We start from the raw sequence: 72,089 nt of genomic DNA, 5'->3' as shown, positions 1-72,089 counted from the left end.
GATATTCCTACAGCAGACCTATACTTTTGGCTTTTCTGCAGGAAGAGTTACTGCTGGAAATTGAGGAAGCTATTAACAAGGCAGGTACAGACAGGCTTCTAGGAACCATCATCTTGTGCTGGATCAGATTTCAAAGATGAAAGTTCTGCCTGTGATGAGGTGGATTGGGGTGGAAAAAAAATACTGTGTAGAGGTACCCACTGCAAACTTCTTTAAAATCTCCTATCCAGGATTACCTTCTGGAAGGAAAAGGGTTGGTTTCATTAGCAAAGAAAATAAAAAGCTGTTGGCATTAGGTTTAGTTCTTGGGATTTATGGCTTTTATGCCAAATCTATTCATCCTGCAACAAAAGTCCCATTCCCAAACTTTTTATTCATCCTAGACTGGGCAGACATAATGAAATGCTTTCAGCAATGAGTCACCAGAACCTATTACTCCTTCCTTAACAATACCTGTGCATGCTAAAAGGGAACATTTCTAGGAAATGCTATAACCTGCTATGGTTTGGGAAAACTGCTGTGTGCTGTCTTTGTGATGTCTGCAAGTTAGAGAATGATAGCACAGAGAATGGGGAGCAGCTGGTCATGAATCAGGAGCTGATGATAGATCTCAGTTCATCACATACTGCTGAGGTTCTGTAATCACATTGAAACAGCTGAGCAGTACCAGAAACTGGTTAGATTAGAAAATACTGTTTCTTGGTTTCCTTGCAAATATGCTAGGTTAAATTCAAAGCATTTAAACATAAAAAAGAAGAAGATGAAAAAGAGGCAAAAAATATTAGCAGAGACGTAGAGAACCTTTGCAGTGTTTTTAAGTAGTTAACTAGAAGGGTATCAAAGTACTGTCTTAGGTGCACAAGAAATACAGCCAGCAGGAGAACACAATATGTTCAGTTTCCATGGAAATTTACCCAAAGAAAAAGGGAAAGTGGGCACTTATTCCATGTATAAGAGTATTTTTTAAATCAAAATCATCTAATATTCAAGGGAGGATAAAAAGGCAATAAAATGCAATAATAACAAATTTTAAATCCTATAACTATAAAGACAAATAATGCAACTTTCTAGAGGCAAAGCAAGCAAAGGAAGAGTTCCAAACTATACCTTTTACTAATTTTCGTTAGTAACAGGCACAGGCTGCTGAGTAAGCTAAAGCTGCCTTTGCCAGAGTAAATCCTATTTGTAGAATGATCACTGCATGTTGCAAGCTCATCTATGACCTCACTGGTTAAACCAAAACAGTATCTGGCCTGATAAAAGCCAAAACCAGATGAGAGTTTTTTGTGATAACATCTGCAGATGTGGGTGATGCTTTTATGACTTTTATCTTCATCTCCACTTTATACTAGCAATACTTGACTTTGTTTAAAAGATGCAGGAGATCCCAATCCAAGAGTGGGGGCTTTGTTATTTTCTTGTAATCAATGATGTGATTGAATACTTTATATCAATTTGTATAAAGTATACTTGCTTGTATCTAATTCTGGATCCACCATGGCAAGAAGGTTGTGGACATGTCCAGAGAAGGGCCACTGGGATGATCAGAGGGCTGCAGCACCTCTCCTATGAGGAGAGACTGAAAGAGTTTGGGCTGTGCAATCTGCAGAAGAGGAGACTCCCAGGTGACCTTCTTGTGGCATTTCAGTATCTGAAGGGGGCCTACAAAAATGCTGAGGAAAGACTTTTCAGGATATCAGGGAGGGACAGGACTAGGGGGAATGGAGTGAAGCTGGAGATGGGTAGGTTCAGGATGGACGAGGAGGAAGTTGTTGAGCATGAGAGTGGTGAGAGCCTGGAATGGGTTGCCCAGGGAGGTGGTTGAGGCCCCGTCCTTGAAGATGCTTAAGGCCAGGTTGGATGGAGCTGTGGCCAGCCTGCTCTAGGTAGGGTGTCGCTGACCATGGCAGGGGGGTTGGAACTGGATGATCCTTGTGGTCCTTTCCAACCCTGGCTGATTTGATGATTCTATGATTGATTTGTATTGACTGAGTGTATAATCCTGCTTGTATGTTATTTATGATGCTATTTTTGTCTCCTGCTTGGAGTTAGCACAAAGTCTTTTTGCAAATAACATCTGCAACAGCTTGGTTATTGATCAGCAGCATTTCAGAGTTAGCAAACTGAACAGCATTAATCCACATGCAAATGCTAAATTTTGTTAAGTGTAAGCTGCAGGAGATGATTAACAAAACTTGTTTTCATTTCACTGAATTGCAGTTCTTCTGAAGTCAGCTTTGTTTCCTGATGGCTATATATTAGGTTGCACATTTAATAGAACTCTGACAGTGAGTTTTGGTGGCATTGTCATGTTTTAAAGGTAAATGCATTCTATGCAACTTGTTGAGTGAAGCCTTTGTCATGAATTTTGTGAGAAACAGCCCTTCTCTCCTGTAATAGAGCATGGTGATCTAAAATCCACAGCCTAAACATCAGCATAAGCCTTCCCTCATCCCTCTTCACAGAATCACAGAGTCATTGAGACTGGAACAGACCTTCGAGATCATCAAGTCCAGCCTATGACCTAATACCACCACATCACTAAGTGCTGCCTGCAATCTTTCCTTAAACACCTCCAGGAATGACAACTCCACCTCCTCCCTGGGCTGCCCATTGCTCTACCTAATCACCTTTCCATGAGGAAGTGCTTCCTACCATCCGACCTAAACCTCCCCTGGTGCAGCTTCAGGCCATGTGCTCTCATTTTGTCACAAGTTGCCAGGGAGAATAGCCTGAGTCCCACCTTACTATGACTTCCCTTTGCACTACTTAAATAAAACTATCATATTTTCAATGTTAACACTTACTACTTTGCCAGCTAGAGGTTTATTTGCCTCTCACTTTCCATGATATAAATTTTAAGTCATTTATATGAAGCCATAGTAAACCATAGTTAAATAATTAGGTCCATAATCTTCTTGCAGAGATTTTGCCATTTAAGTCAGCTACACTGGAAGTATATGAGGTGCTAAGATTTATGTAGTAATTATCTTTGGCTGCTAGGGTCTGATCCAGCTTCCACTGAAGTTAATGTGCATTTTATGGTGCCAATAGCAGTTGGTTGAGGCCTTTAGGGGTGAACTTATTAAAAATAATAATAATAATTAAAAATTAAGCATCATCTTGCTTTTGCATTAAAGCAGTATCATACTAAGGAGCTAATTAGACTTGCTGAAACATGGATTTGGTACCAAAATGTGAGAACCATTTTAGAGTAAGTGCTCTCCTTAAAGGAAGCACAAGATCATTGCTAGTCAGAGAAAGTGTTAGGACAAAAGGCCAAGTTGAGAGTTTTGTTAACTTGAATTTTTATTACCTTTTGGAAGGCATTGGGATTTGTCCTGAATCAGAGCTGTGTCTACCTTATAAAGCACTTCTGTGCAAACTTTTATAGTCAGACTTTGTGACTGGGCCTTTTCTTGGAGTCATGCAGCACTGCCACCATATTAAGAAGATATAAACAATGAATACAGCATTCATATGTATATTGCTTCCTAGATTTGGTGAAAGCATGATGCATCCCTTCTGCAGTGATGACAGAAAGAACATTCTATTTCTTATCATGCTCCAGTGCTGAATTAAACTGCTGCACATGGCATTTGGCAAGCACAAAGTAAAATCCCCACAATGTTGAGGATGTTTTGGTTATGATGTTCCTATTTTCAGGCTACCCAGAATGTGTGTGGTATATTTATTCCTGAAATGTTCCCTCAGATGAACTAAATCCCTGCGTTAGTCACCTGCTGCAATGACCCCTTAACCCAAACCAAGACCAAATTAACTTCTCAGATGCAAATAATGAGAACAAAATCAATATCACCTTTGTAAAATAGTGCTAGCTTCAGGAGACAGCTGCAAGAGTAAATAGCTCCATTTGTTTTGAAATCCTTCATGAACATCATGACTCATCTTCTGAATCTATTTTGGGCACTGTCGTATGTGTGCATGGCTGAGGTCACACAAGCAAGTAATCCAAGCAACTGGAGCAAAGTGAGTTGTCAAAAGGAATAGTTTATTACGTGGATTTGCTGGATAGCAACATCTTTTCATGCTCTGCCTGGTCATAAAAAGAGATGAGCAGTAATCTACTTTGGCTGATGTGACTTAAATCTCCATAGTCAGAATCTGGGAGAACTTTAGTCTCCTCCTCTAGATAATATTAAATCTAACCCTTTACTTTCAGGGAAATCAGGTGAAAGTAGTTAAAAAATGGCTTTCATTTTTTATCTGGCAAGCAGGGTTAGGAATAGTCAGAGAAGCACTATGTGTATAGTTAAACCAGAAATCTATTTCCAGGCTTAGGAGCTTTTCCTCTAGAGCCCTCAGAAGACTGGAAAAGTCACTAACTGATTTCTGCTCATTCATCCTCCAATTAGGAGAATTCAGTACGTATGCACTTATGCTAAGCCTGATGATGAGTGCTTTTATAGCCTTGATGTTAACCCTGAGTGCTGCAAACAATGGTCACTCCCCGGGACAGCTGCATGGAGGTGTCAAGCTAGGGCTCGTTCAGGGCACATGGTGAGTCATCTCTGGCTGGCAGAGAGTGCTGCTCAGCTGGGTGAGCAAACCTCTCCGGTGGGAGCATTCTCCACTTGGAGGGAAGCAGATGTGTCAGGAAAGGAGAGATGAGGCACCCACGAGATATTCACAAAGAAAAATGGTGTGTTTGCTGCGGGTTTGAGGCTTTTCATTTAGTCCTTTTGAGAGCTGACAGTAGCGGTGTGCTTTAATACAAGCATCTGGATGAAATGATGATAGCTCTTAAGAGCCAGACAGTGAGAAGAATAAAAATCCACTCATTTCAATAGAGTACTGTCAGTGTGCCCTGATCACCTCAGAGCAATTCATGCTTTTAGCTGCGATGCTTTTGCAAGTCTGGGAACAGTATTGTGTTACAGATTAAGGCAAAGGAAATAAAACCTGTTCAATTGGATACTCATCAATACCAATTTTGAGGCAGTTTGTCTGAATCAGACCTTAACTTTCAAGGAAAACTTGGCTGGCAGTTGGGTTTGAGGGGTTTATTGCTGTTGCTGATGACTGCACAGTTCAGTTTTTACAGGTTTCCCCCCCACCCTAACCAAATTATGATGAGGATGGGTGCTGGGTCAAGGGATTGGGCTAGATGATGGTTGAGATGTCTTCCAGCCAGATATATTCTGTGATTCTGTGAGTCTCAAAACCCTGAGATTTCAAGTTCCATGTAGAAGACTTTGGACTCCAACCAAAAACTCATCTCTAGGCTTAATTCTTTTCACCACTGTCCTGGGAGTAATGTACAACTGGCAGCAAGTCCCCTTATTGCCAGGATCAGCAGGCCAAGTACTGGCTGCATCTGCTGTCTGACATATTAGTCTCTCTCTCACTATTGCTTGCAGGTCTGGACTTAATGTACATCCTGATCCTATCATAGCAAACTTTTTCTTCCAGTTCATGAAGGAAAACTGACATTTGCAAAAGATTTATGCTGTACATAAGTTCCAGTCTCTGCTACCTGCAAGTGAATATATTCATGCTGAGCCTTCCAGAGTCTAAATACTTGTCTTTCATACTACTGTTACAAGAGACTCTGGTATCTAGAGTAGTCCTTGAAAAAACTTATCAAGAACTCTGAGCAAACACCAAACCCTAGTAAATACTAATTAGAACAACATACATTGTTATCAAACTAATGGTACTAAACCACACCTGTGTTCATTCATCCAGAGCAAAGCAAACTCAGCAGCATTAAAACAAGTGAAATGTGGAAATCACCCAAATGGTGATCAATTTATCTTAGTTTTGTGGGAGCAGTACGAGGACCATATCTGGGTTACTCTTTACACCTGTAGAAACTCACTGGCTGGTTTCTGGCAGATAACAAGGTAGCATGCCTAGACTCCAGGAGGAAAGGGTAACTTGTCTTGCAGTTGCTGTGGCTCTCTCTCACTGGCTGGTTTCTGGCAGATAACAAGGTAGCATGCCTAGACTCCAGGAGGAAGGGGTAACTTGTCTTGCAGTTGCTGTGGCTCTCTCTCACTGGCTGGCAGATAACAAGGTAGCATGCCTAGACTCCAGGAGGAAGGGGTAACTTGTCTTGCAGTTGCTGTGGCTCTCTCTCACTGGCTGGTTTCTGGCAGATAACAAGGTAGCATGCCTAGACTCCAGGAGGAAGGGGTGACTTGTCTTGCAGTTGCTGTGACTCTCTCCAAGATGTATTTTTCACAGCGAGTGACTGACTGTTATTGTTGTATCCTGCTTTAAAACAAATAAATAAACAAAGCCCTCAGAGATAATGTACCTTTTCCAAGGTACAACATACATAAAAATTGCTGTGCCTAAATTTCATGTTTGCTAGGTCTGAGATGTACAGGCCAACCCTGAGAGTCATGTTCATAGTCTCTGGCACAGACATAGAAACCTCTAACAAAGTAATCCAGCAGATAGTGAACTTTTTGTAATCCAGATCACAATGCTTTCCTGCCCCATGACAAAGCTCTGGCATTTTAATTAATGCCAATCACAGGCAAGTTGCAACACAAGACACAGTGCTATGGTACCATAAACTGTTGTTGTTTGTTGTTGTGCTCTACTACAGAAATTTGGGAGCTGCTGTACAGTGACCTGCTGAATGTTGTAAGAACACTGAAAATTCAAGGCTTTTTTGCAGCAGTATTGGCTGTCAGTTAATAAGCTCATTTTTCTCTCAAGGGGAAATAGATTTTCTTTCTGTAAAGATTGTTTTTATTTCCCCTTAGGTTGGAATTTATAAGTGAGTGTAGCCTTCTCTTGTGTTTTATGCATTTGTAAAAGAAGAATGGCTTCTGCAACTGAAGTCATGTAGCAGTCACTGTCTACACAGTTTGATTTAGGGAAATCTAATGTCTGATGAGAGCTTACTCTTCAGCACTGTCTAAAACTTCTGAGTGCTTGTGAGACACCATTTCCCTTCCACCACCACCCTACACGAAGAGCTGCAATGATAACCTCTAATGGCACAGCTGTAGCTTTGTTCCATGCTGCTATCCAAGACTGATGGCAAGTGAAGTTTCTAAGTTTATCACGGGCCTCCAAGGGTTGCCCCTACACCACTCATCCTGTCTGTGAGTGACTTTTATTCCAATACACTTAAAGCTATTTCTTGAAATGGATTTGTGCTAAAAATAAGTACCACAGAGTTCAAATGTGCCTCTACTCTATAGGTTTGATTTGCAGGGAATATGCTTTTCTGCACTGCCAGCTTTGTGATTTTAAGCTGAAGTCTCCTGACATTTGCTGTTTAAGGTAATGACCTGTCTCTTGAAGACTGGTGATTTTGAGACTGTCTGCTTTCATTTAGGTGAAATCTTTAGGTCTGTAACCGCATGGCAAAGTTTGAAAACTCGCTGAGTTCACTTTGTTCTCAAAGACAGAAGCTTTTCAATTAACAAAAAAAACCCAACAATTTAGGCTTTCTTTTTTAATAGGGTTGCTTTTTTGTCTTGTGGCCTTTAGAGGGCCCTTTTGAAGTTATGGATTTCATCTTGGATTTCGTCACCTTTTCTATACTCAGATCTTCTGAACCTGGCAAAACATCACATTAACTCTGTGGCTTTTGTCACAGTTGTCAGAAGTCATTAACTCTTGAAAAATGCTTTGAATATCTTTCAGATTTCTGCTTCTGAAGTTAAGCTATGAATGGTCAGAGTTAAAATAACATTGATGAGCCAGCTGACTCAGGAAGCCCTATGTGAAATCAATGACATTGGGTTTTTAGCAAGTGGAATGAAATGCAAATGCATTGGGTTTGTCAAACCAACTTTTTGCTTCCAACCAAAGCTTTCCTGCCTCTAATAAGTAGTCTTAAGCATAAAGAAACTATAGTACTCATCAAAGCAATGATAGGCTGGATGTTAGGAGGAAGTTCTTCACAGAGAGAGTGATTGGCATTGGAATGGGCTGCCCAGGGAGGTGGTGGAGGCACTGTCCCTGGAGGTCTTCAAGAAAAGCCTGGATGAGGCACTTAGTGCCATGGTCTAGTTGACTGGTTAGGGCTGGGTGCTAGGTTGGACTGGATGATCTTGGAGGTCTCTTCCAACCTGGTTGATTCTATGAGGTGACTGCCAGGAAATAAAAAACAACACAGAAGGTTGTGAGAAGGAAAGGAAAATTGAGAAAATCTGAGTAGTTTTCTTCAAGCAGTATCAATTTCAGACAGCTGATTAGCACTGAGAAGCCAGAACTTTTGGTGCTGGCACCCTACACCAATGCAAAGAGGGGCTGCTATGTTGTAACAAAATATTTTGTGCTCCAAGGAAAGCTAATTTTTTAGCTGGAGATGTTTTACTGCTTCACAGGAATCAAGTGATGGGCTGTGCTGGATGCAGCAGTGTATACATACCCTCTGGCTATAGTCACTTTTGACAGATTCCCTGTAACTACTTTCTACACTATTGCTCTTCCTACTTACTGAACTCTGAATGCCACCAGTAGCTGCCTATTGGGTTGTGAAAGGAGCAGAATAGGCTCCAGCCTGCTTTAAAGAGGTCAGAGAGGGGAATGTCCGAGTTTGGAGGGCAACTCCTCCGTCACAGCTGCAAACCAGCATGAGTGTTGTAGAATGTGTATTTGACTCTGCAGGCTAAACCTTAGGACATCTAACTGGTAGAGACAAGACCTTGTTCAAAATGCATACTCCATGGGGAAATGTGAATGCATGACACTTTCACTGAATGTTAAAAAAAAAATGATTTTAAAAACCACTAAAAGAGGCACAATCAGGTTTCCCACTCTCACATAAGTGCCTTACTCTCTAGGTTATAAGGATGGGATAATTCTCTGATATCCTTCTAGCCTTCTAACAACTGCATTTCTAGAATACAGCTCAGGTTTTCCTGGAGCAGAACCTTACATTTGCATTGACAATATTCTTTCTGTTTAAAGCCAAAGCTGAGGCTTTAGTTCCTCCACTGCCTGTCCCAGTTGTCAGGCCATGGCAAAGTTTACCATGTATTGGCAACAAGTCCACGCTGCTAAGAGGCAGCAATGGGACTATTCTGTTTCAGCCACTGTCTTTCTAAGCTTCACCTGAATTTCTCTTCATTCCTTCAGGCAGCAGCAATAGCAGGGTGTCTCAGCCTCTCCAGTAGCTGGCTACCCCTTCACCATACCATGAGAGCATTCAAGCAGCATATTCAGCAAGCACAAACAGCCTCATATGAGTATCCAATTACTGCTAGGCAATAGCTAACATTAAGCCACGGCAATGCAGGAAAGAGAGTGAGACTTAGTGCTTCACGGTTCACTTTTTCATCTTGACAGACTATGATTTTATTTACATTAAAAAAAAAATCATTGAGGGAGTATATGATGCTGCACAGTGTAATCTAAACATTTCCTCCCCAAAAATGTCAGTCTTCACCAACTGCCTGATCACCACTCTTAAGGACTCAACAGCCTGTTTGTCAAAGCAGCAGAATTACACGAATGAAAAAGTAAATTGAGAGATTATAGGGATGGAAATGTGAAGGAAGGGGCAAAGAGAGATTTTGTAGCACAACAGAGTTTGTCATGTACTAGCAAATCACTTAGAAACAGGTTTTCCACATCTTCCTGCCTTGGAGCGCAAAAGGTCTGATATTGTTGATAGGATGTGTCAGTAGGCTTCACAGGTCAGACTTATGTTCTTACTCCATCAAAAAATCAAAACATCAAATCAAAATCAAAACATCTCTTGCCTTTCGACTTCATGCTTATTTTCATCTTTTTATTTTGCAACTTTTTCCCCTCCTATTTCCTGCATGTTTTTCCCCTTCTATTCATGTTTCATTTTCTCTCCCTCCTTTTTACATGGACTTAAAGCTCTGATTACCTAGTAACACATGTTCTCAAAGTGGACTTAAACCAGGATTGAAGTAAAATGTTTGCTCACTGCTCAGACAGAGAAAATGACCAGGCAACATGCACATTACCTGTGGCAGAAAAATAACTTAGATGTTAATGGATCTAACTCTGGAGGTAAGATACTCCACAGTGTCCTTGCAGGGGGTGCTAAAAGACCATGTCTAAGAGAGCCTCTCACTGCACAGCTAAGAAGATATTGAAACATTAACTTTCAACCATGGGAAAGGAACCATTTTGTGAATGAAAAAGTGAATTGAAAGATTGTAGAGATGGAAATGTGAGGGCAGGGCTGAAAAGAGAGAATGACATTGTGCTTCATGAGAAAACCTCAGATGTCCCTCAGGAGAGATGGTCACATACGTCACTCTCCACCTCTACTAGAACAGTCAGTCCTCACAGGCACAGTTGCTGGCTGCACTTGGAGCATACTACCAGCCCCCCCACTTTTATCCTCTTTCCTCTGTTTTCCTTTTCATGCCCAGTTTGGGTGACAGTCACAGGATCACAGGATGTCAGAGCATGCAAGGGACCCAAAGGGATCATTGAGTCCAACCCCCCTGCTAGAGCAGGACCATCCAATCAAGCTCAGGTCACAGAGGAACACATCCAGATGGACCTTTAAAGTCTCCAGAGAAGGAGACTCCACAACCTCTCTGAGGAGCCTGTTCCAGTGCTCTGTGACCCTTACAGCAAAGAAGTCTCCCCTTGTGTTGAGGTGGAACCTCCTGTGCTGCAGCTTACACCCATTGCTCCTTGGCCTATCCCAGGGAGCAAGTGAGCAGAGCCTGGCCCATGTCGTTATCCCCACCGCAGACCTCCAGCCTTCAGATATTTATGAACATTTAGCAACCCCCCTCTCAGTCTTCTCTTCTCCAGATCAAAAATCCCCAGGTCCCTCAGCCTCTCCTCATCAGGCAGTGCTGTATTCTGGAAAAAGAAGTAGATGGTGCTCATCATCCCAAAACAACAGGTTAATCAGGAATTCAATGGAAAACTATGGGAGAGAAAAGGAAAGAAGGAGGTGGTGTCCCAAAAGCACCTGAGATACAAGGTGGGGGGGGCAAGGAGAATAGGAATATCAATATTCCTTGCTGTTGAACAATAAGCTGATTTAAGCCAACTGTTTTCTCTCAGGTTTCTAAAAGCCACTTCTAGAACTAGAAATTTAGTGATATATATGACCCTAGAGTTACCCTTAAAATATGCTCCTAATCCTGCAGCACGCATACAATGACATTTTGTTTCACCCTTTGAGTAAAAAAACAGGATGGCTTTGGTAAAGAGAGCAAGTGTCCCAGTTTCTGTGTCTCAGCTGATCCTCGTGCTCGGCTCTGTCTCAACTGATCCCTGGGCTATGGCCAGAAAGGAGTATTTTTAGTGCATTATAAATATGTATGGCTTATTTACTCCTTTATTTTCAAAAGAAATCTTAGTGCACTTTGCATGTAGGGATGTGAGGGTTGTAGGGAAATGAAATGTTTGCCCAACAGAAGCCATAAATACTAAATTCTGCAGCAAGCAGCCACTAGTCTTAATATTTGAGGAGAAAAAAAAACCCCTTGCAACCAAAAAGTGCTATTTTCTTTCCCAAAGGTGAATGAATTTTATTTAAGGACCTGGTGCTGAATCTGTGCAAAATTTCAGTATGATATTTCATTTTATTTAAGCTCCTGGAGAAACAGAAGAGCAAAGGTGGCTAAAATACAAAGTGTTCAGAAAGACTGGAAAAGAGAACAGCCCACAGAAGACCCTGCAGCAATGACAGCATTGCCTTTGTAACCTGGGAGAGACACTGCCACTGGGGAGATCATTATGCAGGGGCTGGTACCTGAAAGCTTTATATCACTTTACAAAGAAGCAGCAAAACAAAGCTATGGCATGGAAAAATCTCCAGGACCTGAGCATGGCCTGCGTCACCTCAGAAATATGTAATCCCTGCTTTCTCAATCCCCTAAGAGATCAATTATGGAATTACTTTGAATCATAAAGCATAAGTGAAATTTCAGTCTTAGCTGCTGCCTTGCCTTGCATTTAAATTGGATTCTCAGCAAGCCTACTTTAGGCAGAGGTGGGGGCACAGGAAGCATAGGGGAAGTTTATAGCCTATACAATGCTCTAGCTGGGCATGAGCCCAGCCCTAATCCAGTGCATTCCCTAGTGCAGAGACCTCCCCTCCCCTTCTCTTCAGCAGCAGGGAAGGACCCAGCACTTCCCATCTCTCCCATTCCTCTCCACTGGCCCCCAGGTGCTTCATAGAATCATAGAATCACAGAATCAACCAGGTTGGAAGAGACCTCCAAGATCATCCAGGCCAACCTAGCACCCAGCCCTAGCCAGTCAACTGGACCATGGCGCTAAGTGCCTCATCAAGTCTCTTCTTGAAGACCTCCAGGGACAGTGCCTCCACCACCTCCCTGGGCAGCCCATTCCAATGCCAATCACTCTCTCTGGCAAAAACTTCCTCCTAACATCCAGCCTAGACCTCCCCCGGCACAACGTGAGACTGTGCCCCCTTGTTCTGTTGCTGGTTGCCTGGGAGCAGAGACCAACCCCCACCTGGCTACAGCCTCCCTTCAAGTAGGTGTAGATGGCAATGAGGTCCCCCCCTGAGCCTCCTCTTCTGTAGGCTGCACACCCCCAGCTCTCTCAGCCTCTCCTCATAGGGTTTATGTTCCAGGCCCCCCACCAGCTTTGTCACCCTTCTCTGGACACGTTCCAGCACCTCAACATCTCTCTTGAATTGAGGGACCCAGAACTGGACACAGTACTCAAGCAAAGAATTGGTTTTCAGAATCACAATCAGAGTCAGAATCACAGAATGTTAGGGTTTGGAAGGGATCTCCGGAGATCATCAGGCCCAACCCAGGGTCACCTAGGGCAGACCACACAGGAATGCATCCAGGTGTGTTTTGAGAGTCTCCAGAGAAGGAGACTCCACAACCTCTCTGAGAAGCCTGTTTTAGTGCTCTATAACCCTCACAGTAAAAGGGTACTTCCTTGTGTTGAGATGGAACTGCCTAGGTATTAACTTGTGCCAGTTATTCCTTGTCCTATCATTAGGCACCACCAAAAAAAAAAGACTGGCACCTTCTTGACACCCACTCCTCGGATATTTATAGGCATTATTTGCCCTCTCAGCCTTCTCAAGACAAAACAGCTTCAGGTTTCTCAGTCTCTCTTCATAGGAGAGATGTTACAGTCCTGCAATCAGCCTTGTAGCTCTTCACTGGACTCTCTCCAGCAGATCCCTGTCTCTTGGAGACCTCAATACTGGACACATTATTCCAGATGTGGTCTCACCAGGGCAAAGTAGAGGGGAAGAAGAACCTCTCTAGACCTTCTGGATACACTTTTCTTAGTGCACCCCAGGATGCCCCGTGGCCACAAGGGCACATTGCTGACCTATGGATAACTTGCTGTCACTTCAAGGTCTTTCTCCACGGAGCTGCTTCCCATCAGGGTGACCTCTAGCCTCTACTGGTGCCTGGTGTTATTCATCCCCAGATGCAGGGCTCTGCATTTGTCCTTATTGAACTTCATTACTTAAACCTCCTTGTCTGGTAATGCTTAACCAAAACACTATTTGGGAAGTGAGATAACTAAAGCAAGCCAGATCATACAGAATAGAGTGGTGGTGTGTGAAAGGTTAACATCAGGTAGTGAGGCTGTTTCAGAACCATCTTAGCCAGAGCTGGCAGTTTTATAGTCTCCTGGAAAATATACTTCTACTTTGCTCAGCAGCACTTCAGAGCCTTCATATATCAATTGGTCCAGAAGGAAAAGGTGAACATTATTGTTTCATCTAAACAACAACAAGCCTGCTCCAATAAATTCTGCGGCCAGAATTAATGGAACTAAACTGACATGTCAAAATCAATGTGTGTTTGAGATCAGTGTGATGCTCAGTTGTTGTTTTTTCTTTTGGGTTTATACACTGGCAAATATTTATAGGATGGTTCTGTAGAGTGTGGATAAACTCAGTAATGTCATTCATGATCAGTAATTGAAACAATACTCCAGTATCACAGTATCACAGTATCATCAGGGTTGGAAGAGACCTCACAGATCATCAAGTCCAACCCTTTAATTGGTAAAAGTGAAACACTTCTATGCCCCTCCTCCACCTTAGGAAGTGTTCATTTATATTGCTGAAATCCCACTGTGGTGTATGTGGGTCTGTATGTGTCATTACATACATCTTTCAGCCTGGTCTAGGGTAGGTAGTCCATGCCTATGGCAGGGGGGTTGGAACTAGATGATCTTTGTGGTCCCTTCCAACCCTGACTGATTCTATGATTCTATGAAATGAAGCTCTAAGAGCAATGACAGACACTTCATAATGTTGGGTCTTCATTTTGGTATTTGGAGTCACCATGTGACACTGAGGAAGAGAAAGTTTAGTTTCTCTTCTTTGCATGCCATTAACAAGTAGATGGTGAGGAAAACAAGTCAGAAAGAGTGCTCTGGGGAGACTTTATTACATAATTAGCAAAACAAAACAATGACATAGTAATAAAAGAGAGGCAAATCAAAGAGCTGTAGAAGTAAATGGAGAATCAGTGTTGTTTACATTCCATACTAATAAAAGCCAACTTGTTTTTGTGTTCATGATGCACTAGTGAGCAGAGTGAATAAATGTGGACTAATTCAGACAATGGTATGTACAAAAGGGCTGTCCCTTTACAACAGTTTCTAATGGAAATGTCAAAATTATAAGCTGTGGGGATTTTCATCTACAATGGTGACTTTCAGATGCAATGCAAGATAAAGTGTTCAATATTAGAATCAATAAAACAAAATTAATAGTAGTTAATAGTTAACACACTGTTTGCTAGCTGTAAGAAAAGTCATGTTAACATCAACTCAAGATTTCTGCCTTGGTTTTAAAGGCTATTGCTAACAGCTCTGTCATAGAATCATTGAGGTTAGAAAAGACCCTTGAGATCACCAGGTCCATCCATTAACCCTAGTCTGCCATGTTCATCACTGTATCATATCACTAAGCATCACATTTAAACACATCCAGGGATGGTGACTCCATCACCTCCCTGGGAAGCCTGCTCCAATGCTTAACTACTCTTTCAGTGAAAACAAAATTTCCTAATGTCTAACCTAAACCTACTCTAGTGCAGCTTGAGGCTATTCCCTCTTGTTCTATCACTAATCACCGGTGAGAAGAGACCAGCACCAACCTCGACACAACATCCTTTCAGGTAGCTGTAAACAGTGATGAGATCTCCCCTCAGCCTCCTCTTTTTCAAACTAAACAGACCTAGGTCCCTCAGTCACTCCTCATAAGATTTGTTCTCCAGGCCCTTCACCAGCTCATTGCCATCCTCCTCCTCCTCGTCGTCATTACAGCACTAACCAGATGACAGGATTATTCATACAGGATCATAGATTGGCTGAAAAATCCAAAGAAGCAAAATGAGGAAAAAAAATGTACTTGTTTCTTGCACTTTTACAGCCACTTGAGATCAGTCTGCTGTGTTTTATCATGGCCATACATGTATATATATAACTTGATACTCCACCACAGGAATCCGCTAGGATTTTTTCACCTGTGTGACAGAAATAGCTAAGAACTGTCAGTCCCTATTGCTGTCATTGTCCTCAGGAGGATTCTATGCTATTGTTCAAGATGAAGTTCCATATCATTGATTTTTAAGCACAGATAGGCTTCTGATTTCCCATGAATTCAATGATAATAGGATGCCTGGGATGAAGATTATTCTGATTTGGTTTTCAGGACCTAGGTGTTCAAATTTTGCTTAGTTAGCACCATATAGATTTTAGCTGCTAAGTGACCTATGATTATGAGCTTATGTTCTGACATTTGAATGTAGATGGACAAGGGGGGATTGCTTTCTCTGTATCAATTTTCTTTATTTCTCTAATGGCAAGGCAGCCACAAACATCTGCTATAAGCTGCATCAGTGTTATTTCAGGGGCAAAATGTTGGCTTCAAAGCATTCAGCTTATTTCTGAGCATGAATCATAGAATCAACCAGGTTGGAAGAGACCTCCAAGAGCATCCAGTCCAACCTAGCACCCAGCCCTAGCCAGTCAACTAGACCATGGCACTAAGTGCCTCAGCCAGTCTTCACTTGAACACTTCCAGGGACGGTGACTCCACACCCCCCCCCCCGGGCAGCCCATTCCAATGCCCATCACTCTCTCTGCCAACAACTTCCTCCTAACATCCAGACTAGACCCTGCCTGGCACAGCTTGAGACTGTGTCCCCTTCTTCTGTTGCTGCTTGCCTGGCAGAAGAGACCAACTATCTGGCTACAGCCTCCCTGGCTACATGCCTTCAAACTGTTCAAGTCTGTCATCTAGAGTCTGCACTCATCACTGTGCTCTCAAAACTAAGCTGCATGCTAGAAACAGTGAAGGCTTTGATTTCAGTACTGCAGAAGCACTGCACTGAAAGCCTTTTACTCCAGGCAAAATGGTAAATAGTACAGTGAACACCTGAATGGAGGAAAATTATTTGAGGCATGCTTCTGTGGTTTAATGTGGCTATAAAATGACAGATTTAACAAAGTAGAACATGGTCATAGAACAACATCTATATGCAGTTAAGAACTGTCATGAATCCATTGGTATAATATATTACTTTATGCTGTCTTTGGTACTTTAACTTGAAAGAAATTCTGTCACAGACAGCAAACCTGAAGAACACAGATGAATTTGGTGCAAAAAGCGCAGAACTTCATTATCTGGTGTGCCAGAGGCTGTGAGTAGGTCTACAGCACACTGCAAATGCTGCAGTTAAGAGTTTCACTAAAAATTCTTGTCCAGGCTCTTCAGCAACACACAACATTGGGCAGGTACATCAGTCAGATTTAAATACTGTACTACCAAGTTGTTCATATTCTCACCCTGGTTTTCACTCCTGACACTGGTAAAATGCTTTTTTTGCCTTATGGTACTACATGCCAGTTGCAAAAAAAGGACTAATCAGCAATAGGTAGGACTGGATGGTCTTGGAGGTCTCTTCCAACCTTGTTGATTCTACAATTCTATGATTCAAAGCCTTCCTAAAGTGTCTCTCCCCTTCAGAAATACTGGATTATGTGACAGGAATGGTAGGAAGATACATATATAAGAGAATAAAATGTCAGTAAAGAATACAATAGAGCTTTTCAAATTCTACTTACCTGTCCATCCATGCCGGTTCTAGTCACAACCCACTCAGAACCATGATATATCAGCACCCTTAAACGAGTTTCATTGCATCAGGATTATCTGATCTCTAATAAAAATTATCAAAGAAGATACTAAATATGAAAATTAAGGAGAGATTAGGATCCTTGCTTAAAGCATGCAAACTTCACTTAGCCATCTGCTGCATCAGAGAGGAACCGGTCTTCCTTCTATCTTATCACTCCTCTTTGTGTTACTGTAGCATCCAGGAAATCCAGTTACACCACCATGGTAATCAAATATTGTCACAGATGTTACAGATCTACCACAGATATACCACAGTTACAGATATTCCACAGGAAGATGTTCTTGTCCCAGAGGAGCTAGCAGTGTAGTAAGTAGTAAGGAGAGGCTGAGGGAGCTGGAGTTGTTTAGTCTGGAGAAGAGGAGGCTCAAGGGTGACCTCATTGCTGTCTACAACTACCTGAAGGGAGGCTGTAGCCAGGTGGGGGTTGGTCTCTTCTGCCAGGCAGCCAGCAGCAACAGAACAAGGGGACACAGTCTCAAGTTGTGCCAGGGGACGTCTAGGCTGGATGTTAGGAGGAAGTTGTTGGCAGAGAGAGTGGTTGGCATTGGAATGGGCTGCCCAGGGAGGTGGTGGAGGCACTGTCCCTGGAGGTCTTCAAGCATAGCCTGGCTGAGGCACTTAGTGCCATGGTCTAGTTGACTGGCTAGGGCTGGGTGATAGGTTGGACTGGATGCTCTTGGAGGTCTCTTCCAACCTGGCTGATTCTATGATTCTATGATTCTAGATCTAAAGGCAGTCGATGTATGGATAGAGAGAGAGAGTGGTCAAAGGAAACAGTTAGATGTAACCTCTCACTGCTCAAAAACACCAAGCCATGTGCTAGCAAAAAGAGAGTGTTTTAACAGCTGATTCATTTGTCTTGATATCTAATCTGGAAAACCAGAACGAGGTATTTTGACATGATGTTAACAATCATTCCCCTCTCCTGTCTAAACTACTGCTTCTCTTCTGAATTATCTGGGAAAGTGCTTTGGATTTTATCCTTTTCCAAATCACTCTAATTGTGTGCTTATGTAATGAATACATATGGGATAGTTTTGGAGAACAAAAATTTGCTTCTTGGATTAGAGACAAGTGGCTGTTCATTTCAGAGTCTTTGCTTGTCCTAAAATCCAAAATGCTAGTCAGTAGATTTTACAGATCCATATATATATATGTGTATATAAAACCCAAAACACATAGAATTATGGCAGAAAAAGGGTTGGAAGAGATCTGACAAGTCTTCTGCTCCAAGGTGTGTTCAGCCAGGTTTGTGGCATTTCACAAGTGGAGCTTGCCAGCCTCTTCAGCAGTGGGTTCAAGCTTAGTGGTAGGTTGCCCCTGATCATGAACCCACACATTTTCTCCTGCAAGTCAAATTCATCCAGATGTTCTGACTGCTCCTGCCATGGTAATACTTGCTAACACACTGTATTACAATAAAAATAAGACATTAACAGTGGGAGATGTATCAACTTCTTAATTATATTTCCCTTTAACACAGCTGAACATTTTGCTGGGAGGAACACAAATGCAAAACTTAAAAAGTGAGGAGACTGGCAGCATTCTTTACATTGTACTTCTTTAATTGAGGTGCAACTAAAAATTAGGTCAGGGGAAAAGAACATGCAGTATTGTATTGTTTCTGCAGCCAATGTGATGCTTGGGGTGATGGCAACACTTTAATTGTATTGTTTTTTTTAGGTAATCAGGCAGAAGTACAGATGTTTCCCCAAAAAATTGTTAGCAGTGGTAGAAAGATCTTCCTAAAAAAAACAGACGCTTCAGCAGCTACTTATTCAATTAGAATCATATGAAATCAAACAAGACAGAATATGTCTTTTTCCTTCTTTTTTTGACCACCACTCTGCAAAATTTTGTCTGAACTGAAGGCTGAAAGGCTTCATGGAACATAATTGTTTGACACCAAGTTATTTTTGTCAGGCAAAGTGGTCTTTATGTAATACCCAAGTAGTTAATTTGTGATTCTTTATGTGAACCCAGTAAAAATGTATCTGAGCCAATGGCATCCTGGCCTGGATCAGGAATAGTGTGACTAGTAGGATGAGGGAGGTTATTCTTCTCCTGTACTCAGCACTGATCAGACCACACGTTGAGTACTGTGTCCATTTCGGGGCTCAGCTCATGAGATGTTGCGATACTGCAACGTGTCCACAGGAGGGCGCCAAAGCTGCTGAGAGACCTGCAGCACAGCCCTGTGAAGAGAGGCTGAGGGAGCTGGAGGTGTGCAGCCTGCAGAAGAGGATGCTCAGGGGGGACCTCATTGCTGTCTATGACTACCTGGGGTTCAGTCTCTTCTGCCAGGCAACCAGCAACAGAACAAGGGGACACAGTCTCAAGTTGTGCCAGGGGAGGTCTAGGCTGGATGTTAGGAGGAAGTTCTTCACAGAGAGAGTGATTGGCACTGGAATGGGCTGCCCAGGAAGGTGGTGGAGGCACCATCCCTGGAAGTGTTCAAGCGAATACTGGATGAGGCACTTAGTGCCATGGTCTAGTTGACTGGTTAGGGCTGGGTGCTAGGTTGGACTGGATGATCTTGGAGGTCTCTTCCAACCTGGTTGATTTTGTGATTCTATGATTCTGTGTCCAGTGTGACATTAGAAGTTAATTCCAAATTGAACAAAATATGTAGCAATGTGACAATTCAATGTTGCTGTGCAGTAGCACAGAAACAACACTGCAGCGAATGCCACACACATGATAGTAAAGGGCCAATTAAGCAAGGCATTTTAAGGATAAGTCAAAAATCTTTTATTTCAGTGGAACTCTGGACCTTCTTAAAACACTTGCAGTTCAGTAAATGCCAGATGTACATTGAGGAAAATAAACTGCTGTTTAACCTAACTCAGAGTTTGCTAAAACCAAAAGTAAATGGCTTATCTCCTGAATTTTTCTACCTGTACTGTGCCACTGCTCTAAAATAAAAGGAAAAGCTGCTGAAGGGGAAATAAATCTCCTACATCCTAACTGCTGAACACGAGGAATTCAGTCTGGAAGTCTAGTAACTGTTAAAATAATGAAACAGAGATGTTCTTTTGCTAGTAGTGTAGGAGCAGAATAGGGAGAAGAAGACTATGTCGTGCTTAGAGGGAACCAGGAGAAAACACTCCAGTGCACTTTTCTGCTTCAAGCTTCCTATTTGGCCTCAGGTAAAACAGTTTTCCAGCTCTAAAATAAGGATAAATCTAACTTGAAGTTAGATTTATAGCCCTTGACGTGTTGTGAAAAGATGTATTATGTGTCGGATCTCAAGAATGAGGATAATAGTGATGTAAAAGGTTTCAAAAGATGGTCAGTGTGGTGCCTTGTAGAAACTTAATACAGGGTCATAACTGAACCTATCTGAAGACATTCCTAAAACTCATTATTAGTTAGATGATTAAGGGAAGGAATATCTTAAGTCTTGACAGAACAGTAGTTAGATTTTCATTGAGCTTAAGCCACTGAGAACAGTACATGACTTCATGTCATCAGCATACTTCTTTCAGAGGGGCCCAAACTACTGATCAAGCTTTTTAGTAAAGATTTAAATTGCCCAATTGTAAAAGAGTGTTTTCTGAAATGCAATCCTTTAAATTTGTCTCCAATGTAGCTTAAAGCCAACAAGTTCATGTCCATCTTGACAACTGCGATCTTCAGTTTAGAATGGATCACCTTATTCTGATGAATCTTCATCAACACTCCTTCAGAAGCATAGAATATAATAGTGAATGTAAGCAATTTCTACAGCATAAGTCATGGGGGTAGCTTCCAGCTTGGCCACAAAATCTGGTAGAGTTAAAGATCTGAAAAATGAGTAGAGAACAGAAGGGCTGGCTCAGTGTTAACCTTGTGCAGTTAAATCAATACTGTAATACAGACCCTGGAGCTGACACAGCAGCACCCTTCCTGATCACCCCTACTTACTGCTTACTGCAGTGTATAGTGTAAATGCTTCCTTTACCATTACAGGAAGGGATTTAAAAATAGAAATGAGGTGCAGTGGTTACCTTGGTGCTGGGTTTTGGAAAGAAAGGAATTTACTGGCATCAGAGAAAAAACTTATCCTTGCTTTATAAATGCGTTGGATGTGAGAGAGAGATTGCATTAGCTGTGAAAGCTGTATTTTGCACTGCACTGTTAAAACTCGCAGGTTTTGCAATCTCCTGACAAGTTTAAAAGCCCAAATGTAGGATCAGGTCTGTGTGCTTGATGCACAATGCAACAGACTGCCTTCTAGCTTTGAGATCCCAGAGTTTTCCCAGTGAAGTTGTGCAAATGATCCAGTGTGATTCAGTGATGGATCAAATAGAATCATCAGGTAAGCTCAAAAAGCTCAAAAAATTAGTTCCTAGCTAAAACTAATAACTTTAAAAAAAAACAATCCAACAAACCAAAACCCAACAAAAATCCAACAACAAAAATAAACCAAACCAAACAAGCAAACAAAAAAAATCAGAACCAAAAAACCCAAACAAAAACCCTAAACCAACTAAAAAAACAACAAAAATCCAACAAAAAAATTTAAACCAAACCAAACAAGCAAACAAAAAACATCAAAACTAAAAAACCCAAACAAAAAAAAACCCAACAAAAATCCAACAACAAAAAATAAACCAAACCAAACAAGCAAACAAAAAAGCATCAAAACTAAAAAAACAAACAAATATCAACGAAAATCCAACAACAAAAAATAAACCAAACCAAACAAGCAAACAAAAAACATCAAAACTAAAAAACCCAAACAAAAAAAACCCACCAAAAATCCAACAACAAAAAATAAACCAAACCAAACAAGCAAACAAAATAGCATCAAAACTAAAAAACCCAAACAAAAAAAAAAAAACCAAAAATCCAACAACAAAAAATAAACCAAACCAAACAAGCAAACAAAAAAACATAAAAACTAAAAAACCCAAACAAAAAAAAACACCAAAAATCCAACAACAAAAAATAAACCAAACAAGCAAACAAAAAAGCATCAAAACTAAAAAAACAAACAAATATCAACAAAAAATCAACAACAAAAAATAAACCAAACCAAACAAGCAAATAAAAAAAATCAAAATGAAAAAAAACCAAACCCCCCAAACCAACAAAAAAATCAACAACAAAAAAAAGTAAATCAAAACAAATAAGCAATCAAAAAGCAAAACCAAAAAGCCCAAATAAAAAACCCAAACAACCAAAAAACAACAAAAATCCAACAACAAAAAGTAAACCAAAACAAAGAAGCAAACAAAAAAATTTAAAAAAAACACAAACTAGCAAAAGACAACAAAAATTCAACAACAAAAAATAAAGCAAAACAAACAAGCAAAAAAAATCAAAACCAAAAACCCAACCAAAAACCCCAAACAAACAAAAAAACCCCAAAAATCCAACAACAACAAATAAATTAAACCAAACAAACGATCAAAAAATCAAAACAAAACAAAAAAACAAACAAAAACCCTAAACAGCAACAACAAAAACCCCACAAAATCCAGCAGCTTGGATTTCATTTTCACTGATTTTTCACTTTTGAAAGTCACGTTTCTGCAATGAATGTCTAAATTAGCCTACTTGTTTCTATTTAGCATATGTCCAAAAATACTCTGATAATTCAAGAAGGTTTTGGGGTTTTTTTTCCTTGCTTTTATTCTTGCTTTCCTAAAATTTTCCTCATTTTGAATAGCTGGGAGAGAGGAAGATTTCTCTGGAAAGGAGTTTCTCTTAAACAAATCATCCGTCTTAAAGCTGTGCCTATCTTCATTCAGTGGTCTATTTAAAATGCATGAGTGCTCAGCCCAGCCTTCAGCATTATAATCAGCTTAACATCACTGTTAAGCAAAAAAATCACTGTCAAGGCTAATTCCATTATTGGTAGTCTTGCCAAGCAGCTCTAAGACTGAATGGACTCTGGGGCTAATTGGGCGTCTGGAACCAGCCCATTTCTCATCTGTAAAGCTTGGCTCATCAGAAGTATAGTGAGGAGGATGGAGGATGCTCAATAAGAGCTTTCTCTGCAGTTATATAAGTTTGCTGTGTTGGTTTTATGTTTCATTAAAAGAGAGAACTGTATTGCATGGCAACCCGAGGATCTTCATTGTCGTAGTGAAACTACACCAAAACTTTGAGAGCTGTGGAAATCTGATCTCCAGTTTTGCCCAGTCAGAACTGTTTAGCTAAAGGCTGCTCTGCCTTCCCCTAAGGAACTCAAATATTTTAGTGTGTTGAGGAAATAGTATTCATCTAATGAAACAGAAATTAATAAGTAGCAACAGAAATGAAATTAAGAAGCTATATTTCAAGTCACTGTAGCCATAGAAGAAAACAAAAGCAATTAACCTCAGTAGATCTTGCCTTTTGTTTGTTTGGTTCTTTGTTTTGGTTGCCACTTCTGAGAATCCCACCCATGGGCCCCTTTAATAGGGATTTAGGATACTAAAACATGGATTTAAGGTTCTAAATCTGAATTTCTATTTTTGCCCAGATACATCATACTCTCCTCTGTCTTTAATCTCATTAAAGAAAATTTGCTTGTTATTATGAGGATTAGTTTATTAAAACTCTTCATCTGTCTGCTTACACATTCACTTCTGCTGCTTGAACTGATACACTGCAGTAACTCAGCACTAAATTCAATTTATCTTTCTACAGAGCTGCCAACGTGACTGCTTCTGTTAGATCAAAATCTCTCATTTGTAATTATATTCTGCTCCATCAGACAGCATTCTTGTGTCTTGCAGTCTATCTTTTTTCATTTCTTGTGGTGATTAATAACCTCCACTTGGGAAATGCTATTCAGTGGCTTCTAGGCAAGCATCACCCACTTTCTTCACCAGTTCTGAAAACGTGCCTCAAAGTCCCCCAGAATTGTTTAACAATTGTGTGGCTTCTTCATTATCTTTTCTCAGCATGCAGCAGGAGCATAAGACATTTAAGAGGCTATCTGAAAGGTCAAGAGTCACCCACACTAGCACTTGTCTATCAAAAGAGTTTCATAATTGTAAGAAAAACCTCGGGAAAAGGATGAGATTATCTGGGGGGAAGGAAGGGGGGAAAAAAAAGCAGGTTGTAAAATACATTTCAAATGCTTTATATTTGCCCTCTGGCTTCTGAGCTTTTACATATGCAGTTCACGTCTACTTTGCAACCACTTCAACAGAATTTCCTAAAAGAAAACACAAAGTGACGTTTCCTTAATCACAAACGTCTAGAAACTGGAGATTTAAAGAAGATTAAGATTGTGAGAGTTGATAACTGTGCCTTAGGCTCTCCCCAGTTAATATGGAAGGCAACAGCTACTGCCAAGATCTGACTGGAATACTTTAGACTGGAGACTTGAGAGGTAACTGCTTTAGAATGTTATGATGCTTGTTAATTAACACACCACTAAGAAGCTACTGATTGCTTGATTGTCTAAAAAGCACACCTGGATTGCTAGGAGTATAAGATCACAATTGCGCTGTGGGAACCCTTGCAAGTCACAGACAAGCATTTTTTCCCCCCCTTCTCCGTTTAGTATTAGAGTGCAAGTCTGTTCCTGCTTATTCTGTCCTGTCGTGCCAAGTCTTCTGGGCACATACTTGACAGAGAGCCCAGTGAGTCATCTGGGGTATTCTCCTCAGTATCCTATGGGACTTGAGTCTCATCTTCACTAGAAGTCATCTGCTCTCCCACTATCAGAAGATACAACTCCTCTCTACTCCCTACTGAAGTCTACAGCCTTGACTTTTTCATTCTCTTTTTTTCACCACCCCACCTACCACCCTGCTTCTAACTCGATTTTCATCATTAGCCCCAGTTCTGCCACATGCACATCTAGAGTGTTTCCAGCGTCTTTACTTAGCCAAACTGAGCCCACTGTGACATTACCGATATCATTGCCTGGGCACAAGTGCCCTGACATCCCCAAACTACTTCCCAATTACTTTATTCATGCTGGTTAGATTTAATTGACCTGTTCTAATCTCTAGGTATTGTAGGTTTACTTTAGCTTGGGCTCCCACCTACAGCTCTAACGAAATGCATGCAATTTCTTATGCAGAAAGAAAGGAAAGGAACAAGAAACTTGTCAAAGGAAGCCATGTGGTTCATGTTTCTTTTGGGAAAAGGGAGCATCATGCTGACCTGAGTAGTTGTCACTGGAATTCTGACTTGGCTTAGGTTAACCTGAGTCTTCTGCCATGATTCTGCCTCCCCACTATAGAAGTCTGTGGCATTCATCTTCTTAATTATGCATTTGTCATCATGTGTTTTGAAGGTGGGTGTGAAAATCTTCACGTAACAGGAGAGGTTTCCTGACCTACTTTCCTTATAGGGCAAGGCAGAATGTGTTCTTTTGAGAAATGGAGTTGGGGAGACACATTTCAAATGGCAGAGCTAATGGGCTGAGGCTGTGCTACGCTGCTACTGAGAACTTAGCTACAGGCTTTAACCACCATGGGTGACACAGGTGTACTTTGAGATGTCTTAAAACTCGTACAGTAGTCTCTAAGCACAAAAAAAAGCCCAAACAACCCAAAGCATATGTTGCTCAATTGATACTAGTAATTGTAAGTCAGCACCCTAGGAGGTGGAAGCTGGCTTGGTCATTTGGCTTTTACTTAAGTACTTGTGGTTTTCATTTAAAAGAAGGAAAAAGATACTTGCCCAAGAGAGTCAAATCTGTTAGGGACATTAACACTGAGAACTCTAGTGAGCTCATTTGACTTGGTGACAACGTAAAACCCCACACTCTCAAATGCTTAGAAAAATTCTGATCTGTATCTAAACAGATTTACAACCCTGTCTGGAATAAAGAATGTGCAAAAAAAAATATGTTCCCTCTTGCTTTTCATTTTAATTAGGCTGGAAATTCTTACCCAAGCCATATGGCTGTGTGCAGGGTTAGGCATCCTTCAAGTTGACTTGCGAATGAACTGTTACTCTTATGGTCTATTATGGTGTAAAACTAAAGTGTAATTGCAAGTCCACAAAAGGGTAGGTGATACCCCTTCCTAAATGTTAGAATGATGCCAAGATTGGACATGGCTGAACATCTTTGTTTTGGACCAGTGCCCAAAAGCAAGGAAGAATAAGAATTGTTTATATATTAGCTTTTTATACCTCTTAGCAAGCCAAAGAATGATCTAGACTTTATCATTATTATTCTTTCACAACCAATGCCCTGCTCTGGCAGGGTCTAAGGAAGGACAGCTGAGATGTGAGGTGAGGTGAGGTAGGAGTCCATGCTGAATGACTGCCAGACAGAGCAAGGAGAGGACACTTCTGAGGAGAGAAGCAAGAAGTTCTGAAGCAAGGCTAGGAAAGTTAGCCAGCAACATGGGTCACAAAAGGGTCTGTGCAACCAAAGCAACAATGGGAACTCTTCTAACCAGTGCCTGCCATAGGAAACTTGCACAAGACAGCATCTACCTGAGTCTGCACAGGTCTCTCTCATTCTCCTCATCACTTTTGCTTTATGGGGCAATATAGACCTATTGCAGGGAAATAGTGAATGACAAAAGAATAAGATCCATCCCACCTAGGTTTCCTGCAGCAGTTTGATGTGTTTGATACCCTGACATGCAAGGGTATATGGACTGCCACCAAAGTTATCTTGATGGCTGGAAGCCTCTAGGTAAAGAGACTTGTTTGTAATTCTGAAAATGGGGCTTCATACCTAAAACCTATAACGATGCTTGCAGGCATAAGGAACAAACTCAGGTTCCTGTTTCTGAAAGGTAATCCTCTGGCAGCAATGACTAAGGTCTGTAATTTATTCAGCAAGTGTCCCAACTCTTTCTTGCTTTGCAACATTTTCTTGCTTGGGCTTCAGGGCTTTAGGATTATTTTTTTTCCATTCTTTTTTTAGATTGGATAATCCTGTTTAAGCTTCCTGCAAATGAAACCCCAGGGAGAGCTTTTCAGTTACCCATGATTAGTTTTATAAGCAGCATTATTAAACCATCCATTAGCTGGAGGTGAGGTTTTTTTTTTCCCCAACTTCTTTATTAATAGCAATAGAGGATTTTGTATGAAGAATGGAGGGTGGCACTGCATGGAATGGTTTCAGACTCTAATATATTAATTTTCTATTTAGGAGTAGAAATTTTTAAAACGTTAGCTTTGTCATCTGAGGATTCATGAAAAATCACCAACATTTCACAGAGTTAGCCAGCTTGGAAAAGACCTCTAGGGTCATCGAGTCCAACCTGTCACCCAACACCTTCTAATTAACAAAACCATGGCACTAAGTGCCTCATCCAGCCTCCTTTTAAACGCCTCCAGAGACAGTGGCTCCACCACCTCCCCAGGCAACCCATTCCAGTGCCAATCACTCTTGCTCTGAAGAACTTCTTCTGCCCTGGTTCACCATGAAGCTGTGTCCTCTTGTTCTGTCACTGCTTTTGTGGGAGAAGAGGCCAACCCCATCTGGCTACAACCTCCCTTCAGGCAGCTGTAGAGAGTAATGAGGTCCCCCCTGAACCTCCCCTTCTCCAGTCTGCACACCCCCAGCTCTCTCAGCCTCTCCTCACAGGGCTGTGTTCCAGGCCCCTCATAGAATCAGAGCATCACCATAGAATCATAGAATTTCCCACCTCATTCTTTCCCCACTTCATGTGTTTCTCTCAGACACATGAAATAAGGTTACAGTAGATTCTGAGAGAGAAGAAATGTCACTGGACAGGGCAAACCCTGAGGAGCCTGGCTAGGTTGTTGTCTCCCTGCCTGAAGTTTAGGGTCTTGCTCCATCATCATCAACCTCAGTGCCAGAGGCAGCCAATCAGAGGACAGCAGTCCTACCAGCTGCTCTTAGCACTTGAGAACAGGGACCAGGAGAGAAGATGTGGTTGTTGCTTAATAAATAGATGAGATTTTGCCACACCTAGGGCAGAAGGGAGATGGGGTACTTGGAGTGCCCTGCTGGGATGTAGGAGTCTCATGTCTATAAGAGCACTGGGATGCTAGGAGTAAGAATAGGCACCCCATAGTCTTCAGAGGAGAGTGTGAGAATGAGAGTGAGTGCAAGATAGTATTTCTCCCTGCTGCACTCCCAGTGGCCAGCGCTGCATTATATGAAGCCAGTGGCTGCACACAGACCACTGACTCATGAGGCACTTCTCCCCACAAATTTAACTAATTACCTTTTGCACCTGTTTATAGCAGTCAGAATCAGTCAGGACTGGAAGGGACCACAAGGATCATCCAGTTCCAACCCCCTTGCCATGGACAAGGACAGCCTACCCTAGATCAGGCTGCCCACAGCCTCATCCAGCCTGGCCTTAAAATACTTCCTCAACCACCTCCCTGGGCAACCCATTCCAGGCTCTAACCACTCTCATGCTGAACAACTTCCTCCTCACATCCAGGCTGAATCTCCCCACCTCCAGCTTTGCTCCTTTCCCCCTAGTTCTGTCACTCCCTGATAGCCTAAAAGTCCCTCCCCCTGCTTTTTTGTAGGTGCCCTTCAGATACTGGAAGGCCACAAGAAGGTCACCTGGGAGCCTCCTCTTCTGCAGACTGCACAGCCCCAACTCTTTCAGTCTGCGCACACAGCAGAGCTGCTGCAGCCCTCTGAGCATCCTCGTGGCCCTTCTCTGGACACACTCCAGCACGTACTTCAGGTGTCACTGTTTATGCTTTTGTCTTCAGCAACATCTCTCCTATCAATATATTCCCCAATTTCTCCCAGTGCAAGAAGGCTCATTTGCTTATTTTTAAACCCATTGCCTGATAACTTCATTGTTGAGGCAGACTGAGCAGTCATTGCTTATTCACTTCCTCACTGTCACTCCTGATTCCCTTTGTTCTCAGGGCATTGTATTTGACAAGGCTCTATTTTAGATCTTGTTCTGAATTTACCACAAACTTAATGTTTCAAGCCCTGAAGTTGTGGAGTGCAGCTAAATGCACTTTGCCTTCGCTCTCTTGGGGCTGTCATGCTGCCATCTCCCCTCCTGAGAGGCCAGGTCATTTACATTTTAAAACCTAGACTGAGAATAAATATGTAAACTAATTTATGAGTGGGTACAGTAACTCCTGCTACTCAGTTTTAACATAAAACCCTAAGGAAAAAATTTAGGATTTAAGATAGAGGCTGTGCTCCTGGCCACTTTGTACTGAAAAAGGATCATGAGTAGCCATTTGATTGGAGGAAACTGAAATAAATGTTCAGTTAAACCAAATCAGCAGTATTACTTCTTTCTACTGAAGGTTCAGAAGCTTGTGTTAGGTTAGACTGACCTTTTCAACCAGAGATTTTCCTTTTCCTGATTCCTGGATGTTTTTAAGGCCAGGTTGGATGTGGCTCTGGGCAATGTGATGTAGTGGAGGGTGTCCCTGCCCATGGCAAGGGCGTTGGTACTAGATGATCCTTGGGATCCCTTCCAGTGCTGACCAATTCTGTGATTCTAACTTGAGAGCATACTGTTCTGAGGAGCCCAAACTTCCCCACTAAGCTCCACAGACAGCTTTCTGTTCAAGAGTCAATTTGCTCCACCTTCCAGAAGCAAAATAAGCACAGAATGACACAACCAGGTTGGAAAAGACCTTTGAGATCACCACATCCAACCTATTACCCAAATCTTGCCTCTTCCTTTCCACACCTGAAGCACTACATCTTCAGTCATAAGCAAATGTTGATAGGATGACTCAGGAAGGTGGGAGGGAGAGGAGTAAGTAAACCACCCAAACAGAACTGACATACCTCAGGTAAAAGCTATTTGCTTAAAGATACCAATATCTTTACTCATTTATTACCAGGGCTATCAAGAAACACTTTGGAGAAATAGGGTCAAGCAGGTGACTTTTGCTTGTGAACAGGTTAAAAAGGAATGTAAATTCATCTTCTTAACATGGCCACCTGCCTTTTCTCTTTGTCTTACAAGGGTAAAACAAAAGCCACTCAAGATTCCAGTGGGCCATATTGTTTTCCTTTATTTTGCTTAAAAAATATATTGTTAAGTTAAAAATAGAAAATAGATTATATATAAATACACACACACACATTGGCAACAAATATAAAATGGCACTGCCCATCCTCTGAATAATTAGAAGGTATTTGAAGAATTGCATCCTATTCTGGTTGTAGACATTTACTAGCAGTAGAACTGTCACATGAGTATCAAAAATAATGGTTATCACCTGCACTGGACTAGCAATTGCCACAGGTTTAGGCTCTCCAGAGAGAATTTAATAGACTGGTTGGTGCTTGGTGATCATATGCAGAATACATTCTTTTCTCCAGGGTGGGGAGGGGACTCAGACAAAAGATCCAACCCCCTTAACCCTCCATTTTATTGTCTTTTCACTGTGCTATGACACAAACAGAACAAACCAGCAAATGTTTATATTTGGTTCAACTCTCCACAGCTGAACAAGCTATTAGCTGACAAAAAAGCAGGGTCACAGGGTTTAACTAGGAACATGGTATTACCATCTGCAGTTCTAAACAATAAGCTTTATTATTTAGCAGGTCATGGTCAGTTGGATCAGTTACTGTCCAGAAGTGCTTCTTCTTAAAGTCAACAAAGCAACAAAATAGAGCTCATCCTTTGTGGCTGTTTTAGCATTTACTTTTCACACACTTTAGGGCAACAGGAAGAGTTTGTGAAAATCAGTGATTTTAAAGAAACACCAAAACAACCCAAACCACACAAAACTAAGCAACCAAGCCACCTCAAACAACACCATTTGCTTACTTGTCCCTTGTTTTTGGCCTCAGCAGGACAAAGGATGCCCAGTGACTCCTCTCCTGGGTAATTCTACAGAGAATAGGTCTCAACCTGCAGCTTGCTCTCAGCATCCGACCTGCTGTCTGGAGACTGGCTTGGGGAGTAGCCTTTACTTACATTTTAAACCAAACCTCCTTCTCTTTCCCTAAAACCCCTAAAAAGACAAGTGAAACCTAAGAAACTGAATCCTTCCCCAAACCCAGTTGGAAGGCTGGAATTTACACAGGGGAATAAGTTGCCTCTTCTCTCCTGCCTTGACTGTTACCAGTTCAGAACTATGTCATCACACTGTGCCATTAAAGGGCATGGAGCTCAGATGCCTCTGCACTGTGACAACAGCAATGGCTTCCAAGTTCATTTAGAGAACTCCAGCGTTTCTAGCGTGACTGGCAGCTACATTGTCCTTGCCACTGCCCACTGTGGAAGGTGTCTGCCTGATTCAGGTGCAGCCACACTGAAGGGAACCACTTTTCCAGCTGGCATAGGTGGGCAGAATCATAAAGCAATTGGTGCACTCAAGTTTCTCATTTGCTTGTTTTCTTCAGAAATGTACCTGCTCAGGGGTTAGAAGGATGGTGAAAGGGGATAGAGGGATGGTGAAAGGGGATAGAAGGATGGTGAAAGGGGATAGAGGGATGGTGAAAGGGGATAGAGGGATGGTGAAAGGGGATAGAGGGATGGTGAAAGGGGATAGAAGCATGGTCAAAGGGGAGAGAAGCATGGTCAAAGGGGAGAGAAGGATGGTCAAAGGGGAGAGAAGGATGGTCAAAGGGGAGAGAAGGATGGTCAAAGGGGAGAGAAGGATGGTCAAAGGGGAGAGAAGGATGGTCAAAGGGGCTTTTCTTCTGCTTACACATGCAAAGGGACAAGAAACTGGCTGACACAGCTCTTTTCCCCAGGCTACAGAAAGAAATCGGGAAACCTGGGAACTGAGGGTCATTTAAGGCAAGGACCAGGGGCTGGTAGTTTTTCTTGTCTCCTCCCAAGAGTCGTTAATCTCATCCTGCTTCACAGGAACCCAAGAAGCTATGTGTGCAGGCTGATGGGAAAGCTGTTCTCACTTGAGAGGGTGGGAGGAAAGGAGAAAGGTCAAGAACAGAGTGTTTACCGAAGCCATGTGCTCCTAACTGTGCCTTGCTGCTGAGTGCAGCTTCTTCCACTCCCAGCTGGCACTCTGTGGTTTTGAATACTACAGCACTAAATAAAATATGGGGGATTAATACCTTTTTTTTTTTCCTTCCTTTTTATTTATTTTTTCTTTAAATATATCCACTGTGGGCTGCTAAAGCAAACAGAACATTGCACGAGTGCACATTTCATTCATGGGCAGAGGCTTAAAGCAGAAATAGAAAGTGCAATTAGCCACCAAAGCCCACAGTTTAAGACCCTGGAGTACAGCACAAATACAGACAAGATATAAATTCCTTTTAAAAGAAATAGAGGAGGAATTGCATGATTCTGCAAGCTAAGGAGAACACTGACTCACTAAGTCAATATTTGCTCAATCTGCTGGGCCAGATTCAGCTCTTGTTCAAGACAGAAACAACTTGGCTGTAGTTTCACTGCAACGAAGGGGCTTGGCTATGAGAATAGAAGGCAGCAGTCTCTGATCCCTGGCTCCTTCTCGAGTTTCTGATCACTGACCATCTTCTCAGGATACACTGTCCTTCAGCCTTGAAGGCTTTGGGCAGCTTCTTCATATTTGGTAGAATCATAAAACTAGGAATGGGTACTTCTGGTACCTTGCCTCCCGCTTTTTGACTAGTCATAACAGCAGAATATAGGACTGGAAGAAGAAATCATCTTCTTTTTCAATAGGGCATGTAGCAAACACTAAAAAAGTGGCTTAACAGGTCTTTATATAAGGGGGCATAGCTTCCTGGGATGCACAAAGATCAGCTGGTGGCACAACATAGAATGGGTTGGGATGGAAGGGACCTCCAAAGGTCATCTAGTCCAACTCTCTACAGGCAGCAGAGACATCCTCCACTAGAGCAGGTTGCTCAGAGCCTTGTTGAGCCTCACCTGGAATATTGCCAGGAATGGGACCTAGGCAACCCTGTTTCAGTGTTTGAGCATCCCAAGGCTGCATAACTCATTCCTAACATCCCATCTAAATCTCCTGTCCTCTCATAACATGAAACTGAAAGATTTTCTCTATAATGTCCTCTGCTATTCCAGCTCTTGAGGGAAAAATAATATATTTCCCTGCAGTTTTAAGCAGGGAGATGTTTTGTGACCTGCTGCACCAATGCAGAATCCTGTTCACTTTCCAAAGTCTTCTATGAGCAGGGTTTAAGGAGGAAGCAGCAGTCTGGGAAACACAAACAACTTTCCCTGGGAGTAGGTAGTGGTGTGCTGTATTAAACAACTTAATATCTCTTTTTAGTATTTACTTGAATGCATAATTCCACCTTTAAAGAACCCTATTTTAGATGGAACCAGTACACACTGTTTCCTTACCCAGCAGCAATAAAGAAGAAGACAATAAATCCTTTCTCCCCTCTTGGGGGCTTCACTGCCTGCAAGAAGGTAGGAACTGTGGACTGAAGTACAAAGGAACTCTGCACTGAAGCACAAATAAAAAGAGAATGCTATTTTATATTTTCTCAGTAACTCTTTTAAAACTTCAGAGAGTAAGATATAAAATAGCTGCTAGCACCTGAAGCAACAGGGAACTCCAGTAATCTGGCTCCTTTTTCTCCCCCTTTCCTTGTTCAGCAAAACTAATTCCTATTCTGTGGGCTGATTTCCTCACTCTAATGTAAATAGGAGCAAGTCCTATTTACTGATAGCTTGCACATGTGCTAATAACTCAGCTACGCCCTGATGATAAAGGGTCTTTTGGTAAGTGAGCTTTCCTGTTACTAGAGGAAGTGCTCTTTCCTCAGCCACTTTCTTGAGCAAAGCATGCTTTGGGAAGTCTTAATGAAAGCAAAGAAGAAAGCAGGTTGGACAAAAGGGGAAGAAGCAATAAATGCACTGTTTTGGTTTAGTGTCAGAAAACATGAGTAGACATCATAGAATCAACCAGGTTGGAAGAGATCTCCAAGATCATCCAGTCCAACCTCTCAGCCAGCCCTGTCCAATCAACTAGACCATGGCACTGAGTGCCTCAGCCAGGCTTTCTGAACTGAAATGCTACTGCTTTGTGGTACTCCTGAAAGAATCTGGCTTTGCCTTGCCAACTTCAAGCAATGGCAGGATGCTAATTTTCTTTTCAACTGCTTGCCAGGAGTATTTCCTGATGTTCTGAATGACTGTTGATCAAAAGGTGCTCACAATGCCTTTAAACCTTTTAGATCTACCACTTACCTGAAAATAAATTTAACATCTTATGGTAATAAATAAATAATGCTGATTAGCCTGTAGCTGTTATTCAGCCAGCAGTTGCTGCATTTATAAACTATTCAGTAACAGATTTTGTATTGATGGCCTTTAAAGAGGGTTCTTTTAAAACATATGATTAATGATAGTTAACTGCTACATAAATAAGCTAAACAGCACCCCACTGGTAACTTATTTTTTAGAAAATAATACTCATTATTCATATTCTTCATAAGAAGAAATAAGGTAGAAGAAAACGATCAAGAGAAACCACTATGAACTGTCTACAACCCATGTACCTACAAAGCCATTCTTCCCCATTGGCCTGTTTAATAACAACAGGGCAGGAATAAGCAAATTAATCAGAGCACACCAAAAAGTGTACACCAGGAAGACTTCCTAAATTTCCACTCAACAGATTCTAGACAAAATTGCTGGAATTTAAAAGCAAACAGACAAACACAACCCAAACCCCACCACCAAGACGCCAGAAGTTGTTTTGAAGGACTAAGCATCACACACTTATTTTTCCAGGTGCAAGTACCTGTTGAATTCCTGGTTTGTGAGAAGATAGAATTAATTTTGCCCCAGTTGAGGACAAATCCTAAAGTTTTTGTCATTCACTTAGGGGCTGAGAGGCTTGGGCACAAGTTAAAACAATCTGTTAAATACTTAAGATTTTAATACCTCACTGAAAACAATGTCAACCTCGGCCCACAGGCTGAACTCATCTTTGCATAGCTCTGTTTTTTAAAACTAGAAGGCACTGCAACTAGAAGCAGCTCCTTTTAGAAGCTGCCTCATAGAATTCAAGCCATTGCTGTTGACCTCATTAGTTTAACCATCCATTCTTATTTTCTCAGTAGCCTTTAGCAATCTGTAGCTGACAGTCACAAGGCTAGTCCCAGCATCGACTCAGGTAAAACAAACTGCATTCTGTCCTGCTCTGCAAGCATCACTGGAACACAACTATCAGCAGCACACTTTTCTGAACAGTTTTTCCAGACTTCTCCTGGTAGTCTATTCTTTTTCCTCTATTTTGGAGAAAGCACTTGCCCTTAACACCTCCATGCAGTTCACAAGGATTAGAGTCCCAGTTAGCTCTCGCCACTGTTTTGTTACTGGGTTCTTCATTTTATCCAAGCTTGACTGCAGGTCCTGTAAAACATCCCTGTAGCTATCTCCATAATGAGCAGCCCACGTGTAGAGAAAGTCATATGCAGGTTTCCACATCATCTGAAAACAAAGGGAAAAAATAATTTCAAAGATTTCAGAAATTTAATTATTAAAACAACAACAAAAAAATGAAGTCTGTCCAGTGGTAGAAAATTCACCAAAACAAAAATATGTGTTTGATCCTTAGCCATGCTGAAATGCTTTATCACAAAAGGCATGTTGATAGGAAAGCTCTAAACTTCTTTACTTCATTTCTCTGAAGCGCTCCAATTCTCAGAGAGGTAAGTAATGGAATGATAAATTCTTTTTATTCAGGGGATTATTACCAAGTTGAACTATATCCCTGCCTGAAAGCATAATTCAGATAATAGGTATAGTGGTTTGGGAGTTAGCTGCCCCACTCCCACCCCTCCCCACAAATTCAGCAGACTAGACTCAGTCATCTGGAAGTTAAGGAAGCTATATTTACAGCTTAGCACAATTTACAAGCACTTTTACCTTGTATATAACTGTAAATACCTGCATATACAAGGTAAAAGTAACACAGAAACACAAAAACCCTCCCAAACCAGTCAAACTGCCAGGAGGCTCCTGACCCAAACATCCTCCCCCTCTTTCCCTCCCTTCAGAAATAACCATATCAGTCCCCATATATCTCATGTGATAGATCCGGAGAGATCTGAGGTGAGATGTCAAAAAAGATGCCAAGGAGGTTAGAGGAAAAAGGTTAGATCAAAGAGTTAAGGCAGATGCAAGCACACAGACCACCAGTGAGAAGAAGTGAGAATTAACTGAGAAGTATCTTATCTATATTTTGACTAGTTGTGTTTCTCAGCAGAAGAATGAGTGATAGAGGTCATTGTTACTTTCTTTCTTCTCACAACTAAGGATTTCTCTCAGTGAAATATTCCAATTAGCCTCAAACCAGCACAACAAGGGTGGAAATAAAACATCTTTGCCTTTGGTCATATTTGCAATGAATACATCCAGTATTAAAGTTTACCTGTTTGGAGTTTGGCTGTGCCTTCCCTTTACCTCATTAATCAGCATCCTATTGTCCCATTACTTTGCCTAGAAATTTTAAGCATCCTTCATATCTTCAAAAAATGTAGCAGGAGAAAGGTAATCTATTTATAAAGTAATAAAAATGAAAGAAAAGAACCCAAACACTCCAAAAGCAAGGCAGTCAGAAGTTTCCATAATCACAATTAATTCAACTTGGGACATTTAAATTGCAAATTTAAAAGGAAACAAAGGCAATTAAAATAGGTGGTACTGGTATTCCTTGTTTCAAGTTACAATATGTTCATTTTACGTCAGGTCAATATGGAGCAGCTCCTTAGCAGGTGTAATTTGTCACTTGTCCATTAAGCTATGACAGCATGACTCACACAGCAAGCTGGACTCTATCTGTCAAAGTGCTGATGCTCAGAGAAAAGCTGCTCAGCTTGCAAACAAAAGCACTGTTTTCCCAGCTGCTGCTTTTCCAGGTTTACCTTGGGCTAACCATGGGTTCTAGTTTCCCACTCCTCACCGGCAGTCGGTGTGTTGCAAGCAGCAGTTGAGTTAACAGTTGCAGGGACAATACACAAAGCCACAGAGACCCATCAAAGGTCTAGGCAGTTCCTATTCTAGCAAAACCACACAAGTGGGTATTAATAACAGGATGTACAGACTGATGTGTGCACATATATATACACACACACACAGAATCACAGAACTTTAGAGGCTGAAAGGGACCTCCAGACCTCATGGATTCCAGCCCCCTTGCCAAAAAGCAGGATCACCTAGGGTGCTCCACGCAGGAATGCATCCAGGTGGGTTTTGAGAGTCTCCAGAGAAGGAGACTCCACAGCCTCCCTGGGCAGCCTGTTCCAGTGCTAACAGTAAAGAAGTTTCTCCTCATGCTTGAGGTGAAATCTTCTGTGTTCAAGCTTGTATCCATTGTTCCTTGTCATATTACAGTGCACCAACCAAAACAGATTGGTCTCATCCACTTGATGGCCACCTCTCAGATAGTTATAGACATTGATCAGATCCCCTCTCAGTCTTCCCTTCTCAAGACTAAACAGCTCCAGGCCTCACAGTGTCTCTTCACAGGAGAGATGCTCAAGTCCTCTAATCACCCTTGTGGTGAAGTGATCAGGAAGCCCAGATTTTATGAACATGTTTTTTCTCTTTCAATGCAAAGGCAATTCAGGAAGAAATTAGTTATTTCCTCAATCTAATCCTATTAATTTACAAAAAAAATATGCAATATAAAGCTCTACTGCCTTGATTTAAGCTTTATTTATGTGATTCCTTAAGGAACCAAGTTTCTTCATAGTCCTGAGTGTTTTTCCACATTTGGCCAAAGAACTCTCAACTTACTCCAAGACTGATTCTATTGTAGATTCTGTAAACATCTCCCTCAGCTTCTACTGCCTTTCCTCCCCAACCCCAAATAGAAAAGCTCACCAAACTCATATCCTCACCAGTGTGTCTCAAAAAAGAAGAGGCTATTCCTTCAGTGAAGTTTTTTGTCTAAAGTTTTAAGTCTTTTGAAGTTTTAAGTCTAAAAGAGGGAATGGTGTCATCATTCACTCAGAATAAATGGTATCTACTTCTTGCTTGAAGGGAATCTACCAAAGTCATAACCAAAAGGTTACAAAAGGAGGGAGGTGGGAAATAGCAGTAGGTAGGAAGAAAGTGAGTGATGAATTCTTTCCTTTTATCAGATAAGCTATGTTGAAAACATTTATCAAAGAATGGTTTAGGTTGGAAGGGATCTCAAGAATCATCCAGTTCCAACCCCCAGCCATAGGCAGGGACACCTCCCACTAGAACAGGTTGCTCAAGGCCTCATCCAACCTGGCCTTGAACACCTCCAGGGAGGGAGCTGCCACAGCCTCACTGGACAACCTGTGCCAGTGTCTCACCACCCTCACTATAAAAAGCTTCTTCCTAACATCCAGTTTAAATCTTCCCTCTGCAGTTTAAACCCATTACTCCTCATCCTGTCATTACAAGACCTTGTAAATAATCCCACCCCAGCCTTCCCCAGGCTGCAGAGCCCCAACTCTCGTAGCCTGTCCTCCTAGCAGAGCTGCTGCATCCCTCTGAGCATCTTTGTGGCCTCCTCTGGACTTGCTCCAACAGTTTGCTGTCCTTCTTGTGTTGAGGGTTCCAGAACTGCACACAGTACTCCATGTGAGGTCTGATGAGAGCAGAATACAGAAGGTGAATCCCTTGCCCTGCTGGCCATGCTGCTCTTGCTGCAACCTAGGACACAGTTGGGTGTCTGTGCTGCACGTGCATGCTGCTGGCTCAAGATTTCCAATCTTCTACTGTAAATACTATGTATTACAACATATTTTACTGAACTACAGCAGTTCATCACTCCTGTATTCATACTGAAACCAAAAAGGTCCCATATTCCTGTTTTAAGTCTGATAACCAAGCAGCCAACAAGAGAAGATGACAGTCCCTGATATTCTGCCACTGGCTGTGCCTTTTCCCTGTCTCCTGCTTCCTTTCCTTATATTCTTGTCTCACCAGGACATTTTAAGAATTGGGGTACAGCCTTTTCTGTCTTCCCCAGAACATGAAAAGACAGCAAGCATGAAAAGGTGCTGTACTTGCACTTGTGCTTAAGGTCAATCTGACACTGAGCAATCAGAGAATTGGCTGAAATATGCCTAAACCACAAAATCTCTTTTCCTCTACTGCCACAATTCTTTTTTTTTCCCTTCAGACAAAAGAGAAAGAAAAAAAAATACTCAAAAGCTTTTTAAACTGGTCATCAGTGGTACATGATTAACTCAGCAATGACCTACACTCTCACCACACCAACCTAATACTGCAAAGCAATGTTCAAAGGCAGGCCCTTCTCCACATCCACATTCTCTGATACAATGGGTGAATTAAATTGCATTTGACACCCCTGAATTATATCAAAGAGGACTTTCAGGTAAAGCATTAAATCACTGCAACATCCTGGGCAAGTCTCATTTCAGCTGTGTGCATGAGTTTTCTTTCTGCTCCCAGTGCCTCTGTTGAGTAGTTAATAATACCTACATCCTCTGTAAAGTGATTTGGAATTTACTGATGAAAAGCACTTCAAAATCTAGGCACCAATTGTTGCTTCTTTGATCATCTGGGAGAAGATTTCTGCCACTAAGAAAAACATTAAGTTTAGAAGAAGGAATATTTTTTTCAGCAGTCTCTTCATGGTAGAACAGTCTTTGAAGGGTAACAAATCATTTTATGTTTTCAGATAACCCTCAAGAATTAGTCAAAAATAATTACTCTTCCATCTTCTCTTGACTTGCTGTCTTCATGTCAACAAGTGCTATCAAATGAGACTTTTTTACCATTAGAAATAGGAATTATAAAAAGAAACCATCAGTGGTTGTGAAATTGTGAATGAGAAACAGCAATTCCTTCAGCACAGAGGTGAGAGAGAAGGAATTCAGGCAGGATCACGAGCATTACCTGAAGTAATGAGAGGAGAATAGTACAGGCAGAGGGAGTGTCAAGCCTGAATGCAAGTGTTCAGAGCAGAAAGATCAGCTTGAGCATCATTCAGGGTAAAACTCAGTCTAGGGACTAGAAGTCACTGGTATGTAGCTGTAGGAAACAGTGGATCTACTGCATGCTTTGGTGTTAAGAGTGAAGAAATGCAGGAATCAACCTGACTGCCCAGGCACACATGCACCAGGAGCACAGGACAGTGCTCAGAAGTGCAGACAAGAGTCCACTATTTTGTGCTGTCTCCTTCAGAATTTCAGGGCACCAGGCTGCCATGCCTGCACTAGTCTAAAAAAGTGCCTGGATGGCCCATCTCAAAGACTGGTGGTGGATGGAGCTCAGTCTGGCTGGCACCCAGTCATAGAAGTTTCTTGGGTTATTACATAAGGAGACAACCACAACGGACACCTCTCATTATCAGAGAATCAACCAGGTTGGAAGAGACCTCCAAGATCATCCAGTCCAACCTATCACCCATTCCTATCCAGTCATCTAGACCATCTCCCCCCTCCTCTCTGTACTCTGGGCCTCTCTTTGCTGAGCACTTCCTTCCTCTTCTGACTTCGTGTTCCTGCCAGCTCTGGTTTTCCTCCCAGATGGCAAATGTTCCTCTCCTGGCTACCTCCACTTGCAAGCAGCAGCAATGCCTTCTGCCTTGCTCTGCACAGCATTAAAGCAAATGACAAGGCTGAAACTCACTGCTAACTGCAAGTGGTCACTAGTGGTGTCCCCCAGAGTTCAGTTCTGGGGACTGTCCTCTTTAGTGTATTTATCAATGTTCTGGATGAGGGGACTGAGTCCACCCTAAGTTTGCACATAACACTAAGCTGGGTAGCTGTGTTGATCCACTAGAGGGTAGGGAAGCTTTACAATGGGATCTGGACAGGTTAGGCTGATGGGCCAAGGCTAACCGTATGAAGTTCAACAAGGCCAAGTGCCAGCTCCTCTGCCTGGGTCACAACAACCCAGCTGTGTGGTTGGAAAGCTGTCACTTGGAGAGGGACCTGGGGGTATTGGTTGATAGTTCACTGAACATGAGTAAGCAGTGCCCAGGTGGCCAAGAAAGCCAATGACATCCTGGCTTGTGTTAGAAGCACTGTGGCCAGCAGGAACAGGGAGGTGACCAGTACTCTGCACTGGTGAGGCCACACCTCAAGTATTGTGTTCAATTCTGGGTTCCTCACTAGGAAGGAATTTGACTATGTCCAGAGAAGAGCAGTGAGGCTCATGAAGGGCCTGGAGCACTCAGGCTGTGAGGAATATCTCAGGGAGCTGGGATTGTTCAGAGGAGGCTGAAGTACAACTCCATCACTCTCTAAAATTATCTGAAAGAAGGCTGGAGTGAGGGTGGGGAAGCATCTTCTCCTTGATGACAAGCAACAGGCACAAAGGAAATGCTTAGAAGCTGTGCCAGGGGAGGTTCAGGTTGGATATTAGGAAATATTTCTTCACTGAAAAGGTTCTCAAATATTGTAATGGTCTGCCCAGGGAAGCAAAATTGGTGTCAGAGCTTCCAAGCCCTTGTCATGCTATTTAAGCTAAACTATGACAACTATTACACAGATAAAGAAGAGCATTAGTGGTGGAGGTAAGCACCCTTTCTGTGGAAAGGGCTCCTGCAAGGACTGCATAGTCTTCCTCAGCATGTCTGAAATGCCAGCAGAGGTGTAAGTACGATTAGCAAGGCAGGAAGAAGGGACTGAAAGTGGCCCTTGGGTGTGATTGAAGAGCTGAAGCTTAAGATATAGACCAGGACCTCTACAGCAAATTAATTTGGCCCAATGAGACTAAACAATTGCCCTCACAGGAATGTCTAGACAATTGCAAGTAAAAATTGGTGAAGATTCCTTGCATTCAAGGAGGTACAATTTAAACAAGGAAGCTGGACAGCAAGAGAAAAGAAGCAAGGAAGAATGACAGAAGGTTAGGGGCTGGAAGGGAGCTCCAACCCCCTGGCAGAGCAGGATCACCTATACCAGGTCACACAGGAATGCACCCAGGTGAGTTCTGAATATCTCCAGAGAGGGAGATTCCACAACCCCCCGGGCAGCCTGTTCCAGTGTTCTGCCACCCTCACAGGTAAAAAAATCCCCCTAATGTTTACAGAGAAGGTCAGTGCCTGGCTGTGCTTCTCCAGAGGAGCAAGTGTGCACTCGCTGTTACACCAGAGCCTTACCTCCAGAGCTACTGTTCCGTTTTTCCCTTGGTGCGGCACCTCGTAAGCCTCAATCTGCTGCTTTGTGAGTCGAGCTAGCTTCTCTGCAAGCTCCCGCCAGCATCTGCCAAGCTTGACAGCTGAAGTCAAAATGATGGTGTCCTGGGTGAGACGTGCCACTAATCCCTGGCAATCTATTTTCAAAAGTGCCTGTGATGATAATTTTCATTAGTGGTTTTTTTTTTCCACTGGCAATTACAGACAAAACATTATCATGTATATCACTAGCCTGCATTTCCAAGGCAGGAAGGCTTTTGTCTATTTTATGTTCTTACAAATAGGTCACTTCTTTCCCTACAAATAGGTGCTGCCAACAGCTGCATAGCAAAACTGCCCACAAGCCTAACAAAAACAGAGCTGGCATTCAGCTGCTGAAGCGGTCCAGTGTCAAGTGGATCCTGCCAAGCCTACAGATTCTGAAGGAAAGATAAGCTTCCCTAATAAAAATACTTAGGACATCAAATTTAGCTTCTTAAAAATATGAAGCTTAAAAATGAAGTTAGACTATTGTTGTACCAATGTGTGGTCCTTCATCTACTAGTTTGCTGGGAAAAAAAATCCCTGATTACATTAGAATCATAGAATCAGTCAGGGTTGGAATGGACCACGAGGATCAGCCAGTTCCAGCCTCCCTGCCATGGGCAGGGACACCCTACCCTAGATCAGGCTGCCCACAGCCTCATCCAGCCTGGCCTTAAACACTCAGTTCTTCACTGAGAGAGAGTCATTGGACACTGGAATGGGCTGCCCGGGGAGGTGGTGGAGTTGCCGTCCCTGGGGCTGTTCAAGGCAGGGTTGGACGTGGCACTTGGTGCCATGGTCTGGGCTTGAGCTCTGTGGTAAAGGGTTGGACTTGATGATCTGTGAGGTCTCTTCCAACCCTGATGATACTGTGATACTGTGACCTCCAGGGACGGGACCTCAACCACCTCCCTGGGCAACCCATTCCAGGCTCTCACCACTCTCATGCTCAACAACTTCCTCCTCAATTGGAGGCAATTTTTTTCTCCTCACACAGAACCAAGAATTTACTGATCAGCAAGTGGAAATGCAGACACAAACCCCTTCTTTCCACCATGCCAAATGAGCTTTTACATACTAGAATATACAAAAACCCACCCAGCCCCAAAACAATGTGAAAAACTTTCAGGAGTGAAACCTGAAAAGACAAAGAATGTTGCATTCTCCTTTATTTGTTTTGGGTAAAAGAGAATGAGAAAAATAGCTGTTGGTTTTCCCCCTTCTCTTCAAGTTACCAGCAAAACGTTCCACTGGAAATATTGACTTTTCCAGTAAAATCCAGAAGTCTTTCCTGGATTATAAGATACTGATTTTCACCAAACTACCAAGCACTTCTGCAGAAAGCAAGCACTCAAACACTTAAATCTTTGTGATTTCATTGTGAAACACTTTTCCACAAACTGCCACACCGCAAACAGCTGAACTTTTGGTAGGCACAGTAGTGAGAAGCAGACTGTAGTGTACCACACCAAATCCCACTATGGTTTGAGGAGGGAATATTGTTCAGCTTTGCTCTGATAATCAAAAACCCTATTAAACATAAGCCCAGGAGATTAATGAAAAGAAATAGCAAGTATATTCTACTCCAAAGTAGAATTAACATCGGATGATGTTGAGCTCCAAGCCTGGCTTTACAAAGACAGGGCATAGCTCAAAGTCATATACAGCTCAACAAAGTGGGATGTGTGGTTAACATAATTATGCCCCACCATTTACTCGTTATGTAAGGGACTCTCACCTTTCACTCCCCCTTCCCCATTTTCTACAGAGGTATGGCAGGATAAATTCTATTTAATTCTTACTCAATTTTATTCCATGCAGTTTAATGAAGTCTTAAGAGTTTTATGAGGCCGCTGCTACCAAAAGTTCCTGAATCCTGCTGAAACTGCTGTCAGCACGAACTAATCATGAGAAGCAAACCCTGTTAATGTTCACAATTCAAGATAGTCAAAAGGCTTCAGATAAAAGGCTACAATGTGGATTTTTAAACAACCATCTCCACAATACTTTATTTTCACATCAGAAATCTAATCCTTTTCTGTCCCAAAAGAGGCTGGTAGAATTTTCAGTCAGAGCCAAAGATAACATTGAGTAATTATTAATTCCAAATTAATTTGTGAACATATCAATAAATACATTAAGATGATTAACAATGCAACCTGTTACATGGAAGCATTTAGAATAAAGCCACTTGTTACTTGACATAACAGCACTGAATCACATAGAAGCTGCCCAGAGGCTTACAAATAAGACCTATGAAAATAAGTGTCAAAATACCAATAATATTTGCCTCAGGCTGCTACAACATTGACTGTGAAGTTGTCATGGGTGGACAGAAAAATCTTGTCTTCATCATGTGGATCAGGATCTTTTTGCTTTAAGCATTTGAAACTAACTTTGATATGTGCCTTAGGGTACACAACTCTATCTAAATAATGGAGTTTGCATGCTATAAGGTTACTAAACACTTGACAATAGGAATGTAAATTGCTCAGAGAAGCAAATTACTATGTTGATTTCATAATGAAAGATGTTTCAATCATGATCAATTAAAAAAAAACAGCTCAGCTAATCTACTATGTGAGGAAGGCTCCTGGAACATTTACAAAGCACTATTTAGAGATCATTCATCAAAATACTATTACTCTTCATGAGAGTCTGGATGTATTTTGCATCTATAGGTTTGTACAGCTCCTAGTAATATGCTCAAGCTTTAGAATCATAGAATCAAACAGGTTGGAAGAGACCTCCAAGATCATCCAGTCCAACCTAGCACCCGGACCTATTCAATCAACTACACCATGGCACTAAGTGCCTTGTCCAGTCTTGAACACCTTCAGGGACGGTGACTCCACCACCGACCTGGGGAGCCCATTCCAAAGCAAATCACTCTCTCTATGAAAAACTTCCTCTTAATATCAAGTCTGTAACTCCCCCAACCCAACTGTGTCCCCTTGTTCTGCTACTGTTTGTAAAGATTCCTACAAGGGACCCTGTTTCCTTGTTCACACATTACTGTTGAGTAGTTTCTTGGTAAGGCATTCAGAGTAACCAAGTTAGTTCACGCCATACTTACAACAATGAGCTCATAAAGAAACAGCCTCTTCTTTTTGTTAGCATGGCAGTCTTCCTTCATCCTCTTCACAACATGTGCAATTCTCTCCGATTCCTTATCAACATGTGCCTCATCAAAGTCATCCAGACACATATGTGAATAACCCAGCACCTCAGCCAAAGCTCTCCAGTCATAGACGCTCTCTGATACTGTAGACAGAACGACCGAGTAGATGTAAGTCAGCTTTTTGAATGGCAATGCAATCTGTTCAACGAGATTCCTGGTCGTTAGCTCGCTGTCAGCAGTGTCCATAGCCTGCTCTTTGGAAATCACTTTAATGTTTTTGCAATGCACAAGGCCAACCTTCCTTCTGAGAACTCCCACGTACCACTCCTTTATTTTAGTTTGTCCTATGGCTTTGACTTTGTCTTCACCAAGAAGCGCTATGGTGTCCCCCTTAAAATACTCTAGCAAATAGTCAATCTTATTTTGACGTAAGACAGTTTTCAAGGCCACTCCATATGTATTAACACTCAAAGTCTTGTCTTGAAACTTGGGATATTTAACTGTTGGTATCAAAAGCAAAGGTGCGGAGTTAATCTCTTTGCGGTTCTGTAAGCGCTTTGGCCTGTTGATAATTCCGCTTAACTTTGGAGCCGGATCAGGAGTTGTGACATGGAACTGTGTCACTTGCCTGCTTTTTAAGACTTTAATCTGAACAAGGAAGACAAAGAAATGCATCTCCCTACATCCAAGCATGGAGAACAGGAATTGTTGGCGGACCATTTCACCAGTTTTCAGCTCCTCCCCTTTAATATTTTTGCTTTGATCTTCCATCTTCACTTCAAAATTTGGATCACAGGAGACCAAAGAAATGTTTAGATCTTGTGGCTTTTCAAGCAGAAATGTGTGTTTTCCCCACAGCTGAAACACAACAGGAGGCATATTCTTCCCTCCTTTTTTGATATCGCAAACTGTGAGTTTTCCTGGAATGTAGTTATGACCAAAGACTGCAAAAACTGCTGTAAAAGAAGGGTGAATGTATTTGGGACCATAAATTCCAACTGAGACTGTTCTATGAACGTAGTCCCAGACATTAGTAGCTGGAGGCTGGATTTTGTTTGCTTGTACAGCAATCACTGCATACATCACATGGCTGAGTTCGCTTAGCTTCACTTGTATGGTATCTTGGTAAGTGTAACAATTCTCTAGTTTCTTGAAAGGCCCTTCTTTGTTGAGGCTACAAAAACACACAATATCGCTCATCACTTGGCTGAGTGGATCATTCTTCACTTTCGCAGCAACCTTCACCTCCAGGAAAATGGCTTCCCTCGTGTTGAGGTTGCTCAGTGTAAGTTCTATCAGAGGGCTTATGGTGCTAGAGAGTTCATTGTTGAACAGTGATGGAGGGTTAAGGATAGCCTTCAAACCGACTTCTTGGAATTCCCCGGGTGACACATGACCGACGGGGACGTGAACGTTGATATCCGAGTCAGGTAGCTGCACCGAACCCCCTTCGTGACTCAGTTTGCAAACGACATGAATGTCTGTGGCTTGCGTCTGCGCCCACCCCGGACTATGGCTCATGGCTTCTAAATCGAGGCAAGAGCGAGTGAGCTGGCGATGGCTCAGCCAAGCCCTCTTGTAGGCCTTGCGGTCGTTCTGAAGCCATCTCATGTCTGAAGCCAGAGTCTTCTGAGGTGCTGTCTTGCAGGGATTAAATCTTTGGTTATCCACAATATCCAAGAAGTCAGAGACGCTCTTTGACCGTCCAGATCTTCTTGCTGAAGTCCTTCTTAGAAGACAATCAATATCTAGCTCATCACCTGAGGAAGCCAAAGAATCCCTGTTGCTGGGAACTGCAGGGAACAAAGAGGGTTTTTCTTTCAAGATCGAAAGGTATTTATTATGCTCATTTCTATTTGAAGCAGCTATGTCGTGTACAAAAGGGTTGGAAGCTGACAGTTCATTCCAGAAAGGATTAGTCTTGGAAACAGCCTGGGCATGTTTGAATACATCAGACCAGTCAATATCCAAATCCAACTTATTTTCATTGATGTCTGTTTGAAAGAAAAAAACAATAGCACTTCCTGAAGCACAGAGACTTGAGATATTCCATTCATTAAGCTAAATTTATCCTGCTAAAATGCATATAGATCATTCATGTACTTCTCCTTCAGGTTTTTTTAAAGACTATCAGTATTGATTTCTAAACAGCTTTAAGAATCTCTGTTAATAGAAAGGAGTGCTAACAAATTGGTCTAGAAGATGCTTTACATCCTTCAGCAAGCTGCTGATGTTTATCATCAACTCCAGTGATGATTAATCAGCATTGAGTCCACAGGAGGTTTAAACTCTCCTATTCTGGTAACATTTGAGATCTTACAAAATGCCATGGATTTCTTTCCTTTGCATGTAACACTTTTTGCAAAGATTAAACATCAACCATTTCATTTCTCAAACACTACAGAGTGTACAGATGAATCCTGATTAATATGTTTCTTTTCATGCTGGGGCACGTGCATTTAACACCCTTACAACTTGTGTACAGACTTTGATATATTAGCTTTCCATTGGGAAAAAAAAAAAAGAATCACTAGTATAAGTTATGAGGTTTTGTATAATATGAACTTTGGAGATAGATGCTGCTGTAGCTACTAATTTTTTTGAGAGTGCACATAAATAGAAAAATAAAGGTGTGGTAAGTGATGCTTAAACATGCTTTCTAATTAAAATAGTCGTTCTTAATAGTAACATCTCTGGCATGAAGACAACTTCTGATTACATTTGACATTAATAACTGTTCACAGGAGTTGGTTTATAGAATCAAGCAGGTTGGAAGAGACCTGCAAGATCCATCTTTCACCCAGCCCTGTCCAATCAACTAGACCATGGCACTAAGTGCCTCATCCAGGCTTTGCTTGAACACCTCCAGGGACAGCAACTCCACCACCTCCGGCGACTCCACCACCTCCCTGGGCAGCCCATTCCAATGCCAATCACTCTCTCTGCCAACAACTTCCTCCTAACACCCAGCCTAGGCCTCCCCTGAAACAGCTTGAGACTGTGTCCCCATGTTCTGTTGCTGGTTGCCTGGGAGAAGAGGCCAACCCCCACCTGGCTACAGCCTCCCTTCAGGTAGTTGTAGACAGCAATGAGGTCCCCCCTGAGCCTCCTCTTCTCCAGGCTGCACACCCCCAGCTCCCTCAGCCTCTCCTCACAGGGCTGTGCTCCAGGCCTCTCAGCAGCTTTGTCGCCCTCCTGTGGACACGTTGCAGTATATCAACATCTCTCTTGAACTGAGTGGCCCAGAACTGGACACAGGACTCAAGGTGTGACCTGACCAGTGCTGAGTACAGGGGAAGAATCACCTTCCTTGTCCTGCTGGTCACACTGTTCCTGATCCAGGCCAGGATGCCATTGGCTCTCTTGGCCACCTGGGCACACTGCTGGCTCAGGTTCAGCTACTATCTACCAGTACCCCCAGGTCCCTTTCTTCCTGGATGCTCTTCAGCCACTCCATCCCCAGTCTGTAGCACTGCTTGGGGGTTGTTGCGGCTAAAGTGTAGAACCCTGCACTTGACCTTGTTAAATCTCATCCCATTGGCCTCTGCCCACCCATCCAGCCTGACATGGTCCCTCTGCAGAGCCCTCCTACCCTCTAATAGATCAACACCTGCTCCTAACTTGGTGTCATCTGCAAACTCACTGATGATGGACTCAATTTCCTCATCCAGATCATCAATAAAGACATTGAACAGGATCGAGCCCAGCACTGATCCCTGGGGCACACCACTACTGACAGGCCAACAACTGGATGTGGCTCCATTCACCACCAGTCTCTGGGCTCAGCCATTTCAGAGTGAATCTGTTTCAAGACTCACATCTCTTGCACTAGAGTGCATGCAACCTTTTGTGCTAAGGGTTTCTATTCAATTGGCTGTTCTTTCTCTACATGCAGAGGTGATACCATCCATTCTTCATGCATCCTTGTAAAGAACTTTAATTTTAGAGGGGAAATGCAGCATACCTATTCTTTCAGCACATCTATAGCCTTCATTATACCACTTTCCTTAATGCCTTCCATCTGCAATGTTACTATTTCTTGCTACAGTTGCAAGAATATCTGTGTCTTCAGCCCAAAAATAAAACCATTAAACTTCCATGCTAATACATTTCTTTTTGTTTCATTTGTCATGAATTGTTAACTAAAAGCCCAAACAATAAAGTATTTCCATAGCTTCAGAAAGGCCCCAGTTTCTCAGCACCAGACTGGAATTTATGTGCTTCCTAGCTGCCTATCTGCAGTGTTCTAGCACTGACTTGCAAAGAGCCTTCCAAGTGAGCTATTGGGGTGAAGTCAGGGCACACAGCCTTGGCCAAGGCCACAGGATGCAGCTGGACTACTTCAGCACCAGCTGAAAGGTCCTTTATTTCTGCCCACAGATCAAAAGCTTTCCTTGTGCTGTGATGCCCTTCTAGTCAGATCATTATTATCTCTTAAATCTACCCCAGAAGAAATGTTAGGGCATTTTTCTGTAGGAAAAGTATGAGCAGAAAACTTTGGCAGAGTTTGAGTTATTAGGCTGGATGCTTTCTCATGCCGATGTAACAACACGTATTGCTGGTGTGCAGGGGGTTAGCAAGGAAATAACTCCTGCTCCCCAAATCACACAGCAAGTGCCAGGTTTGCCATTATTCACATCCACTATTGGACAAGCACCTAAATAATTCCTACCTTAGGGAGGAGAATGTTTTCTTAACTTCTGGGTTAAAATCACAAGGAGATTACATCAACTTCGCTGAGACTCTAGTTTTTAAACTGGGCTAACTCTAAAATTACCTTGCCTTCCTGTTTCTTCAAACACTACATTAGTGTTGTTTGGCTAAGAGCTCTCTCTTCTCCTCCCTGTCTCATTCCCCAGTAAAAATATCCTAAACAGCGTTTCTTTGTGCCAAGTTAATGTTTACAGCTCTTCCTGACCAACATTTAGCATGGCAGGGGACAAGAGGACTTCTCCAATAAGTCAAGCAAGTGTATCCTAGGGGACCTTATGACAATCCCTTGGATTCTGACTCCAGGGATATCTACAATGGCTTGAGTAGTGCAAAATACAAGCAATAAATTAGAAGTAATTAAAAGACCCATACAGGGGTTTACAGAGTAGCTCGTAACACTATTAGAGTTTTGCAGAAATAAAGACAAGTGAAGAGCCTCAGTAACACAAATAGCAGAGGTGACATACTGTAGTTGGATGAAGGTGCCTTCACCTTCATGGATGTCTGGTCATCCACATCAATCAAAGTCCCCTCTGACCTGCTCCGTGGAATCTCTCCACTGGTTATGGAATCTGTTCCACTACTGGAAGTGTTTTCCTCCTAGAAAACAGTTAAAGATACAAAAGATCAGCAAGCATGCAATTTGGGAAAGGGGAAACTGCTGAAGGATTACTGAGCTTTGCTCCTGTAACATGACACAAATAACTCAAAAAGAGTGTGAAGTTATGGTCTGAGAAAATTTCTGGCACCTGCCCAAGAGCATGGCAATCACAAGGACACACACAGAGTGAGTCTTACTGCAGCAAACTCACCAGGTGTTGCAGCTGCAGTAAAACATGGTACTCCTGCCTGAAGTCAAATCCAGCAACTTACGTAATTAAACAGCTTGGACTTGGAACTGAGCCAATTGTACAATAACTTCCATTCAGAAGGCCTTGACTAAAACCTTCTTTTTTCAAACAAACACAAACATCCTAATTCCTGTTTCCATATATTTTACTGCAGTCATTAAAGGCAAAGAGCTGAATCTGCTCCTTCCTTTGCCAATTAATATAAAGTATTTCCAACTCTTTCTGTTTTATTATTCTTCCTATGCTCTTCACTAAGAGAACATCAGGTCAGATTTTCCTTTCAGTCTGTACAAGAATGACTTGGAGTAGCTTTCCTTAGGGCTTACAGCAGCACAGCAGTAGCCCAGGAGAAGGCGTTCAAGTCTTTCTTGTTTTGGCTACAAGAAGTTCTGTTTGGTTTTGACAGTTTGCTTGTGGACCAAGCTACAGGACAGCTATAAACCAGATGCTGCAGTTGAAAGAATCGATAGCAAACCCATCAAAGGGCTGTGTAGGAGGGACATCATTCAGAGGCAGGCAACAAGAGGATGAACCCTTCAATGACTTAGCTGCCCAGAAAGAGGAGTTGTAGCTCTTCAAACGAGCAACTGTGTCTCATAAATGTAAGCTGAAGGAAATAAACTAATACAGATCTTTGCAAGCTCATTAAACTAGAGCTGTAAACCAAGAGATCATTTAGAGGCCTTCCCAGAGTCCTTTAACTGACCTTATATGTAGTGGGGTATAAATACTGATGGGCAATAGATACATTAAGACAGATGTCAGAAAAGAAGGGGAAAAAAATTGGAGACAAGAAGAAAAGAGCCAGTTTTTTTCCAGGTTCAATCCACAGGATGCAAGAACCAGCTTTGCTCATCAGAATGAGCTATCACAGCTTGCTACTTCTGCAGCAACAATTGCAGCCTAAGCAGGTTTCATTGTGTTAAATGAAGGAAAAACCAAGCCAAAACTCCACCACACTAAACTGAAAAGAAGAGAGAGACAAAGGCTGTAAGAGGAATTTTCAGTTACAGCTGTAGTAGGTGAGTTAGAGGGGAAAGGAAGCACACCTCGTATCAAAGTATTACTGAATACAAACTGGAAGTCCCCCAGCTGTTTCCACTGCACAATGCAATGTGTTGAGACACCTTTTTTTTCCCCCCTCCACTGCAAATGTAAATTGGTACTTTTTGCTCTCCCCACAAGAGTTACCTTCATCTAATCGCAATCTGCTCAGCTGTGGATTTACGCTCGGGCAGGATGTAAGGCTGAGGTCAGGCTAAGCCTGACAATCACCCAGTCATGCTGTCACAGGTCTGTACAGACTTTCAGCATCCTCTGTTACCAGAAACCTCAAGTGTTGGCCTTAAAAGTTCTGATTTCAGATAATAGTGAAAGCTATCACAGGATGTTAGGGGTTGGAAGGGACCCAATGAATCATCAAATTCAACCCCCTTGCCAGATCAAGACCACACAATCTAGCTCAGGTCACACAGGAACACATCCAGACAGGCCTTCAAAGTCTCCAGAGAAGGAGACTCCACAACCTCTCTGAGGAGCCTGCTCCAGTGCTCTGTGATCCTTACAGTAAACAAGTTCCCCCTTGTGTTGAGGTGAAATCTCCTGTGATGCAGCTTATATCCTTTCCTCTTCATAGGGAGCAAGTGAGCAGAGCCTGTCCCCCCCTCCTGACCAATACTTGTGGCTTCTGTTATTAATGCCCCATCAGAAACAAACTGAAAACTAGAAAACATCCTTAATCCTATCAGTGTAGCTCCAAGATCTGACACCCACACACCTCTACAAAAACATCACCATACCTCCCATCTCTGATGAGAGATCTTTGATAGTTTGTACTGACAGCTTCTAAGGAAACAAGATTCATTTTCCTGCTGCATCTCAAAACATTGAGACTTTGAACACAATATAAACATAGAACAATTTTCAGTCAGGTTTCTACTCTGGGGACTGAGGAGATGTAATCATTAGCCTAAAGTGTCTATAGCCCAAAATTCCATTAAGAGCACAAAACAAAGTCTACTTTTACAACACCTTTTACAAGGTATTTGCCAGTACTAATCCCTGATGACTTATTGATCAATTGACATATTAATCCAAATCCAGCTCTTTGAGTAGCTTTGAAAAACCCACAGGAGTGCACAGGGTCTAAAATAGGAACCTCTGGGGGAGAGAGAGTACATTGACAGTGGGAGTATATTGGCAGAGACATGACAACAAGATTGCATATAGAAGCTTCATAAACATTAAGAATTTCTACAAATAGAGTAAGTCATTTCCTAAAAGTTCCCCCTGGGAACTCCTTAAAACCTTCACCACCATCCTGGCACAGAGAGAGGAAAGTCAAATGCTGAAAAGGAAAACCACTTGAAAAAGAAAATAAGCCATGCCCCACCCATCTCTCCAAAGGCAGTTCTCAGTATGAGAGCATGGTGTGGGAGCCCTTGTGATTTAGGCATGACTTCAGGGCAGCCAAGAGGAAGATGAGAGAAAGGAAGAGATCTAAACATTCCTGTGAAAAAGACGACCACATTGGGTCACCATGTCAAGGGATGTGGGAAATGTTGGAGACAAGCTGCACACAACACCACTAGGCAACGTGCCTCCCGAGCAGTTACACCATCTGACAGCAGGCTGTGTTCCAGCCTTCCTGCTGGGAATGCAGAGATGCCCAGTGCCTGTGTGTGACTAGGCAAACAAGAGAATTTGATGCTCTCCCTCTTTCATGAGTGCATCCTGTGACAAAACGAATGTGCATTCCAAATGAAACTGGAATTTGGAACTGCACTCCAAATGAAACTGAGGCTCTGGCAAACCTGGTCTAGGGCAGGGTATTCCTGCCCATGGCAGGGGGGCTGGAACTAGGTGATCCTTGTAGTCCCTTCCAACCCTGACTGAGACTGTGAATCTTTTGATAGGACAACCCAAATAATTAGGAACTTGCTTGGACAAATCCAGGAAAATAATCAACCACAAGAGAAGGGAGATCAGTGCATGTGGGAGATAAAGCCATGTTGATCACTGGTGAAGGGGAATGGTGTGATACCTTTTTGCTGTAAAGAGGGAATTATATACAGGAATAAACAGGAGCTAAGCTTTTCATTTGCTGTAGCTACTAAGTAAGAAAGATGTAAACTGGCAAATGCTTAATGGTGCAAAGAATTCTCTGACTGATGGTATGTCAGTTCACAGTGTGAAGTGAGCAGGGAATGAAGTGAAAAGGCTGGAAAGGCATCAGCTATGGACATGACCAGCAAATGAACCTGAATGACTGCGCAGAGAGGTGGCATTTTGCTGGATGGGGCAAGAAACAGTGTGCCAGGTGCACTCTGCTGTTCAAACCTGGAGCGTGTTGCTTGACCCATACAAGCAGGAGACTCAGGACCCAGAGTGCTGCTGCCAGGCACACTGCAGCACTGTTACAGTGGAAGAAGGATACATTAGAGGAAGAAGAAAGTCTCAGATTGAAAGTTCCATTTCATAGAAGTCAGGAGACAGATTTGCTGTAAATGGCACTAATGGCATTTGTGCAGTATGTGATGCCTCCAGAAATCTCTTCCAGGTCTTTTAAAACTGAAGTGCCTTTTTTTTTCCCTTTTCCAGTCACTCCACCAGAGAAAACATGTCCTGCTGTGCTTAAAATAGTGGCAAGGATGAAAATATATTTAAAAATGCCCCAAAACAAACAATTCCTACTGCCTTTGCCTTCAAAAATAAGAGAGCACATTGCTTTTTCTATCAACATCCCAGAGCACGAGTAATTCACCTTTAATTCAGCCTTAACCCTCTTCAGACTTCTTCAAAAGCAGGTTATGTAAAGAGCAGAGCTCTCCTCCCAGACCATAGACTCATAGAATCAACCAGGTGGGAAGAGACCTCCAAGATCAACCAGTCCAAGCCATTACCCAGCCCCGTCCAATCAGCTAGACTAAGTGTCTCAGGCAGGCTTTGCTTGAACACCTCCAGAGACAGCGACTCCACCACCTCCCTGGGCAGCCCATTCCAATGCCAATCACTCTCTCTGGGAAGCACTTCCTCCTGTGCATTATCTCCCACAAACACTTGTGTGCCCCTTAGACAGTGCTACTCAGCCATAGCAGTATGCAGTGGTTCATGGTCTTTGAACCCAGAGGATGCAACTCATGCATCTGCAAAGACAGGCCAAGCAACCCCAGCAGGTGCTGGCGGTGTGCCTCATTCCTTTTAGCTGTTCTAGGGAGAAATTACTTGCCAGCTACATAGGCTGGATTTTCAGACTTACTATTTCTTAAAAGAGATCAAGGTATATTCATCAGAATGTTAAATGCAGTGATTCTGAGCTGACTAAATACCAACTACACTGAATTACTTAAATTCTATTAAACTGAGAGGAGGAAGCAGTACACAGAAGGGAGATGGTTTCAGAAGGTGCTACACATCACAATCAAATCTAAACCGTTACCTGTTGCCAGCAGATGAAGAGGTTTCTAGGGAAATGTATTTTAACAGTCCCTCAGCACTTGTGGCCTGGCACAGCTTCTTGCAGCTCAGAGTTTTGGCAAGAGGCAGCTGGAAATGAATTTGCCAATCTCTGGTTACTGTGCTGAAGCATGGTACGAAACCTTCAGCTGAAGTGACAACATCTTCAACTTATTCTCTTAGCCTGGTGCATGTGAAACAGCCAAGCAAATGCAGATGTCTCTCATTCTGGCCAGAGACAGAAAAGGCTTTTAATGTTCAGCCTCGAGAGATCTCAACTCTATATCACCTCCTTTACTAATAAGTTGTGCCGGGGTAGGTATAGGCTGGATGTTAGGAGGAAGTTTTTGGCAGACAGAGTGATTGGCATTGCAATGGGCTGCCCAGGGAGGTGGTGGAGGCACCATCCCTTGAGGTCTTCAAGAAAAGACTGGATGAGGCACTCGATGCCATGGTCTAGTTGATTGGCTAGGGCTGGGTGCTAGGTTGGACTGGATGATCTTGGAGGTCCCTTCCAACCTGGTTGATTCTATGATTCTAAGTGGCAGCAATCTTAATGCTTTAACATGACCCTGTGACTTGTCACTTTGCCTGTAAGGGCGGAAAAGCATTTTCAGTTGATGTATCTATTAGTTCGCTCTCTTGTTAAATAGTTTCCAAGTTTGGTATCTACTTTTTCAGCACTCTGAAGACTTACAACTGCTCAGCCATTTGCGCTCCTTTCCGAACTCAGGGTTTAAGCTTCCTACAGATCCAGCATATGTCTTCAGTGCTGCTTGCAACTGACATAATCACTGCTCATAATCCTTCATCTGAGCTGGTGCTAAAGGGGAGAGTTGGTTGTCTCAGCACAACGAAATGAGACTTGAAGTGGGTCATTTTCCACATGTTCACAAGCGGGTTTTTACAGCCCCTGCTCAGCTCTGCGTGACCCAGAACCAACCGCTTGACAGCCCAGTGGGGAATGTTACGCAAACAAATTACTATGTCAGAGATGTTTTCTCTAGGAAGGAAATGGTTTTCCTTCCATTCCACACATCTACACTTCTGAAATGGCTTGTGGTAGGTATAAGGGCCACAGCATTTATTTTCAGTTATAAACTTTACATTTCAGATTATTGCTGCCCGGGAGCCTCAAGAATGCATGGTTAATATTTTATGTTGCCTTTTAGGTTCCTGCCACTACTCTGAACTACTCCATAGTTTCTCTCTGGCCTCAGGAAACAAGAAACATGTTGTCTTCTACTGAGGTTACTATGGAACTTTTTACAGAACAGGAAATGGAAAGTAAAAGATGTCACTAACATATGAAAGGATTCAACTTTATAATATCAAATTATAATATTTCTTCTTTTTGCTGAACAGAGGGAAAATTGCAACTTTATTAGCTTAAGTCTTCTGTGAACATTTCCTTACCACCTCTCAAAAGCTTCTTAAACCAGTAACAACCAACAAGAACTAAATTACTGCTCCCAGGCAATTGAGACCAGGTCGAGCAGTGAACTGCTTTGGCATTAGGAACTTACAATCAGGCAACTTATGTGTTGTGTGTTTCACAGAAATAATTACTTTCCATTTTAAAGGCTGAGCACAGGCTGGGGAAAAATCACTCCTGAATTCTAACATTTAAATTTCTCATATGGTCCAATGATGTGGTAGCAGAAATCCTACAAGAGCCATGCTCTCTTCAGCAGCAAATACACATCCAGCTGGTACGGGTGCTTAAAGTCTGTTGTTAATGTTAATTCAGTGTCATTTTTTCTGCTGTTCCAGATTAAAAGCAACTTAACAAAGCAATGTAGTTGACACTGTTGAGGCACTGGAACATGTCCAGAGAAGGGCAATAAGGCTGGTGAGGGGCCTGGAGCACAGCCCTGTGAGGAGAGGCTGAGGGAGCTGGGGGTGTGCAGCCTGGAGAAGAGGAGGCTCAGGGGGGACCTCATTGCTGTCTACAACTACCTGAAGGGAGGCTGTAGCCAGGTGGGGGTTGGTCTCTTCTCCCAAGCACCAGTGACAGAACGTGGGGACACAGTCTCAAGTTATGCCAGGAGAGGTCTAGGCTGGATGTTAGGAGGAAGTTCTTCACAGAGAGAGTGATTGGCATTGGAATGGGCTGCCCAGGGAGGTGGAGTTGCCGTCCCTGGAGGTGTTCAAGTAAAGCCTGGATGAGGCACTTAGTGCCATGGTCTGGTTGACTGGACAGGGCTGGGTGCTAGGTTGGACTGGATGATCTTGGAGGTCTCTTCCAACCTGGTTGATTTTATGCTTCTATCCCAGGATACAGCTTTGAACATCCAACTGTGGAACTAAATTGCCTGCCCGGATACTAACACTGTTTTGGAGAGATATCAATTGAGGATGAATTGGCAACACACATAATGAGGAAATCGAAGCTGATATCCAGGCATATAAACTATGCCTTTACTACTCTGGTGTTCTGGTTTCAACAAATGGAGGTGAGTGCCTGGAGAAAGATACTGGGAGAGTGCTATGCTTTTCATGGGACAGGGGACTAGAAAGGTCTCTTTCCCTGAGCATGACAGATCTTTGCTCCAGAAGGAATGAAAAAAACATGTCAGAAAGCCTACACTGCCCTTGGTTAATTTGTGAGGGTTAAAAAAACCTTCAACCAAACAACAAGCCAAAATATAACATGAAACATCTCCTACCCTGCAGAAGCAAAAGTTAACATGGCAATATGCAGTAAGAATGTGTCTTGCAATGTTTAAACTGTGGGAAGAAAGCTTTCAAAATGTATAAATCAGCCAAGGAGAAATTCCAGTTGTGTATGGAGGCAGGAGAAAGGGACAGGACAGGATTCAAGTGACTCTGGAGATATTCAGGAACTGTTTGGATGCGTTCCAGTGTGATTTGCTCTGGACCAGTGTGCTAGTTTGAAGCAGGCTAGAATGTTTTGGTGAGAAGAACTAGATCATAGGTTGTGAAAGGAATACAATGGTGATGTCTACTCCCCTCAGAGTCTTGCTGAACAGGAAATGTAAACATTAGATAACACTCTCACCATTTTTGTCTCTTTCTGCCTTGGGCTTCTGACTGAGCTGCAGCTCCCTAACCTCACCTTCCACTAACTTTGCTTCTTAACCTCTCGGCCGAACCTCTGTTCTTCTTTAGGACTGGGGTAAGGTTGAGAGGGGCAGGGGGAAGGTGCAGGGGTGGTTGAGAGCCCCTCCTGGGGACTCAGGTTTCTGGGAGGGGAGTTGTGTTTCTGTATTACCTTTTACCTTGTGTATTTCTGTATATAATTGTATATACTGTAAGTATCTGCTTGTGTATTGTGCTAGCTGTGAATAAATAGCTTCATTTATATTCCCAGAGCCAGCTGACTCTAGTCTGGGTGATTTCTAAAGTGGGGGGGGGCGGGGAACACCCAAACCATCACAACCAGATGATCTTTCAAGGTCCCTTTCAGTCTGGATAGTCTACGATTCTAAGCCAGCCATTTGCTCCATCTCTCCTTGAGAGTGTAAAGGGAAACTAATACTGAGAAGGCAGAAGCAGAGGAAGATGGGTGACCCAACCAGCATAACCAGCTCTCCATTAAACAAACAAACAAACAAAAACCAGGTAGCCACCTGTGCTGGAAAAAATTAATTGCATTAAATGTGGTAGAAGAAAGTAAATCAGTTTGGCAAGGACTCCTCTGGTTGTCATTAGAGGTTAGTTTATAGAGTTAATAACTGTAAGCATAATCATTCCTCGGTGCAGCCACAAATTACATTGTGCTCCACTTGACTGGCCACAAAACAGACACAGGAATATGTAGCAGCAGCAACAGTATGCTTGATAGATTGTGATAATATTTACAAGGAAAGACAGATACTTATTTTTCCTGTATTGATCTGTTCTGACTGCAGAACATGTTTAATAGTCCTTGGCACCTTAAGAACATAGTGAAGAGAGCATCAGAGAGGGATTCTTAATCACAGGGACATTTTCCAAGGCATAGTGCCGAAAGTGCACTTTTTCTTTGCTGCTTTTTATGGCAATTAAAGTCCTCAAAGTTTGGTCAGAACTCTTCTCCGGCACTGAAACCTCATCACATTTAAAATATTTGTGCCTGTGCTGTTCAAAATAGGCTGAGATGTCCATCAAGCTCCACCTGCCAGTATTTTACACTTACTTTTGACACTGCCATTTTGACAAGAAGAAGGGAGAGGAATCCATAGACATAGATTTTGTCCTCTGTACCTCTCACTATAGGGCAGACTCCCCTCCTACACAGCAATTGCACATGCTCTTGACAAGCAAAAACGCCTCATTTCTATCAAATGGGATTCATGTTTAAATGGGTAGTTACTGAAGGACAGTTGAATCTCTGAATTGTACTCCGAATTACTTAGTATAGGGAACAGAGTATTTTGACTGAAGTCATGATTGCAAGATAGGCTTTAAATTGGCAATGATCCAGCAACAAAAATTAAGTCAGAGGAAGATAACCTCCTGTACAGCATCAGATCCTATTTAATAATCCATCTCTGATCACAGAAGACTACACCTTTCAAGGGAAGAAGTAAGGAGTTCCAAATATGAAAACAAGAAAAAGCTGTTTCCAGTATTGGTGGCAGTTTTGTGACAAACATAGGAGTGATTGCATCTTTAAAAAAAACCACCACCAAACCCCACCCCCCCCCCCAAGAGAGCAAACAAACAAAAAGAAGAAAAACGACCGCAAACAAAACACACAGACACACCAACACAAAATATAACCACAAAAACACACCAAAAACCCCAAACAAGCGGCAACAAACCCCAAAATGTCTACTCTAGCACTTTTTATTGCAGTACAGCTGCTGGGGTTTTTTTGGTTGTTGGTTTGGTTTTGTCTTTTTTTGCTTTGTCTGTTTCTTCCCAGGGGGTTTTTTATTTTGGTCATTCCATTGTTTTAAATTATTATTATTATTATTATTATTATTATTATTATTATTATTATTTAATTACTGATTTTGAGCCCCAGGAAGGCATCTGGCCTCCAGATCAGGGAGTTCCTTCACATTTTCCTTCATACCTTGGTAGAACTAGCTGGAATAGCATTCCTCTGCTAAGCTTGGAACTTGTACATGGCAAGCATGGCCTGTTTTGATTGTTTAATGCATAAGACAAGGAAGAGCAGGGATGAGAGAAAAATGGAGATGATCAAGCATGCAGATGGAAAGACTAAAACACAAAAGAGATTGATATCACATTCCATCATATTTCACTTCTGCTTGTAAGAACTGCAAAAACGTGGCACTTGGTGCCATGGTCTGGCCTTGAGCTCTGTAGTAAAGGGTTGGACTTGATGATCTGTGAGGTCTCTTCCAACCTTGGTGATACTGTGATACTATGTGCAATCCCTTAAAAATCTGGCTTCAAACAACATAGAATTGTGGAATTGTTTAAGCTGGGAAAGCCCTTTAAGACCATCAAGTCCAATCATTAACACAACACTAGCAAGTCTGTTGCTAAACCACGTCCTAAGCAGCACATCATCCCTGGAGATGTTTAAAAGACATGCAGACGTGATCCAACCACTTCTCTCAGCAGCCTGTGCCAGTGTTGGAGAACCCTTTCGGTGGAACAATTTTTCCTCATGTTCAACCTAAACCTCTCCTGGCACCACCTGATCCTGTTTCCTTTCATCCTGAATTTGTCCCAGAACACTCAGCGGCAGAGCACAGGACTCATGAGTGGCACGGGAAGAAAACTGCCACCAAGACTGGAGATTTGAAAGTAAGTGTATAAACACCAGAAGAGCCCTTCTCTGTCCCAGTGTGTTTCCACTACCCTGGAAAGGTAGTGAACTGGAGATGAAGGCAGGCATTCACAACACCTCCAGACAGCCTTCAGCATTGCTAGGTTTGGCCTCTTTCCAGCTATAAGCAGAAATCAAAGAGCAATGCCAGATACAAGCAAGCTGTAGCTACCTATAGGAGGCAGCAGAAAATTACTGACACATACACAGCCCTCATGCTGTTTTTTCTCCCACATTTTCATTTATCTAGTAAAATAACTGACCAGTAGCCAAACTTCTAAGTCTGAGACAATAAAACAAATCACAGTGATGGTAAATGTAATTTCCACCCATTTTAGACTTCAAGCATCTTGTCCTCTTCTTACTGATGCCACATATTAAGCGAGAGGAGGAAATTCTAGGGAAATTCCTACTTTTCTGGGCAGCACATCAGTAGTACAGCCAGCACCTCCCACCTGTGGGTTTTGTGACTGGAGTATGATCATTGCCAGTAAAAATACACCAGGGAATTCCAAGGTGCAGAGGGCTCTCTTGCATGTTTTCCACATTAGTAGCACTTTTCTGCTCAGTTATTCTGTTACCCACCCAGGCAAATAACTGTGGGTGGATCCAGGCAGCAGAGCATAAATACCTGTGCTCTGGCAGGCACAAAAGGTAGCTCTGAGAGCCACTCTCCACTGATAAGGCAAAGAAATTCAGTTCTTTATGTTAGGCTAAAGCATGAATTAAGCACACTTGCCTCAGAGTGCAAATGCTGCCCAGTGCAGTTAGCTCACTGGAGAAGCCACGTAAGCTTCCCAAAAATCCTCTCAAAATTACATATTTAGCCTGGAGGCTTTAAAGCACAGTTTGGTTAGTGTAACCCACATCCTTCATGCCTTCTAGCTGTAGGACTAGAAAACTGTGCTGTTTAATATCTGCATTCATGATCGGGATGAGGGGATTGAGCCCACCATCAGTAAGTTGGCAAACACCAAGCTGGGAGCATGTGTGGATCTGTTGGAGGGCAGGAGGGTTCTGGACAGGGACCTGGACAGATGGGCACAGTCCAGTGCCATGAGTTTTAACAAGTCTAAGTGTCTGGTTCTGCACTTTGGCCACAATAACCCCATGCAGCGCTGCAGACTGGGGACAGAGTGACTGGAGAGCAGCCAGGCAGAGAGGGACCTGGGGGTGATAGTTGGCAGCGACTGAAGATGAGCCAGAAGTGTGCTCAGGTGGCCAAGAAGGCCAATGACATCCTGGCCTGTATCAGGAACAGTGTGGCCAGCAGGACCAGAGAAGTCATTCTCCACCTGTACTCAGCACTGGTTAGGCTACACCTTGAGTACTGTGTCCTGTTCTGGGCCCCTCCATTCAAGAAAGATGTTGAGGGGCTTGAACGTGTCCAGAGAAGGGCACCAAAGCTGGTGAGGGGGCTGGAGCACAGCCCTGTGAGGAGAGAATGAGGGAGCTGTTTTTGTTCAGCCTGGATAAGAGGAGGCTCAAGGCAGACCTTATTGTTCTCTACAACTACCTGCAAGGAGGATGTAGCCAGGTGGGGTTGGTCTCTTCTCCCAGGCACCCAGTGACAGAACAAGGGGACACAGTCTCAAGCTGTGCCAGGGCAGGTTTAGGCTGGACGTTAGGAAGAAATTCTTCTCAGAAAGAGTGATTGGCATTGGAATGGGCTGCCTGGGGAGGTGGTGAAATCACTGACCCTGTAGATGTTTAAAAGGAGGCTGGATGAGGCACTTAGAACCATGGTTTAGTTAATTAGAAGTGTTAGCTGATAGGTTGGACTCGATGATCCTAGAGGTCTTTTCCAACCTGGTTAATTCTGTGATTATCAGTTTGACCTATATATGTGAAGTGAGGGAATAGCTCTGAATTTAGCTATCCCTGTCTCACCCCTTAAGACATATTATGAACACATCAGAACCTGCTTCTGCTGAGAACTATTAGAGATTTTCTTGAAAAAAAAAAAACCAAGCAGTGAGATTTTACAAATGTATTTCTGATGGTATCAATTTCACTTGATGTTTGTACACAGCTTTTTGGAAGTAAATTAACAGTCGCAGTCCAGAGCTGAAGAAGTAGTGTCTGCACTAAAGAACAGACCACATTTTAAATAGGAAAAGAAAAAAAAAAGCACCAAAACAGAAAAGGAGGGGGGAAAAAAATCACTGAGCAGAACAAACTGCCATTAGGGATGTTTGCAGCATTATAATTTATGCTGCAGGAATTAGGGCAGTACCATGAATGAATTGAACATTCTTGCCTCTGCTGCATCACACCCCTCCCACCTCTGCACAGATCCTGCTAAATTAAGGCTAGTGGATCAGAGGGAGTGAACCCATGAGAAGGTTACCATCACATCACAGGTTTTTCTGCAGGGCTTACAGTTCATATTGCATGAGATCATGTATAAATAAAAAACAAACCACCTAAAAGTCTTGGTGGCTGCCCCTCCTCTCCCCCCAGTTATTTCAGACAAATCATTTCCTTTTAATTACACAGCTTAATCCATGTAGAGATACAGCTTACCCTCCATGTAAATACACACTCAGCTCAGTTCTAATTAGATCATAGGATACACATTAGGCTGCAGGATTCGCCACTGATGGGTGGCAAACTCCAGGTCTGTTGGTGAAACTTGGAGGTTTTGCAGAGATAGGCTCAAGTGGGAACGTGAGCAACTCCTCGTTGAGTTCTTGCATAAATGTTCTGTGATACATTGCCTGTTGCAGCCAGCAGGAAAGGAGCTGCTTGCTTTGGCATGACTGCAAGACAACTGGCACAGCAGATAAGCAAGGCTGTTGGCAGTTCCTGTTAGTAAGTCAGGACACCTAACTAGAGGTCAGTGAAGATTAATATATGAGCCAATATATTTTAGAATCAATTTAAATACTCGTGAACTCACATATAATGCAAGGAAGTATTGTATGCCTCCATAGAGAGAAAGGCAGATTAAAGAATGAGTTCAGAGCAAGCCTGGGATAGAACAAAAGTCAATTCTCCCAGGTTTTTAAGGTATTAGACAAGAGACAAGATCGTCTGGCACTGTAGTCAAGGCTAAGCCTGTTCTTGGAGCTAAGCCTGCTCTTGGGGATGCCATCTGCCTGGGTGCCTGGCTGTCTGGCTGCTCTGGAAGGCAGCAGTCCTACATCTCCTTTGCATCAACACTGGTACTTATCTGGTCTCACAGGGAGCTGGCCCAGGCACAGTGAGTCAGTGTTCACCTGTGCTGGTCTGTGGCAGTAATGGCAAGGTATGAGAAATGGGACTACCCCATTCAGCAGCAGATAGCCACTACAGCAGCTTAAATGCAATGCAGTAACCAATCCAAAGTGATATGGCAGCTCCCCACCTCACAGGTACGTTGTAAAGAAGAATACAAAGATTATTAATTGCTCTGAGTCTCCACTGAAGCTGGACTAGCTCTAATAATTCAAAAAGACCCCTTCTCCATTAAGAGAGCTGAAGAAAATGGCAAAGTGTTTTAACTGTTTACATTTTGAACTCAAAATAATCACCAACTAGAGTCATTTGTAAATCCATATCCCAAGTAGAAGACCTACAAGTGTCTTCTGGGCTGTAATACTCAGTGGGTTTCCATCCATTTCACCCTGCAGAGTCACTCACACAGCAAGGAGGAGGGCAGCATTTCAGAACATGTAACACAGCTTTCAGCTAAGTAATCAGCCAGGTTCTTCCTGAGAAAGCTGTCTCACTAGGAGAAGGTCAGCTACACAAGGAAAGGACTCCTACTGTTAAGAGAAACGAAGCAGTGTATGCCTCCTATAAAACTCCTTGAGAGGGTTGTCTGGGTACTTCTAAACCTAAAAGCCTTTTTCTCTCCACCACCAGGACACCAAACCACAGCTCAAAACATCACTTGCTGCAAGCTATAAAACTTTGTTTCAATTTGCTGAGGTTTTTAGTGGTTCAAAGCCCAGATTCAACTTCACCACTTCTCCCAGGTAGGGAAATGCTCCAGTGTCTCCTTTTATTGAAGTATACAACAGGTGCTCTGAATAAATTCTGGAGGATGGAGAAGGACAGGAAGGTCAGTGGAAAGTGAAATGACAGTGTTTGCTCACAAACCAAAAATCACCAAGGTAATTTAACACTAAAACAGACTATGAAGAACTACTGGAAAGTGCAATAAAATGGACAGCATAAAATGAAGTTAGCTGGAGATGTAGAACATGAAGAGGTGCTTTCAGCAGAGCTATTTCAAAGCAGTCGTAAGTGTTGATTTCTAAACCAGTTTGCAGTCTCAGAAGAAGTTTAAGCATGATCTCCCTTAATTTAAACAAGGATGTTTGCTCAACGTGCAGAAATGTACATAAGATATGTGCCAGTCTGAAGCTAGCTGGAATATTCTGGTGAGAAGAATTAGATGCTAGGCTGTGAAAGGGAAACAATGGTGATGTCTACTGCACTCACAGGCTTGCTGAGGTGTATAAAAACAAGAACACAAACACAGGTAACAGAGTTGCTCTCTGGCTCAGGCTGCCTGAACTTCTCCCTCTAACCTGCTGTCTAATCCTTCTGCATCCTAACCCCCCTGACTGATTCTCCAAACTCACCTTGGATGTAAGGCAAAGTCTGGGATAAGGTAGAGGGGTGGAAGGGAGGTGGAAGGGTGGTTGGGAGCCCCTCCTGGGGACTCTGGTTTCTGGGTGGGCTGTTGTGTTTCTGTATCACTTTTAACTTGTACATTTCTGTATATATTGTAAACATCTGCTTGTATATTGTGCTAAGCTGTAAATATAGCTTCATTCTTTAGTTTCCAGCTCAGCTGAGTCTAGTCTGGGTGATTTTAAGTGTGTGTTGGGGGGGGCGCAGTAACACCCAAACCATCACAAGATACTTGTTTGTACAGAAAAGAGATGAAAATATTAGTGAGCCAACACGCATATATTATTCTCTAACAGTTTATGACCTCTCTTTCACTTCAGAATTCAATTTCTGGGGAAAAAAAAACAAACACCCACAAACAAACAAAGCAAAAAAACAACCAACAAAAAAAAAAAAAAAAAAAAAAAAAAAACCAAATGAAAACCACCAAACACACAAAGCCTAAAAATAGAATTGAAGTGGGTGAACGTCAAAGAATCCATGAAGAAGCATAAGAGATGAGAAGAAAAGGCTTGCATAGAAGTTGGAAAAACAGAAAGACAGATTAAACTTTTTTGTGGCAGCAGCAGAGCACAGAAACACTAGGACACATGCTACTGAAACACATCCTTTTCTCTTTCCCAGCCACAGGCCATTTTCCATCCTGGGATCATCCAAGGTCCCATCCACAGGCCATTTTCCATCCAAGGTAACATAGGAGCCTAGGCAGTATTTTTTTGTGGGAGAAGGGCTGGGAGAGCCTATGGTTTCAGACAGAGCTTTGCTTATTCTTTCACAATGTCTTTTTGCAATCACATGCTGTAGTTTGTGGCGCAGACATTTGATGTACTGCAGCTGCTGCCACCATACAGCCCAGCTCCTCAGACAGGACATCTTTTAGAAACCAACAGGTTAGGTTGACTAATTGGCTGTGCTATCCAATGAGCCAGTATTTGGGTTTCCAGAGAAATACAATTTGTACCTCTGCATTATAGCTACTTTTGGTGTTTCTTCCACCTATCTTGCATTTGTTTTCAGTGGTGGACTTCCCTGCAGGAACCTATGCCAAAGTTTACAGTAGTATAAACATGTGTAGTTTCTCAAGAAACTTATCTGCTGTGGAAAATAGAGAGGAAAGGCATCCAGATTGGCAGGCAGTGAATTTCAAAGTTTGTTTCTTCCCTTGGATGCTCTTCACAGAAACCTTTCAGAGACAGTCCACCACACACAATCACTCCGATAAAGCTTTTAAAGGAAGCTGAATAACAAAGAAGTGTACACTCAAACCCAATTAGCCACTCTCCTAATAAAGGAAGAAAGAAGAGGAAGAGAGACTGCACAACATTTTAAAGCAAACTTTTAAATGCTCCATAAGCCTTCTGTTGCAACATATAATTAGCCTGTTGAACATATTCCCACAGGATATTGTTCTACAACGTAACTCATTGAATACAACTGTGGGTATCCCCTGGTTTTTAATGTACCCAAGGTAAACACTACTCTGTGGCTTCTAGCATGACAATAAGCAGCTTGTACTTGTGTTATAAATCTCACTATACATCTCCCACCCGACACACCATGCAACTGATTTCAGTGTGCAAGGTCAGTATTGGAACATTTCACATCAACCAAGCCAAGCACATGGTTTTGGGCTAGGGCAAGTGTTGCCAGTGTGGCAAAGTTGTGCCTCCCAACATCTACCCAATATGAATGATCCCTTCCCTCCTTCTTTTCTTTACCCAGGAGGCTGCCTGTTAGTATTTTATGGCATGGCCAGTCAAAAGTTTATTCCCAAGCTGTTAACGTTTTGAGCTCAAAGAAGAGGTGTTATTAGCTGAGTGGTAATAATAGGTGGGAAGAAAACAAGAACTGTTTCTTTCTTGCCTCTCATTTAAATAGTTCTATTTATAAACAGATCTGCCAGTTCTGCTTGTCATGTTTTAGCCATAAAGGGAGGTGCTGCAAGGTCTGTCAGCATGATAGGTCTTGCCTCCACTTAGCCTGGAGGTGTTACCTTTCAAGGATTCTTTTAATAAAGAATATCTATTTTTCAAGGTCAGAAATATGTGTGTGCTTTACACTCTTTTTTCCCCCCTGAGTTTTAACAGCTGCTTTGCCAGCAGGGAGGATTGTTATGTGATGTTCAACATCCTACTGCACGCTCTCAATCCCCAACTCACGAAGCCAGGGACCAGTTCAACTGCCACATGTGCGGAGTATTTCAATTCACACAGTGCTTCAGTAAAGCCCCAGTAAACAGATGACCAACTAAACCTGCACATGGAGACAAACACAGGCACACACACACACACACACAACTGCAGCAACTTCAGAAAAAGGAGGAAAAAAAAAACCCACAAACCCAAAGAAAGAGAGAGAATAGCAGGTCAGCACAGCTCATTTGAAAAGGTAACAAGTTTACCACTACTTGTGCTTTCAGAAAAGGCAATCACCCGCATTTATCAAGCACTGTGCCCTTTTCCAACATTTCAAACCACCCCGAGGTACAATACGTTAGAATTCGCTTGGTGCACAAGTTCTGCACCTTCTCCAGAGAGGCACCTGGGACTAACTATGGCCAAGAAGAGAGTATCAGACTGAAGCGTTAGCACCAGGCAAAAAATAAACCCCTGCTCTGCTCTTTTAGCCCTGACAAAATATTCAAAACTAAACCTGCAAAATACACTGGAAAGATAAAAAGCAAACTCACCATTCTGGAAGCTAAGAGCTTTCTCCTAGATCCAAATCACGTCATTGCTCAAGACATCAGCGCTGCTGGAGGAGCATTTTCTCCTTCTCCAGCGTGCGCAGGGATGGGGTAGGCGCTGGGAGCACACCCGGTGAGCCTCTCAGGGGGGCTGAGCAATGCCTACTGGAATGTGCAGTCTGGTAGGTACCTGGCATCACTTGCTCAAACCGACAGGAGGGAGTGGCAGAACTACCTTACCCATAATTACCTTCAGCGGGTTTATGATTACACCTGAAACCAGTAGAGGTGGTGCGGGAGTTTCGCCTTGGGGAGGGGAGAAGGGCAAGCAGAGGAGAGGAAAGAAGGAAAAGTGAGCTCCTTGTGTATTGCTGGAAGAGAGTTTAGGTTTTCTGCTGTCATATGCCATGTCCCAGGTGTACTGAGCTGCTAGGAAGGGGACAAAGGATGGTCTGCTGATAAAGGTCAATGTTAGAAATAATTGGCCTTAGAGGCAACGAATATAGTGAACCTGTATGACCGGTTTGGGCATCTCTGTGCATGTGGGAGAATCAGACAGCAGAGTATGAGGAAGCAAGAGAAGGAGGGGTGGCAACAGCATGGCATGACATCTACAGAGAAGGGAAAGCAGAGACATTTGGGGCAATCTGGAGGAAGAAGTTCCTTTTTAGCCACATAAGCTTGAGGAAGTAGTAAGTTTTATCAGCTGTTCTGTTTTCCCAGTGACTTCATCACTTTGTAGGTTTAGGTTGATAAAGATTAGAGGGACAAAGATTATAGCTATAGAGAGATAACGTGAAGTGCTCTCTGCTCTAGCAGGAGGGGTTGACCTAGATGATCTCCATCTTCAGTACTGTGGTCAGTTTTGGGCTCCCCAGTTTAAGATGGACAGAGATCTGCTGGAGAGGGTCCAGTGGAGGGTTACAAGAATGATTGGGGGACTGGAGGTCTGCCTGATGAGGAGAGGCTGAGGGGCCTGGGGCATTTTAGTCTGGAGAAGACTGAGAGGAGATTTAATAGATGTTTATAAATATCTGAGGGCTGGGTGTCAGGAGGGTGGGGAGATAGGCTCTGCTTACTTGCTTCAGGATAGCATAAGGAGCAATGGGTGTGAGCTGCAGCACAGGAGGTTCCACCTCAACACGCAGGAGGAACTTCTTTACTGTGAGGGTCACAGAACACTGGAGCAGGCTGCCCAGAGAGCTCGTGGAGTCTCCTTCTCTGGAGACTTTCAAGACCCATCTGGATGTATTCCTCTGTGACCTGAACTAGATTGTATGGTCCTGCTCTGGCAGGGAGATTGGACTTGATGATCTCTTTGTGTCCCTTCCAACCCCTAACATCCTGTGATCTCCAGAGGTTCCTTCCAACCTCTTTTATTCTATGACCCTGTCACAAGGAGTTGGAAAGTAGATGATTTACCTGTCCTATAGTTATTTGCTACCTGTGTTTCTTTGTGGCACTTAGGACTCAGCTGATACTCCCCTTTGATGAAAAGAGGCTTCACAGGCTTTCTGAGCCTGCCTCAAGATGCTGAAGCATTAATCAAAAAGGAGAAAAAAACCTGGATAAATGTAGAATCTATATTGCTTAGGGAAAAGATAGTGCCAATCTTGGTGGGCAATTTATACCCTGGTGGCTTTGACTGGGGCTAGTAGCAAAGTGGAGCAAAACTCCTCAAATAGCTTCATCTGAAGGAAAAAAAAATAATTGAATGGTCTCTATATTTATTTCAACTAAATGGTCAATCCATTGTAGGACCATTCAGTTCCTTCAGAGCACTGAACTCTTTCCCTCCCCTTTCCATAATTCAGAAAACAGCCTTTCCCACCTGACCTTATGGGATCTGGGAGTCAGAATCTGTTCTGTTTTCTATAGTAAATTGTTGGCTGTGACAAAGATGAAGAGAGCTGCCTCATCTCAAACCCTGTAACCAGCTAGAGATGTCATTGACAGAACTCCATCCTGTTGTAACACAGAAAGGTTATTCACTTTGTACGTAAACTGCCTGTTGGAGAGACATTAAGTAATTTCCACTCCCACTGCCTCTCTAAAGGTGTAGTGCAGAAATTCAAGGTCTGGAAATAGAAAATGCAGTGTGAATGAAGCCCTGTCAGGCACCAGAAGGAAAAGGGAAACCTTCCCAGAGACAGTGGCTTAGAGCTTTTAAGAAAGCAAGCTTTAAATGTGTGTTATGTATTTAATTTTCTGTGCTTTTTTTGAGGTAAATACTATCACATGTCTCTAATACTAACCATAATGACACTCCAAGCCAGTTGAAACTAACTATAATATAACTTCATAATAAATGAAGCTCTTAGTACCTTACACTTTTTACATTTCAACTCCATTTCTGTCATTTTGGGCTACTCCTTAAAATTTTCATTTAGACAAGATACTCTTTCCCAGACTTCATTTCTCTGCATGGACCATTAGTCCGTGGCAGAAATGTTTGTTCCCAGTGGCAGTATTTTCAGAGCCAGATGGCAGACAGTGTCAACAGCCTTGCTGAAGTCCAGGTAGACTACATCCACATCCTTCCCCACCTCCACCAGGCAGGTCACCTGGTCATAAAAAGAGATCAAGTTGGTCAAGCAGAACTTGCCCATCCTAAATCCGTGCTGGCTGGGTCTGATCCCCTGGCCATGTTGTAGGTGCCAACTATTATCATGGTCTATCTGGGTTTTCTGTGCCAACTATTAGTTCACACACTTTGATTAAAGTTTGCCACTTCTGTCTTGTTGCATGACAGAGCTTACCTTGAAGGCATCTAGACCAGATATTTCAAAGTCAGCATTGCTGCACACACTGCTACCTCCCCAGAATCCTATCTGCCCAGTCAGCTTCATTCCCATTTATGGGCTGTCCAGGGAGGTGGTGGAGGCACCATCCCTGGGGGTCTTCAAGAAAAGACTGGATGAGGCACTTAGTGCCATGGTCTAGTTGATTGGATAGGGCTGGGTGATAGGTTGGACTGGATGATCTTGGAGGTCTCTTCCAACCTGGTTGATTCTATGATTCTATGATTCTAGACTCTGCTAAAACCCACACTCTGCACCAACCTTTCCCTCAATATCATTTGATGAGACACCAGGGGGTTTTGAACTTGGACTCATTTTCCAAGCAAAGTCTTCCAGAAAGAAAAGTTCAACTGTTAGGCCTTAGGAATGCTAAGTAGAATGTGGACAGTTAATAAGCAATTTCTTGTATTTAATGAACTGCACTGTTTGCATGTGGGGGAAACTCACATGCTGTACAGGCAACAAAAGCAAGAGCAGATGCTCACAGGCTCATTTGGAAATATGGCTTTTACATTTTTTGCTTGCTAAGCTCAATTAACTTCAAGGATTGATCTTTATATCAATGGATCTTTGCCATTTAAATCAATGGGGTTTGGGGATGAATATTCTGGGACAGAAGCAGGATCTTTGAGGTTAATTTTGAGGTGGAACATTTGGATGTATGTAGGAAGTCCTGGGTGAAAGTTGGACTCCTGGATCAGCCCACGTGAATGCAGGGACTAGTGGAGAGCAGTAGAGCTGGTCTGCAGCAATCAGGGCTGCCAACTCCAGGGCACAAGCAACGTCATGGGATACTTACCTCACTTTGGAAGTGAGTGAATGCTGCCAAGCCACATCCTTTGGCGTCTGCAACCTTACCGGTAGTGGCGGCAGGATCCTGGAAAGCGTTGGAGCATAAACGACCACATTACCATCTCTGGGAAGTGGCAGCAATGTCTTCACTTTTCATTTGATTGCAGTACAGGATTTCCACCTCGCTTTTTAATTTTTGGCTGTTTGTTTAAATAAGTAAACATTTTGACAGCTAAACCTGGAAGTGATTAGGGTCACTG

At 42.6% G+C, this 72,089-nt stretch overlaps 1 protein-coding gene across 1 annotated transcript; it reads right to left on the bottom strand.

Annotated features, from left to right (window-relative positions):
* Positions 1-34,220: 34,220 nt before the first annotated feature.
* MACC1 (MET transcriptional regulator MACC1) lies at positions 34,221-68,426 on the bottom strand. Its single transcript, XM_064166948.1, has 5 exons — positions 68,240-68,426; positions 50,334-50,466; positions 45,109-47,147; positions 41,973-42,161; positions 34,221-35,347 (listed from the first exon to the last, which is right to left on the bottom strand). Exons 1-5 carry the CDS (start codon positions 68,240-68,242, stop codon positions 35,132-35,134), a joined length of 2,580 nt encoding a protein of 859 aa, XP_064023018.1. The 5' UTR covers positions 68,243-68,426; the 3' UTR covers positions 34,221-35,131.
* Positions 68,427-72,089: the final 3,663 nt, after the last annotated feature.

Source organism: Pogoniulus pusillus, chromosome 28 (genome assembly GCF_015220805.1).
Source record: "Pogoniulus pusillus isolate bPogPus1 chromosome 28, bPogPus1.pri, whole genome shotgun sequence".
In the NCBI taxonomy this organism is placed as follows: Eukaryota; Metazoa; Chordata; class Aves; order Piciformes; family Lybiidae; genus Pogoniulus; species Pogoniulus pusillus.
This window is presented reverse-complemented; position numbering and strand designations above follow the sequence as displayed.

Bases quoted from the DNA above. Each gene is read 5' to 3' on its own strand.
- MACC1 (XM_064166948.1), bottom strand. The intron at 42,162-45,108 runs GTAAGTATGGCG...TTATCATCACAG, and splicing joins TTCTTTATGAGCTCATTGTT to GCACTTTTGAAAATAGATTG. The intron at 35,348-41,972 runs GTAAGGCTCTGG...CTTTGTTTTCAG, and splicing joins ACGGAACAGTAGCTCTGGAG to ATGATGTGGAAACCTGCATA.